At 42.8% G+C, this 65,780-nt stretch overlaps 2 protein-coding genes, 1 long non-coding RNA gene and 3 other non-coding genes across 10 annotated transcripts; 2 read left to right on the plus strand and 4 right to left on the minus strand.

Moving 5' to 3' along the window:
- Positions 1–3,620: 3,620 nt before the first annotated feature.
- Positions 3,621–11,217, minus strand: LOC135529590 (TOG array regulator of axonemal microtubules protein 1-like). 5 transcript variants are annotated; one of them, XM_064958247.1, is made up of 6 exons: positions 11,146–11,217; positions 8,744–8,849; positions 8,357–8,592; positions 7,266–7,424; positions 6,113–6,244; positions 3,621–4,834 (listed from the first exon to the last, which is right to left on the minus strand). In XM_064958247.1, exons 2-6 carry the CDS (start codon positions 8,810–8,812, stop codon positions 4,339–4,341), a joined length of 1,092 nt encoding a protein of 363 aa, XP_064814319.1. In that variant the 5' UTR covers positions 8,813–8,849; positions 11,146–11,217; the 3' UTR covers positions 3,621–4,338. The 5 variants fall into 5 exon arrangements, 3 of the variants coding, with proteins under 3 accessions (XP_064814319.1, XP_064814322.1, XP_064814321.1); XM_064958250.1 differs by having other exon boundaries at positions 4,742–5,723; XR_010453733.1 differs by having other exon boundaries at positions 4,757–4,834; positions 5,067–6,244.
- Positions 11,218–26,477: 15,260 nt separating this feature from the next.
- Positions 26,478–26,549, minus strand: trnat-ugu (transfer RNA threonine (anticodon UGU)). Its single transcript has one exon. It is a non-coding gene; the product is annotated as a tRNA-Thr (tRNA).
- A 382-nt stretch (positions 26,550–26,931) lies between these two features.
- trnaa-ugc (transfer RNA alanine (anticodon UGC)) lies at positions 26,932–27,003 on the minus strand. Its single transcript has one exon. It is a non-coding gene; the product is annotated as a tRNA-Ala (tRNA).
- A 1,681-nt stretch (positions 27,004–28,684) lies between these two features.
- trnas-aga (transfer RNA serine (anticodon AGA)) lies at positions 28,685–28,766 on the plus strand. The gene has a single exon. It is a non-coding gene; the product is annotated as a tRNA-Ser (tRNA).
- A 21,161-nt stretch (positions 28,767–49,927) lies between these two features.
- On the minus strand, positions 49,928–52,846 carry LOC135529591 (uncharacterized). The gene is made up of 6 exons (XM_064958251.1): positions 52,706–52,846; positions 52,528–52,573; positions 52,299–52,396; positions 51,672–52,156; positions 50,979–51,563; positions 49,928–50,843 (listed from the first exon to the last, which is right to left on the minus strand). The coding sequence occupies exons 1-6, from the start codon at positions 52,813–52,815 to the stop codon at positions 50,677–50,679; spliced, it is 1,491 nt and encodes a 496-aa protein (XP_064814323.1). The 5' UTR covers positions 52,816–52,846; the 3' UTR covers positions 49,928–50,676.
- Positions 52,847–58,056: 5,210 nt separating this feature from the next.
- LOC135529592 (uncharacterized) lies at positions 58,057–61,605 on the plus strand. Its single transcript, XR_010453735.1, has 8 exons — positions 58,057–58,122; positions 59,018–59,152; positions 59,459–59,584; positions 59,807–60,274; positions 60,369–60,443; positions 60,806–60,861; positions 61,021–61,076; positions 61,323–61,605. It is a non-coding gene; the product is annotated as an uncharacterized LOC135529592 (long non-coding RNA).
- The last annotated feature ends 4,175 nt before the right edge of the window (positions 61,606–65,780 follow it).

Below are 65,780 nucleotides of genomic sequence, written 5' to 3' on the forward strand. Positions count from 1 at the left end.
ATTCTGATTTTGGTTTAAGAACAATGAAGAATTCTGATATTTTATGCCTTCAAGAAACACATTGGGACAATATATGTATTTTAGAATAAAAAAAAATATGGAGAAATTAGCTTTTGCACAACTCTACTTTCCAGAATGTTGACATTTTAAGAAGGAAATAGATGTGCAAAGTCATCTGTTTTTGTAAACTGAAGCACATGGGTTCAATCCTGGGTTCAAGCCTTGTTCGACGTTTATGGAAGCTAGATGATATTATGGAAATGTACTTTCATTAGAACAGTGTAAAGAAAGGGTCAATTGTATTGATATGGCCACTACGACCTGTATGCTCTAGTCGGCTGGCCCTCGCTACATATTCATCGCCAGACCCACTGGTTCCAGGTCATCTTTTTAGTCTATGCTAGGTAAAGCTCCGCCTTATCTCAGCTCACTGGTCATGATAACAACACCCACCCGTAGCACGCGCTCCAGCAGGTATATCTCACTGGTCATCCCCAAATCCAACACCTCCTTTTTCCGCTTTTCCTTCCAGTTCTCTGCTGACAATGACTGGAACGAATTGCAAAAATCGCTGAAGCTGGAGACATTTCCCTCACTAACTTTCAGTGTTGCCAACTTAGCGATTTAGTCGCTGTATTTAGCAAGTATTCAGACCCCTCTGAATACTTGCAGACATTTTTATTTTACTCACTTTTTGTCTCTTCCACAATGTTATTCCTCACTCCTACAGTGTCCATCACAATTACATGCACATGGACAATTATGCAAATTAGGTGATGACATCATTAGGTAGGTATGGGTTTTGTTCTCGTTTTGTCGTCTTCTTTTATAATTTTCTTCACCAACGGTCCTAATGTAAAACGTCCATCTTTTCTCAACGTCTCTTTCCCTCTTTTTTTCTCCAAGCCTCCCATTAACCAGATCCACTCTCCCATTGGCCACAGCTGAACAAGCGACCTTATTGGTCAAAACTTTAACTTCAAATCAAACCCAACTATTCACTTACACATTAAATAAATATTTATTCAAAAACAAATGCATTAACAACATTACAATTTAGGAGCAATTCAATCACCCTTTAAATATAATACCAATTAATTATAACAAATAAACTCAATACTTGTTTTTAACAAGAATAAACTCAATACCTAGTTCAAAACAAGGGTATTACATGTATAGTGGGGAGAACAAGTATTTGATACACTGCCAATTTTGCAGGTTTTCCTACTTACAAAGCATGTAGGGGTCTGTAATTTTTATCATAGGTACACTTCAAATTTGAGAGGTGAAATCTAAAACAAAAATCCAGAAACTCACATTGTATGATTTTTAAGTAATTAATTTGCATTTTATTGCATGACATAAGTATTTGATCACCTACCAACCAGTAAGAATTCCGGCTCTCACAGACCAGTTAGTTTTTCTTTAAGAAGCCCTGCTGTTCTCCACTCATTACCTGTATTAACTGCACCTGTTTGAACTCGTTACCTGTATAAAAGACACTTGTCCACACACTCAATCAAACAGACTCCAACCTCTCTACAATGGCCAAGACCAGAGAGCTGTGTAAGGACATCACGGATAAAATTGTAGACCTGCACAAGGCTGGGATAAGCTACAGGACAATAGGCAAGTAGCTTGGTGAGAAGGCAACAACTGTTGGCGCAATTATTAGAAAATGGAAGAAGTTCAAGTAGACGGTCAACCATCCTCGGTCTGGGGCTCCATGCAAAATCTCACCGTGTGGGGCATAAATGATCATGAGGAAGGTGAGGGATCAGCCCAGAACTACACGGCAGGACCTGGTCAATGACCTGAAGAGAGCTGGGACCACAGTCTCAAAGAAACCCATTAGTAACACACTACGCCAGTGCATGTCCAGGCCCGTCTGAAGTTTGCCAATGACCATCTGGATGATCCAGAGGAGGAATGGGAGAAGGTCATGTGGTCTGATGAGACAAAAATAGAGCTTTTTGGTCTAAATTCCACTCGCTGTGTTTGGAGGAAGAAGGATGAGTACAACCCCAAGAACACCATCCCAACCATGAAGTATGGAGGTGGAAACATAATTCTTTGGGGATGCTTTTCTGCAAAGGGGACAGGACGACTGCACCGTATTGAGGGGAGGATGGATGTGGCCATGTATCGCGAGATCTTGGCCAACAACCCCCTTCCCTCAGTAAGCGCATTGAAGATGGGTCGTGGCTGGGTCTTCCAGCATGACAACGACCAATAAACACACAGCCAGGGCAACTAAGGAGTGGCTCCGTAAGAAGCATCTCAAGGTCCTGGAGTGGCCTGGCCAGTCTCCAGACCTGAACCCAATAGGAAATCTTTGGAGAGAGCTGAAAGTCCTTATTGCCCAGCGACAGCCCCGAAACTTAAAGGATCTGGAGAAGGTCTGTATGGAGGAGTGGGCCAAAATCCCTACTGCAGTGTGTGCAAACCTGGTCAAGAACTACAGGAAACGTATGATCTCTGTAATTGCAAACAAAGGTTTCTGTACCAAATATTAAGTTCTGCTTTTCTGATGTATCAAATAGTTATGTCATGCAATAAAATGCAAATTAATTACTTAAAAATCATACAATGTGATTTTATGGAATTTTGTTTTAGATTCCGTCTCTATCAGTTGAAGTGTACCTATGATAAAAATTACAGACCTCTACATGCTTTGTAAGTAGGAAAACCTGCAAAATCGGCAGTGTATCAAATACTAGTTCTCCCCACTGTATCTTGGTTATCTGTAAAATCTATTGGTAGCTAAATCCGGAGAAATTACGGACCATGTAAAAAACTGTTGGTCACTAAATCCGGCTAGAAGGACCAAGTAAAAAATAGTTGGCTGGAATGCCCTCGCCGGTCTGAGTGGTCAGCTGTGAATGCCTTCATCCACTATATACTTAACTGATTGGTTTGGTTCTGTCCCGTTTTCAATGGAAATATGGGCGGGGTCTGTTAATATTTTTTTGTGTGGGGGACTTCCGGTTAGGCACTTCCGGCCAGTAGTTCGCAGCTAGCTAACTCGATAACTTCCCAAACATGGATTCATGAAAAATAGGCATTTAATGTTCGGTAAGGGGATTCCACAATAACTGACAGAAACGGAAGCTGTTCATGGAGTAGGATGGTTTTGTCCACCAAACCTTTTTGAGATTGGAGTGCAGTTGTGCACCTTTTGATTTGCACCCACCTCCTATGGATGAGGAGTCTCTTCGGCTTTGGCTCAAAGCATTGAACTTGAAGACACCACCAAACCGACCCTATGAGTGGTCCTATCACGTCGTGGACAAGAGGTCGACTGAAGAGCATCCTTTCCCTGAGAAGTGACTAGCCTAGATGATCCAGTTAGGCTGGACTCATGACAATTTTAACAATGCTTTTTTCTGATAAAAAAACTAGTTCATTGCATCCGCCGTGGAGCCCAGTTTCATAATATTACCATATCCCAGCTTCTATATATTTTTGAAATAGGCAAAAAAAAACAGGCCTTATTTTAGAGCATTTTTCACCCTGCCAGCTCCTATTAGTTCTATTGAGCACAGTGGCACCAACTCGCTTTACGAAAGTTCTATTCCCAGCCCATTGTTCTACATCACAATGCCTGCTTCACTATTGTTGGCAATGAGACATGCCCACGTTGTAACGTAAACAACAACAAAAAATTGCTTGTGGAACTCTGAGGTCGTACCATTGTTTCCTACAGTTGAAGTCTAAAGTTTACATACACCTTAGCCAAATACATTTAAACTCACAATTCCTTTTCACAATTCCTGAAATTTAATCTTAGTAAAATTCCCTGTTTTAGGTCATGTAGGATCACCACTTTATTTTAAGAATGTGAAATGTCAGAATAATAGTAGAGAGAATTATTTATTTCAGCTTTATTTCTTTCATCACATTCCCAGTGGGTCAGAAGTTTACATACACTCAATTAGTATTTGGTAGCATTGCCTTTAAATTGTTTAACTTGGGTCAAACATTTCGGGTAGCCTTCCACAAGCTTCACGCAATAAGTTGGGTGAATTTTGACCCATTCCTCCTGACAGCAAGCAATGCAGGTGTAGAAGCACGGTGGCTAGGAAAAACTCCCTAGAAAGGCCAGAACCTAGAGAGGAACCAGGCTATGAGGAGTGGCTAGTCCTCTTCTGGCTGTGCCGGGTGGAGATTATAACAAAACATGGCCACGATGTTCAAATGTTCATAGATGACCAGCAGGGTCAAATAATAATAATCACAGTGGTTGTCGAGGGTGCAACAGGTCAGCATCTCAGGAGTAAATGTCAGTTGGCTTTTCATAGCCGATCATTCGGAGCATCTCTACCGCTCCTGCTGTCTCTAGAGAGTTGAAAACAGCAGGTCTGGGAGAGGGAGCACGTCCAGTGAACAGGTCAGTGTTCCATAGCCACAGGCAGAACAGTTGAAACTGGAGCAGCAGCACAGCCAGGTGGACTGTGGACAGCAAGGAGCGCTCAGTTGCCCGAGATAGAGAAAGAAAGAGAGAAAGAAAGAGAGAATTGGAGAGAGCATACTTAAATTCACACAGGACACCGGATAAGACAGGAGAAATACTCCAGATATAACAGACAAACCATAGCCCCCCGACACATAAACTACTGCAACATAAATACTGGAGACTGACTCAGTAGAGGTCGGGAGACACTGTGGCCCCATCCAACGATACCCCCGGACAGGGCCAAACAGGCAGGATATAACCCTACCCACTTTGCCAAAGCACAGCCCCCACACCACTAGAGGGATATCTTCAACCACCAACTTACCATCCTGAGACAAGGCCGAGTATAGCCCACAAAGATCTCCACCACGGCACAACCTAAGGGGGGGCACCAACCCAGACAGGAAGATCACGTCAGTGACTCAACCCACTCAAGTGACACACCCCTCCAAGGGACGGCATGGAAGAGCACCAGTAAGCAATTTGATATAAAACATCACCACTAAATGTTTTCAAATGCTCACAGATTTCTACAAAATATGCAAAAATGTATATAAAACATGGCTACTACATATGAAATGAGCTCACAAATTGTAAAACGTCCACGTACTGTAATATACATCCACTATACTTTTAGTTTTTATGATGATATTCCCTGGAGGTCGGGGCCCACAGGGCAGGTGCCCTGCGTGCCCATTCGGTAATCTGGCCCTGATCATCAAGTTAAACAGGTATTGTTGTTACACATCCTCACACTGTCTTGGAGGATAAAACTGAGACTGGAGCCAGCTTCCATTTTACCTAATTTTATTGTCCAAAGAATGTTCTCATAGTCCAGAAGTATTGGATGAAAATCCACAATGTTGGTGCCATACAGGAGCACTGACCAATCTGCCTCCAAAAGAGGACTGCTGGTTTTGAGGATGGTGTGGAGGTCAGTGGTTGATGATCTGAGCACCCCCTGAGATGGTGACTATGGTTTCAGTAGACCACTATTGAGCTGGTAGATCAGATAGGAGCTTCGGGGAAAGGTAATTTAGTGCTTTGAATGTGGTTCATATTGCCTTATAGTGGATTCAGGACTTGGACAAGGAGTCAATGCAGTTTAAATATGCATTTACATCGGGGTTTGAAGGAGGGTGTCAAATATCTTAGAATGAACGAAAATATTGGAGTTTGGGGACTGGAGGGGATAATAGTCAAGTTGGGAAATGTGCAAATATTTAGATACAAATTTATCGTAAAATTGGGGATTATTCAGATATTCCTGTTGAAAAAGAGAAAAGAGAGAAAGATAAAATCTTACAGTATATTAAATGTATCCCATTGGGCCAAAACTGGTTGTATAGACGTTATTTGCACCTCATTTCAACAACAACAAAAATCTATTTGATGAATGGGGCGGCAGGGTAGCCTAGTTGTTATTAACTGACTTGCCTAGTTAAATAAAGGTAAAAAAAACATGGAAAACACACTTGGCTTTTTTTTCATCCAACTTTTAACAAACATTTTTGGTTGATTTCACATTTTGGTTGAGTTCCCAAATTTAAATCAAAACTAGACATTGATCTGATGTCTGTGCCCAGTGGGATTGGATTTCTGTAATCATATCAGCTCATTTGTCACACTTCTTCTAATCATCCAGAGAGAATGTACCTTTCTTTGAGGTTAACCTTTGAGATGACCTCCCTCAAGGATTCTCTCTCTTTCCTCGGAGCGAATTTGTCCCACATTTTAGGAAAGTCACCATTGGTGGCCATGTTGCTCAAGATATTGCGACCATGATGACTGTGGACAAAGACATTAATATCATCTTAAACATGCAACATATCAAATAATTTCTGCTGTCTGTGATTAAAAACAGTACTCAATTGATGGCAACCTGAGAAGAAATAAGACATACATTAGGTAGAATTTGCAAGAGGGTCGGTTTGAGCAATGTACCGCATTACCTGATCTTCAAATCATCTCAACAATCGAACAATTGGGTATTAACCGTACGTTATTATGAAAATCTTAGCGAATCTGCACAGCGCTTGGCTCAGGCCGACCATTGTGATCAAGTAGGGTTGTCTTCATTAGGCACCAAACAGAAGGAAGGAAACTGAACCAGGTACTGACTATTTGGACTCATTTACATTTGTAATTTTTACCGCAATTTCGTGGTATCCAATAGGTAGTTACAATCTTGTCCCATCGCTGCAACTCCCGTAAAGACTCTGGAGAGGCGACGGTCGAGAGCCGTGCGGCTCCGAAACACAACCCAGCCAGGCCGCACTGCTTCTTGACACAATGCCCGCTTAACCTGGAAGCCAGCAGCACCAATGTGTCGGAGGAAACACCATACACTTGGTGACCGTGTCAGCGTGCATTGCACCCCGCCCACCACAGGAGGTCGCTAGTTGGCGATAGGAGAAGAACATCCCGGCTAAGCTTTTGGCTTTTTAACTTTCAAACCCACATGGGTGCCTGGACTTGGATTGTCCTATGCCACGTAGCACTTGTTTGTGTTTATAGTTTTTCCTTTTTGTTTTCAATGACTATTTCCCTCCAAGAGAACCTGTGGTTGTTTCGGAATACCTAAAATCTGCAATTCAATCCATGACACCCTTTAGCATAGATGCTGTAGACAGACGACAATGTGGCTTTTAAAGTCAATTTCAATTTGTATTCGTGGTAAACGCTGCTCAAGACTAAATTACCTTTAAAAGCTGCATTGTCGGCGATCTAGTGCTATAGCGAGCCATGGTTGAATCCCGGCCTTAACTGTTATGTTGAAGCAAGCTACTTTACAGGAGGAACTTCCCACCTGACTTCCTGTGCCGGGTCCACAGACAGTTTACTGACGGCAATCAAGAAACGGTCAGTGAGGTCTTTCTTCCCCGACAGGAGACGAGCCGTCCCCATGACCTCAGTCAGTCTCTCCAGGTGTTGAGCAGTGCAGCTCCTCACCGCAGCGTTACGGTGGCTGAGGAAGGAAAAACAGAGCACATCAGTTACATGTCATAGAGATACATGAGTTAGGAGATTCATGATAATGGATTGTATTGATGAAGTCTCATCGATGGATCAAAATGTTCGGTAAGACTTTATATTAAGGTCCCTTAATATACCATTTATAAACTGTTTGTAAAGAGTTTACTTACCATTTATTAATCATTATTCCTACATTTGTAAATGTCAATAAGAAATCTATAGTTATTTACACATTTATAAACTCTATTTTAAATTATTTGTTCATGACTTATCAGATAATTAATAAGGTGTTTGATCATAATATGTTCACAATTTGTAAATGATTAATAATGTACTACTAATGTACTATAAACTAGTTATAAAGTAATTGTCAAGGCATTTGTTAATGGTTGATTAATGGTTTGACTCACCATTTATAAACGTATTTATAAACGTATTTTGTAAATGTCACAAATGGTGTATTTATTAATGAGTGCATTTATGAATGTGAGTACATGTACTTACGAATACCTCAGTGCCTCACTAATAGCCCCTAATCTAAAGTGTTCACTATATATACACTTTATAAAGGTTTATAAATGACTTGTTACTCCCCAAAGGCTAGCACACATCAGTAGACAATACCTCTCCACCAATGGCTAAAAATAACCTAAATAACACAATGGTAAAATAAGAAGTACACAACACAAGGAAGTATAAGACATAACAAAAAAATGTGATTCCATTAAAATGTGAAGTCTAGTGTTGGGGTGAGTTGCTGCCGGAAGTGTTGTGGAATAACCGAGCATGCTGATGAAAAAGGCAGTTAATTAAAAACTAGCAGTATTTCAATCTTCTCAATTTTGGGGCTTGGATAATGGGATAATTTGTGGAAGTCTGGATCTACCCCTTAGTGAGTGTAATTGGACCCCTCTCCCTCTTTACCTCAGCCCACCGACCAGCAGGGCATTCATGACACGTGTAGGGGTGCAGCTCTGCACCATGTGACCCAGGGCAAAGTTGGCGCCCTGCCGGATGAAGGTGTTGGCCTCGCTGGCTTTGTGCAGCAGCACGCGTGCCGTCCCCTCCACCTCACTGTCCATGGCCCTCTGGAGGTGAACGTACATGTCACCCAGTGTGGCCATGGCAGCACAGGACACTGCAGAGCGAAGGTTCTTCACCTGTATCATAATAACACGCACAGGACCAGCTATTAATGTTGAGCAGAACAACCCACAAACATCAGAAACATGACACAATAATTTGACTTGTTCTCCAAATGTAGCAGATTTGTGCAGATGAATGAATAGGGCAGTGAATGAATACAGCTACCTCATTTATAATGGCAAGGCAGATATCATGGAGTTTAGGCATCAGTATGTCCATGTGGTTCTGAGCCATCACACGGAGAGAGGTCAAGCCCTCGATCTTCTTCTCCCTGCAATTCAGTGAAAGAAACGTAAGCATTTTACACAACATTTTCCAAAAACATTATAATGATGTTCATCAATTAGGACTCTGGTCTCTTAAATTCAGAAGTTTCTACACTCTGTAGCTCAAATCTACATTTCCAAGGACACTACACTGTGCTTCCTTTAGCCTAGCTCCATTGGTCTTGTCTACAGTGAATGCTCACCAGTCATCAGAGGCAGAGTGGAGCAGCTTGAAGGTCTTAGTCAGGGCCTGCTCTGGGTTGGACAGGGGATGCAATCTGGCCTGGTTCTTTATTTGGCCCTTTGGCTCACTGGCTGCCTTCTTGTCTATGGGTTGACAGCAGACATCTATCTCTCTTAAAACTGTATGTATTTATTTATGTATTTACTCATTTACATATCTGTTTGTAGCTTTTAACACTAGAACATCTACAGTGCCTTGCGAAAGTATTCGGCCCCCTTGAACTTTGCGACCTTTTGCCACATTTCAGGCTTCAAACATAAAGATATAAAACTGTATTTTTTTGTGAAGAATCAACAACAAGTTGGACACAATCATGAAGTGGAACGACATTTATTGGATATTTCAAACTTTTTTAACAAATCAAAAACTGAAAAATTGGGCGTCCAAAATTATTCAGCCCCTTTACTTTCAGTGCAGCAAACTCTCTTCAGAAGTTCAGTGAGGATCTCTGAATGATCCAATGTTGACCTAAATGACTAATGATGATAAATATAATCCACCTGTGTGTAATCAAGTCTCCGTATAAATGCACCTGCACTGTGATAGTCTCAGAGGTCTGTTAAAAGCGCAGAAAGCATCATGAAGAACAAGGAACACACCAGGCAGGTCCGAGATACTGTTGTGAAGAAGTTTAAAGCCGGATTTGGATACAAAAAGATTTCCCAAGCTTTAAACTTCCCAAGGAGCACTGTGCAAGCGATAATATTGAAATGGAAGGAGTATCAGACCACTGCAAATCTACCAAGACCTGGCCGTCCCTCTAAACTTTCAGCTCATACAAGGAGAAGACTGCTCAGAGATGCAGCCAAGAGGCCCATGATCACTCTGGATGAACTGCAGAGATCTACAGCTGAGGTGGAAGACTCTGTCCATAGGACAACAATCAGTCGTATATTGCACAAATCTGGCCTTTATGGAAGAGTGGCAAGAAGAAAGCCATTTCTTAAAGATATCCATAAAAAGTGTTGTTTAAAGTTTGCCACAAGCCACCTGGGAGACACACCAGACATGTGGAAGAAGGTGCTCTGGTCAGATGAAACCAAATTTGGAATTTTTGGCAACAATGCAAAACGTTATGTTTGGCGTAAAAGCAACACAGCTCGTCATCCTGAACACACCATACCCACTGTCAAACATGGTGGTGGCAGCATCATGGTTTGGGCCTGCTTTTCTACAGCAGGGACAGGGAAGATGGTTAAAACTGATGGGAAGATTGATGGAGCCAAATACAGGACCATTCTGGAAGAAAACCTGATGGAGTCTGCAAAAGACCTGAGACTGGGACGGAGATTTGTCTTCCAACAAGACAATGATCCAAAACATAAAGCAAAATCTACAATGGAATGGTTCAAAAATAAACATATCCGGGTGTTAGAATGGCCAAGTCAAAGTCCAGACCTGAATCCAATCGAGAATCTGTGGAAAGAACTGAAAACTGCTGTTCACAAATGCTCTCCATCCAACCTCACTGAGCTCGAGTTGTTTTGCAAGGAGGAATGGGAAAAAATTTCAGTCTCTCGATGTGCAAAACTGATAGAGACATACCCCAAGCGACTTACAGCTGTAATCGCAGCAAAAGGTGGCGCTACAAAGTATTAACTTAAGGGGGCTGAATAATTTTGCACGCCCAATTTTTCAGTTTTCGATTTGTTAAAAAAGTTTGAAATATCCAATAAATGTTGTTCCACTTCATGATTGTGTCCCACTTGTTGTTGATTCTTCACAAACAAATACAGTTTTATATCTTTATGTTTGAAGCCTGAAATGTGGAAAAACGTCGCAAAGTTCAAGGGGGCCGAATACTTTCGCAAGGCACTGTAAGTTCATTATGATATCATTTTAAATTAAGCACATATATTTTTGGTGCTCACCCTGCTCAGAAGCAGGGTCCAATTAGCCTTGAGTAAAGGTTATCTCACTGTGAAACAGGCAAATCAAGTGTGGCCCTGGGCTAAAGCCATTTGTGTCCCTTCCCTTCCTACTGTTTTTCTATCAATCTACCTAGCTTCATCTCCCTGTCTTATTTACATTAGTGTGAGTACATGAGAGGGACTGACCTGAGCCGGTGGCAGCCTTTGGCAGGCTAAGGAACCTTATAGGCCGAGGCTGTTTGCTCCTGAGCTTGGTAGGAGGGGGAGCAGGCCTGGGTGGGCTGTCACGCAACTTGACCGGGGTCCCAACATCCAAGTAGTCACGGAGCTCAGCAGGGGTGTTCATATCCACTGAGCTCAGGCTTCCCAGAGAGCTGGTGGCTATTTCCCCCGTGGACATGTCCGAGCCAAAACTTCTCCTGCCCATGGCCTTCACCTCATGTACCCCCTTTGGCGTAGACCAGAAAATAATGCTCCCATCATAGAAATACATATAGAACTAGTATATACATAAACTAATACACAGAGAGATCCTGTATTCTAGGATCTATTCTATCATGCTGTCAAAAAGAGAGTATCCTTTCTAACCTGTACACTGACTCTGTAAATATACCCCCTGTATTTATCCTCGTTATTGTTATGTCATTGTGTTACTTTAATTATTATTATTTTTTACTTTAGTTTATTTGGTAAATATTTTCTTTAACTCTTCTTGAACTGCACTGTTGGTTTCACGGTAAGGTCTACACTTGTTGTGTTCGGCACATGTGACAAATAAAGTTTAATTTGATTTTAAGACATGGAACCACTATCTGATTTGGCAATTTATCAGTCCAAGTATAATTCTGAACTGCAAATTTTCACATTTACAATAAATTTGAAGTCCATCCTACCTTCCAGGCCTCCTCCTTCAGGTGAGCCTCGATGTCCCTCACCTCCTCCATCAGGTCAATGGGTCCGTTGTTGTCAGCACAGCCCTGATCCGACTGGACTTTCAGGGCTTTGACTCCCCGCCTGCCCTTCTTCTTCTTGCCCCTCTTGGAGGGAGCTCCAGTGGGAGGGACGGGAACAGGCCACACGCTACTGCTGCTGAATGATTTATTTACCTGGATGGACTCCAGAGAGTGAGATCCAGGTCGAACTTGGGCTCCGTCCACTCCCACCACGTTCTTCAGTGGGGCCAGAGCTATGTGTTCAAGCCTTCGTAGCAAAGGCCTCGGTGGAGCTTTCGGCCGCGGAATGCACTGAATAGAGGGGACGAAGTGGTGCGCGAAGGTGCTGCCAACCCCGATGAGAGCAGTCCGGACATAATTCTCATGGATAGCACTTATCTTTCTTTGCTTTGCTTCCATGGCCTCTCTCTCAGCTCTCTGCATCTGCAGAAGTCTGGCATCACTGATGAAGCCACGATGGCCCTCTGGGATTGGGTAGCTCTCCTGATAGCCCTGGATCACAAATGGTACAGTATGAAATGAATAGCAGAAGTGAAGTAGGCAAAATAGTTTCTACAGTGTGTCATAAAAAAAATTTAAGCTAAAGATTTTATGGATGTAGGCCTACTGTATGTCTATGAAACCACAAAATAAACCGTTTGAAAAACTGATGAGCCTTACAAAACTTGAAAACTTGTCCTGTTCATCTTGTTGGTTTAAAGCCATGTTTTGCTTCCTCAGGTTTTCGATGACGCTCTTCATCTGTGAGTTCTCCTTCTGGAGTTTGTCAAACTCACTTGATTTTCTCCCTCGATAAGCCATTGATGATAAATATTAACACTCTCAAAATAAGAACTTAACCTATCTCTGTGAGCGATCTATCATGAAATGAGTGGAAATTAAATGTTGCTTGTCAGATGGAACCAGCAATGATATCATGGCAAGGCTTCCGTTACATTGTGATGTCATAATGGGGTCTGTTGACAGTGCTGAGCACATAAGCACATGGTGAACATTAATGAAAGATTTTTGATTCCCATATAAAATCATGAATGTGGTGAATTTGAAAATACTATATATATATATATAGATATATATAGATATATATAGATATAGATAGATAGATATAAACTCAGCAAAAAAATAAACGTCCCTTTTTTAGGACCCTGTCTTTCAAAGACAATTCGTAAAAATCCAAGTAACTTCACAGATTGTAAAGAAAAGCTGTTTCCCATGTTTCCCACGCACAATCCCTACATCAGTGCTCAGACTTTCCGCAATAAGCTGAGAGGCTGAAGTGAGGGCTTGTAGGCCTGTTGTAAGGCAGGTCATCATTAGACATCACCGGCAACAGCATCACCTATGGGCACAAACCCACCGTCGCTGGACCAGACAGGACTGCCAAGAAGTGCTCTTCACTGACGAGTCGCGGTTTTGCCTCACCGGGGGTGATGGTCGGATTTACGTTTATCGTTGAAGGAATGTTACACCGAGGCCTGTACTCTGGAGCGAGATCGATTTGGATGTGGAGGTTCCGTCATGGTCTGGCGCAGTGTGTCACAGCATCATCGGACTAAGCTTGTTGTCATTGCAGGCAGTCTCGACGCTGTGTATTACAGGGAAGACATCCTCCTCCCTCATGTGGTACACTTCCTGCAGGCTGATCCTGACATGACCCTCCAGCATGACAATGCCACCAGCCATACTGCTCGTTCTGTGCATGATTTCCTGCAAGACAGGAATATCAGTGTTCTGCCATGGTCAGCGAAGAGCCCGGATCTCAATCCCATTGAGCACATCTAGGACCTGTTGGGTCGGAGGGTGAGAGCTAGGGTCATTCCCCCCAGAAATGTCTGGGAACTTGCAGGTACCTCGGTGGAAGAGTGGGGTAACATGGTACAGAACTGGCAAATCTGGTGCAGTCCATGAGGAGGAGATGCACTGCAGTACTTAATGCAGTTGATGGCCACACCAGATACTGACTGTTAATTTTGATTTTGACTTCCAGTTTGCTGAGTAGAGTGTTGGAGGCAATTTTGTAGATGACATCGCCAAAGTCGAGGATCGGTAGGATAGTCAGTTTTACTAGGGTAAGTTTGGCGGCGTGAGTGAAGGAGGCTTTGTTGCGGAATAGAAAGCCGACTCTTGATTTGATTTTCGATTGGAGATGTTTGATATGAGTCTGGAAGGAGAGTCTACAGTCTAGCCAGACACCTAGGTACTTATAGGTGTCCACATATTCAAGGTCGGAACCATCCAGGGTGGTGATGCTCGTCGGGCATGCGGGTGCAGGCAGCGATCGGTTGAAAAGCATGCATTTGGTTTTACTAGCGTTTAAGAGCAGTTGGAGGCCACGAGAGGAGTGTTGTATGGCATTGAAGCTCGTTTGGAGGTTAGATAGCACAGTGTCCAAGGACGGGCCGGAAGTATATAGAATGGTGTCGTCTGCGTAGAGGTGGATCAGGGAATCGCCCGCAGCAAGAGCAACATCATTGATATATACAGATAAAAGAGTCGGCCCGAGAATTGAACCCTGTGGCACCCCCATAGAGACTGCCAGAGAGACTGCCAGCATGCCCTCCGATTTGACACACTGAACTCTGTCTGCAAAGTAATTGGTGAACCAGCAAGGCAGTCATCCGAAAAACCGAGGCTACTGAGTCTGCCGATAAGAATATGGTGATTGACAGAGTCGAAAGCCTTGGCAAGGTCGATGAAGACGACTGCACAGTACTGTCTTTTATCGATGGCGGTTATGATATCGTTTAGTACCTTGAGTGTGGCTGAGGTGCACCCGTGACCGGCTCGGAAACCAGATTGCACAGCGGAGAAGGTACGGTGGGATTCGAGATGGTCAGTGACCTGTTTGTTGACTTGGCTTTTGAAGATACAGTTGAAGTCTGATGTTTACATACACCTTAACCAAATACATTTAAACTCAAATACATTTAAACTCAGTTTTTACAATTCCTGACATTTAATCCTAGTAAAAAAAATCCCTGTTTTAGGTCAGTTAGAATCATCACTTTATTTTAAGAATGTGAAATGTCACAATAATAGTAGAGAGAATGATTTATTTCAGCTTTTATTTCTTTCATCACATTCCCATTGGGTCAGAAGTTTACATACACTCAATTAGTATTTGGTAGCATTGCCTTTAAATTGTTTAACTTGGGTCAAATATTTCCGGTGGACTTCCACAAGCTTCCCACAATACGTTGACTGAATTTTGGCCCATTCCTCCTGACAGAGCTGGTGTAACTGAGTCAGGTTTGTAGGCCTCCTTGCTCGCACACGCCTTTTCAGTTCTGCCCACAAATGTTCTATAGGATTGAGATCAGGGCTTTGTGATGGCCACTCCAATACCTTGACTTTGTTGTCCTTAAAACCTCTTGGAACTCCCCATCCCGGATCTGGGATCGTGACTAAAGCCTCAGGCTCATTAGCATAACGCAACGTTAACGATTTCTGAAAATCGCAAATAAAATGAAAATAATGCGTCTGCTCTCAAGCTTAGCCTTTTCTTAACAACACTGTCATCTCAGATTTTCAAAATATGCTTTTGAACCATAGAAATTGACTAATTTGTGTAAGAGTATGCAAAGCTAGCATAGCATTTTGAGTAGCATTTAGCACGCAACATTTTCACAAAAACCAGATAACCAAATAAATAAAATCATTTACCTTTGAAGAGCTTCTGATGTTTTCAATGAGGAGACTCTCAGTTACATACCAAATGCGCAGTTTTTCCTGAAAGCGTCTGTGTGTAGGAGAAATCGTTCCGTTTTCTACATTGCATCTGGCTACCGAAACGAACCGAAAATTCAGTCACCTACAACGTAAAACTTTTTCCGAATTAACTACATAGTATCGACCGAAACATGGCAAACGTTGTTTGGAATCAATCCTCAAGGTGTTTTTTCACATATCTCTTCATTGATATATCGTTCGTGGAAGCTTGCTTTCCTCTCTGAATCCCATGGAAAAATACTGGCAGCTGACTTTTGCGCACCAATTTCGGCGCAGGACACCGGGCGGACACCTGGTAAATGTGGTCTCTTATGGTCAATCTTCCAATGATCTGCCTACAAATACGTCACAATGCTGCAGACACCTTGGGGAAACGACAGAAAGGGTTGACTCACTCCTCTCGCGTTCACAGCCATATAAGGAGACAATGGAAAACAGAGCTTCAAAAATCCTGCTCTTTTCCTGGATGCCGTCTCATCTTGGTTTTGCCTGAAGCTCACGTTCTAGGGCACGCACAGAAAATATCTTGGTAGTTCTGGACACGTCAGAGTGTTTTCTTTCGAAAGCTATCAATTATATGCATAGTCGAGCATCTTTTTGTGACAAAATATCTTGTTTAAAACGGGAACGTTTTTTCATCCAAAAATGAAATAGCGCCCCCAGAGCATCAACAGGTTAAGTCATTTTGCCACAACTTTGGAAGTATACTTGGGGTTATTGTCCATTTGGAATACCCACTTGCGACCAAGCCATAACTTCCTGACTGATGTCTTGAGATGTTGCTTCAATATATCCACATAATTTTTGTGGATATCACATCAAATAAAACTATAATCTTATCGAAGTCCTTTACAATTTTAGGGGGTAAGTCAAGTGATAACGAGACATAAACCGACCTGGATAACCCTTCAGCTTTGGATAATAATTTCCCGACCGTATAACGAAATATCTCTCATCAACAAGAGGTTCAATTTGTTCTTTGTTTTCTCAATGGAGTTAAAGTTCAATTCACTCCTTTGTTTTTCATCCTTGCATATACCAATTTCAAGATAAGTAATACCATATACAGTGGGGCAAAAAAGTATTTAGTCAGCCACCAATTGTGCAAGTTCTCCCACTTAAAAAGATGAGAGAGGCCTGTAAATTTCATCATAGGTACACTTCAACTCTGACAGACAAAATGAGAAAAAAATCCGGAAAATCACATTGTAGGATTTTTAATGAATGTATTTGCAAATTATGGTGGAAAATAAGTATTTGGTTAATAACAGAAGTTTATCTCAATACTTTGTTGTATACCCTTTGTTTGCAATGACAGAGGTCAAACGTTTTCTGTAAGTCTTCACAAGGTTTGCACACACTGTAGCTGGTATTTTGGCCCATTCCTCCATGCAGATATCCTCTAGAGCAGTGATGTTTTGGGGCTGTTGCTGGGCAACACGGACTTTCAACTCCCTCCAAAGATTTTTTATGGGGTTGAGATCTGGAGACTGGCTAGGCCACTCCAGGACCTTGAAATGCTTCTTACGAAGCCACTCCTTCATTGCCCGGGCGGTGTGTTTGGGATCATTGTCATGCTGAAAGACCCAGCCACGTTTCATCTTCAATGCCCTTTCTGATGGAAGGATGTTTTCACTCAAAATGTCACGATACATGGCCCCATTCATTCTTTCCTTTACACGGATCAGTCGCCCTGGTCCCTTTGCAGAAAAACAGCCCCAAAGCATGATGTTTCCACCCCCATGCTTCACAGTAGGTATGGTGTTCTTTGGATGCAACTCAGCATTCTTTGTCCTCCAAACACGACGAGTTGAGTTTTTACCAAAAGTTCTATTTCGGTTTCATCTGACCATATGCCATTCTCCCAATCTTCTTCTGGATCATCCAAATGCTCTCTAGCAAACTTCAGACGGGCCTGGACATGTACTGGCTTAAGCAGGGGGACACGTCTGGCTCTGCAGGATTTGAGTCCCTGGCGGCGTAGTGTGTTACTGATGTTAGGCTTTGTTACTTTGGTCTACAATTTGGTTTCTTACCCCAGCTGTAGGTCCATTGTGTGTGTCATCGTTTTAAGTCTCAACATCAACCAGCTCTGGTGGCATTGGGGACTTGGGATGCTTGCTCTCAAAGTGCTGTTTGAATGTCTTCAGGTCAGGCATCTGCGTCTGTAAGGGTCAGGTAAGGAATTGAGGATATTAACAATCATTGGCTGAGACTGAATTTTCGGGTGACAAACAAACAAAGTAATAAGTCTTTGGTAATACTTTGTGAGTAGGCAACAAATACAATCATCTTAAATTGACATGTTGAATTTCTTTGCCATAGTAAATTGTATATTGCGCAAATTTCCCTAATGCGGACAGTGTGTGTTACTAATTTATACAAGCTTGCATTTTCACCCTATAAATCTTTACACAAAATGTTAACCTCAAACAAAAGCATGGGATTTGTTCTCTGTAATAGCTATTTTAAATTGGAAAACGTAGTTTGATTACCAAGATTCTAATCTTTTGAAGGGTGTAAGACACTTGCATTTTCAAGAATGTTTAATGTTACGAAGTTGTATTTTTAGTTGTCACTCTGAAATTTCCCCTGATGTTGGTCCCTGTACGGCAGGGGTGTCAAAGTCAAATGGACGGAGGGCCAAATAAAAAATTTAGCTACAAGCCGAGGGCCGGACTGTTCGAATGTTCATTGAAAAATTTTTAAATGACGCATATAGTCTAGTGAACCTAATTGAACCTACTGAAAACCTAACAAATATATTCCAATATGATCAGATAAATAAAGCAATATTTTCTTATGGCTCTGTCAGTAATCTTTAATTTTCAACAGACACAAAAGACAAATTTCCTTTATATAAAAATCCCCATAACATGAACATTAAATGAAAGAAACCGGTATTCAAGGCACCATCAGTAGCCTATATTTTCTATTTTAGCAAAAGTGGGCTAAATTTACTTCAAAGAAAAAAACAATAATAGCAATTTTCTATCATCCACTCAACTGAAATATTTTTAAAATATAATTGGATTGAAATACAATAAAATAAAGTGCAAAAATCTATTAATCAAAAACAACACTTTGTTTAAGGAGAAGTAACATGCAGTGAAAACAAATATTAAACTTTAACTTTTAAACTTGAACTGAGTAAAAACTCTAAATATGTGATTGCACAGTAATGTTCACTTGTTTGAGGTTGAGGGTGATACTTGGTGGTGTCCCATCTTTTCCACAAGTTCATCAATGTTCGGGGTAAGGCTCTGAGCTGAGGAAATCCTCAGAATTGAGTGGAGGTGTTCAGCAGTAAGTCGACTTCTGTGTGATGTTTTGTTCAGGTTCATCAAAGAAAAAGTTGTTCACACAGGTATGTGCTGCCAAACATAGACAACGTTTGAGCAGCCTGGATGCGCAGCTGGGGCATTGTGTCGGGGAGGAAACGGGCGAACTCCGCAGCACCCACTGCCGCCCCCTCCGTAAATGGCCGGGCTGATTTAGCGATCTCTTCTGCCAAAATAAAACTGGCCTTGACAGCAGCCTGGCCTTGTGATTTGGCTTTTTTGAACAGAGCCTGTCGAGATTTGAGGCCTCGTTTTAATTCCTCTGCCTTTTGTAGCCTTTGTTCCATGTCCATATTCTTGTTTTTGTCCGCGTGTTTCGTTTCATAATGTCGTCTCAGATTATACTCTTTCAGTACCGCCACACTTTCTCCACACAGAAGACACACAGGTTTTCCAGCTACCTCCGTGAACATATACTCCGACTCCCACCTTGTTTGAAACCCCGGTTCTCAGTGTCCACCTTCCGTTTTGCCATTTTTGATGGGTATCTGAAAGTTAATTTTACTGTGATGCTGACGACTGCTGTGCCAATAAATATTGAAATGAAGCAGCCTACTGCTCGGTGCGTCACCGTTGCATTGTGGGAAATGTAGTATTGGTGCGTGTAAAAGATCTGCGGGCTGCCGGCTTGCTGCGGTCTGCGGGCCGGTTCTAATAATAAATCAAGATCATCCCAGGGGCCGTAAAAAACCTTCTCGCGGGCCGGATGTGGCCCGCGGGCCTTGACTCTGACATATGTGCTGTACGGGGATCGCAGCCATAAGGGAACATGAACCTTTCTACTCTCCAATCAAATTCTACGAGATGGGTTTTTTGAACGCAGTACTGTATTTTCATTGAAATGGCAGATTTTTATGATTTCACACAAAAATGTATGTAATGGAGGAGTAAAGGAGGAGCCTCCTTTCTCAGAAAGGAGTCTATTGATGTAAGATATTTTGCCTTTAATGGATTGTGCTGTGACAAGAAGGGTTTCAACTTCATTCAACTGAGTTCAAAACCTCCTCTTGGAGGTAAATGAGGAAATGACATGTTTAATTTGAAGATATTTAAAAAAATTGGATCTTGGCACATCGAATTCACTGCAGAGCTCTTGAAAGGATTTCAGTGTAGTGGTTTTCTGATGAAAGAGGTCTGAAAAGGTCCTGATTCCTAGAGTATGCCAAAGATTAAAGTTGGCATCCCTCAGGGCTTTTGGCAAGTCTGGGTTGCCTACTATAGGCGAGTGAGAACATATTTGGGAGGAAATGCCCAGGTATTTCTTCCAGTCCCTCCACGCTAGTAGGGTGCTGTAAATCACAAAGGTTTTGGCTATGTTGCCCACTTCACTAAAGTTATTAATGAATATAATTGAGCTTAAGGGCAATGAACCACAGGATTGGGCTTCTATCTGAATCCACGTTGACTCTTGTCTGTTTGTGATCCATGTTAGCATGTTGCGGATTTGGGCAGACCAGTAGTACAATTGAAGGGAGGGAAGGGCAAGACCACCCTTAGATTCAGGTTTCGATAGAGTGGAAAACTTGATCCTAGGTTTTTTATTGCCCCATATAAATTTGGTGATGCTTTGGTTAGTTGTTTTGAAGAAGGAAACTGGGAGATAGCATGGGAGCATCTGAAATAAGTAGTTCAGTCTAGGGAGGACGTTCATACGGATGACATTAATTCTTCATACTAAGCTAATTGGGAGGGAGATCCAGGTTTGGAGATCGTTCTTGATTCGATCCAGGAGTGGAAGATAATTTTCCTTAAAAAGGCTATTCAGATCTGGTATGAAGATCCCGAGGTATTGAAACCCCTGTGTTTTCCATTGGAAAGGATATAGTGTCTTCATAGAGCTGGTGAGTGTAATATTGAGAGGGCAGACAGTGGATTTGTTCAAATTGATCTTATAACCTGAAAACTTGCCATACTGAGCAATTGTGTCTAAAATGAGAGGGAGGGATTTCTCAGGGTTGGATATGTAGAGCAAGACATCATCCGCGTAAAGCGAAATCTTGTGCTGCAGGCCGCCTGCAGAAACACCCATAATACTTGCTCCTTATCAGCTCTGCCAGAGGCTCCGCCCCCAACAAGTAGAGCAGGGGGGACAGCGAGCACCCTTGTCTTGTGCCCCGTTCCAGAGGGAATCTGTCAGAGTTCAGTCCATTAGTAGTCACCATGGCATTTGGATGAGAGTATAGTGATTTGATCCATTTAATAACATTTGGGCCCTAGATTTGTCTAGGGTTGGGTTGAGGGTACAATTAAAATCTCCGGCCACCACACCAAAGAAGACACAATGCTCATTGAACAGGGTTATCATTTTTGAAATGAAGGCAGGAGTATCTGTGTTAGGGGCGTATATGTTTAATTGGTTGACCATATAGTGACCCAGTTATCAAAATTAATCTCCCCTCCGGATCAGATATGTTTTTGTCAATTATGAATGGAACATTTTTATGGATAAGTATGGCTGTGCCTCTACTGTTTGATTTGAAAGATGAGAAATACACCTGTCCCACCCAAGCTCTGCGGAGTTTGGCATGTTCAGCATCACAGAGGTGTGTCTCTTGTAATAGCGCAATGTCTGCTTTTTCCTTTTTTAGAGCACATAGTATCTTTTTCCGTTTTATTGCATGCCCTAGACCATGGCAGTTCCATGTCAATAGAATAAAGGTACTAGTCATCGTCATCGAACAGTAATCGAACTTTAGTGCAAGTCATCGCTGGGTAAAAGTGGATAGTAGTTACAGCTGCGTTCACATAAAAGGGAAATAAATGGTGTACATAAAATAATAATCTCTGAACACCCCAGCCGAGTTCCCAAACAACTCAAAATCAAATCAAATTTTATTTGTCACATACACATGGTTAGCAGATGTTAGTGCGAGTGTAGCGAAATGCTTGTGCTTCTAGTTCCGACAATGCAGTAATAACCAACAAGTAGTCTAGCTAACAATTCCAAAACTACTACCTTATAGACACAAGTGTAAGGGGATAAAGTATATGTACATAAGATATATGAATGAGTGATGGTACAGAGCGGCATGGGCAAGATACAGTAGATGGTATTGAGTGCAGTATATACATATGAGATGAGTATGTAAACAAAGTGGCATAGTTAAAGTGGCTAGTGATACATGTATTACATAAGGATGCAGTAGATGATATAGAGTACAGTATATACGTATACATATGAGATGAATAATGTAGGGTATGTAAACATTATATTAGGTAGCATTGTTTAAAGTGGCTAGTGATATATTTTACATCATTTCCCATCAATTCCCATTATTAAAGTGGCTGGAGTTGAGTCAGTGTGTTGGCAGCAGCCAATCAATGTTAGTGGTGGCTGTTTAACAGTATGATGGCCTTGAGACAGAAGCTGTTTTTCAGTCTCTCGGTCCCAGCTTTGATGCACCTGTACTGACCTCGCCTTCTGGATGATAGAGGGGTGAACAGGCAGTGGCTCGGGTGGTTGTTGTCCTTGATGATCTTTATGGCCTTCCTGTGACATCGGGTGGTGTAGGTGTCCTGGAGGGCAGGTAGTTTGCCCCCGGTGATGCGTTGTGCAGACCTCACTACCCTCTGGAGAGCCTTACGGTTGTGGGCGGAGCAGTTGCCGTACCAGGCGGTGATACAGCCCGACAGGATGCTCTCGATTGTGCATCTGTAGAAGTTTGTGAGTGCTTTTGGTGACAAGCCGAATTTCTTCAGCCTCCTGAGGTTGAAGAGGCGCTGCTGCGCCTTCTTCACGATGCTGTCTGTGTGGGTGGACCAATTCAGTTTGTCTGTGATGTGTATGCCGAGGAACTTAAAACTTACTACCCTCTCCACTACTGTTCCATCGATGTGGATAGGGGGGTGTTCCCTCTGCTGTTTCCTGAAGTCCACGGGGGTGAACAGGGAGTACAGGAGAGGGCTCAGAACACACCCTTGTGGGGCCCCAGTGTTGAGGATCAGCGGGGTGGATATGTTGTTGCCTACCCTCACCACCTGGGGGCGGCCCGTCAGGAAGTCCAGTACCCAGTTGCACAGGGCGGGGTTGAGACCCAGGGTCTCGAGCTTGATGACGAGCTTGGAGGGCACTATGGTGTTAAATGCCGAGCTGTAGTCGATGAACAGCATTCTCACATAGGTATTCCTCTTGTCCAGATGGGTTAGGGCAGTGTGCAGTGTGGTTGAGATTGCATCGTCTGTGGACCTATTTGGGCGGTAAGCAAATTGGAGTGGGTCTAGGGTGTCAGGTAGGGTGGAGGTGATATGGTCCTTGACTAGTCTCTCAAAGCACTTCATGATGACGGAAGTGAGTGCTACGGGGCGGTAGTCGTATAGCTCAGCTACCTTAGCTTTCTTGGGAACAGGAACAATGGTGGCCCTCTTGAAGCATGTGGGAACAACAGACTGGGATAGGGATTGATTGAATATGTCCGTAAACACACCAGCCAGCTGGTCTGCGCATGCTCTGAGGGCACGGCTGGGGATGCCATCTGGGCCTGCAGCCTTGCAAGGGTTAACACGTTTAAATGTTTTCCTCACGTCGGCTTCAGTGAAGGAGAGTCCGCATGTTTTAGTTGCGGGCAGTGTCAGTGGCACTGTATTGTCCTCAAAGCGGGCAAAAAAGTTATTTAGTCTGCCTGGGAACAAGACATCCTGGTCCGTGACGGTGCTGGTTTTCTTTTTGTAATCCGTGATTGACTGTAGACCCTGCCACATACCTCTTGTGTCTGAGCCGTTGAATTGAGATTCTACTTTGTCTCTATACTGACGCTTAGCTTGTTTGATTGCCTTGCGGAGGGAATAGTTACACTGTTTGTATTCAGTCATGTTTCCAGTCACCTTGCCCTGATTAAAAGCAGTGGTTCGCGCTTTCAGTTTCACGTGAATGCTGCCATCAATCCACGGTTTCTGGTTTGGGAATGTTTTAATCGTTGCTATGGGAACGACATCTTCAACGCACGTTCTAATGAACTCGCACACCGAATCAGCATATTCGTCAATGTTGTCGTCTGACGCAATACGGAACATATCCCAGTCCACGTGATGGAAGCAGTCTTGGATTGTGGAATCAGATTGGTCGGACCAGCGTTGAACAGACCTCAGCGCGGGAGCTTCTTGTTTTAGTTTCTGTCTGTAGGCAGGGATCAGCAAAATGGAGTCGTGGTCAGCTTTTCCGAAAGGAGGGCGGGGCAGGGCCTTATATGCGTCGCGGAAGTTGGAATAGCAATGATCCAAGGTTTTTCCAGCCCTCGACACATCCCGTTGGATCAATAACCCCCCCGCTCAGTCTCAATTCTGTGTTCCGAATAAAACAAAAACCAGGAACAGTTAGCAACGCACAACGTCTCCCTCTCCCCACCAAAGAAATGCCTCATCCTCTCCACCCCGCATTGAGTAAATGACACAGTTGCCCTTGTCCAGACCACGCTAAAAGAGTGGAGAAATATAAAATCAATAGCCCAGCCTACATATACCTCCCCCAAGGGACATAGGGAACCCCAAGTAATAATAGCAACAAAAAAAACAGGGAAATAAAAGTAGGCTGAAACATTAGTAGGCCTAGGTTAGGCTATAGAGCCCATCCCTCTCAGTTAAAGGAAAATAAATATAAATTGGATGGCTATAATGACATATAGGGGGTGGGTCTTTGGATATCGGCTATATGTTGTCTTACCTCCTTTAGTAATGGCATTAACCGCATTTAGTCATTGGTCCATTTCTCATTGACCAGGATTGTCTTTCAAAAAAACGTTTTGCCTCTTCGGGAGTTTTGAAGTGTCGCAAGACTCCTTGGTGAAGAATCCTGAGCTCGTTTGGGTATTTGAATCCCCTGAAGATGCCTCTGTCAATTGAGTATTTCTTCACTTCGTCAAACTCTCGGCGCTTTCGGCGTATTCTAGCTGACAGGTCCTGGTGTAAAGCGAGTTTGGCGTTTCCCACTGTGATGGTGTTGTTTTTTGCCGCCTGTAGGACTCGTTCCATGTCGGTGAATCTCAGGAAACATATGGTGATTGGGCACGGTGGTTGTCTGGCTGCTGGTGGGGGCCTCAGTGCTCGGTGAGCTCTCTCTCTCTCTCTCTCTCTCTCTCTCTCTCTCTCTCTCTCTCTCTCTCTCTCTCTCTCTCTCTCTCTCTCGTTCTATAGGCGGACAGGTGGAGCCATTCTGGAAGTTTGTCTTGCAGGTAGCGGATCAGTGGCATGTTTCCCTCTTCTTTTTCGCCCAGATTGAATAGAACACAATTATTCCTTCGCCCCCTGTTTTTCAAATTTCTTTTTAGCATATGATATTGTTTCCATGGCATCTGTCAATAAGTTTTCCATGGATAGGATTCGCCCCTCTGCCTCGTCCAGGCACCCCGCGTTTATGGTTATCTTGTTGTTGATGTCAGGCAAAGCGTTTTCCAGGATTGTCACCTTGCCCCCGATCACGCTGAGCTGAGAGTTAATGGCATCTAATTTGGTGTTCTGTACGTTGGGATCTCAACTCAGAAAGGATGTCTTCGACAGAGTGCGAGGTTGGCATTCGTTGTACCTCGGGGGAGCGGGTCCTCTTGCTCCTGGCTAATGGCGCTAGTCTTTTCTGAAGCTAGCTTCTTCTTGGAGGCTTTTTCCGTCGCTAATGCTCGAGTCCGGGTAAAAATGTCACCTGAAGTGTCGCCTTTTTAGCCGCCATGACTTTTTCTTACTAAAGCTAAATGAGTTTGAACTTGGGGTGGAGGTAAGATTAGGAATTGGAAACTACTTGTGCGGAGCTCTTAGTTCATGGGGCCATCTCGTTCAAGGGTCACGTGATCCCCCGATTTAACCTTATTTAACTAGGCAAGTCAGTTAAGAACACATTCTTATTTACAATGTTATGTATTGCTCATCATTGGTGTCGGCTGTTGTTTACTTATTTATTTGTTGTCTCATCACATTATTGTCCAAAAAAACGGAAACGTAGCAAATACACCAGTATTTATTGTTTCGAGTGGTGGGTGTTGTTATCGTGACCAGTGAGCTGAGATAAGGTGGAGCTTTACCCTGCATAGACTAAAAAGATGACCTGGAACAAGTGGGTCTGGCGATGAATATGTAGCGAGGGCCAGCCGACTAGAGCATACAGGTCGTAGTGGCCATATCAATACAATTGACCCTTTCTTTACACTGTTCTAATGAAAGTACATTTCCATAATATTATCTAGCTTCCATAAACGTCAAGCAAGGCTTGAACCCAGGATTGAACCCATGTGCTTCAGTTTACAAAAACAGATGACTTTGCACATCTATTTCCTTCTTAAAATGTCTACATTCTGGAAAGTAGAGTTGTGCAAAAGCTAATTTCACAACTAAATATACTCATCAGAGAATTTGGGGATTAACTTCAGAGCGCATGCATTTCAAGTATTAGCTCTACCGTAGAGGCACATCCCCTTACGATATAATTAGCAGGTTTGCCATTTTGAGAAAACTATTTTTTCTTCAAAGTCATCCAGTGAAAGAACCATCCCATGGTACCAGCTATCTTTCAGTAAGGCACAGATGGGATTTGACCCCATGATCTTCGGTTTACAAGACCGACGCCTTACCGCTTGGCCACCATGCCACTCCATGCTGGAATATATTTATCAACATTCTGGAAAGTAGTAGTTGTGTAATGTGAATTTGGCACACAAATAACATCTCTGTTTCCTGTGAGAATTTCAACATTCTGGAAAGTAGAAGTTGAGTAATGTGAATTTGGCACAGAAATACTCAGTGGAGAACATACAAGCAAGTATGGACAGTCATTAACCCATGAACTTCGGTTTTTGAAAATGATGCAATACAAGTTGGCAACCATGCCACTTCTGTTCCATAAATGTAAGAACAGGGATTGAACACATGTTCTTCAGATTACAAGAGCAAATTATTTAGCACATCTCTGTTTCCTGTTGAGAATTTCAACATACTGGAAAGTAGGAGATGTGCCATTGAAAATATTTTAGTGGAGAAGCTGGGGATTGAACCCAGGACCTCATACATGCAAAGAATGCGCTCTACCACTGAGCTACATCCCCTTTCTATGAAAGAAAAAAATCTTATTTTTTTTAATTTTACCTATAATTAACCAGATAAGCCAGTTGAGAACAAGTTTTCATATTCAACTGCGACCTGGCCAAGATAAAGCAAAGCAGCGTAACACAAACAACAACACAGAGTTACAGATGGAATAAACAAGCGTACAGTCAATAACACAATAGAAGAAAAAAAATAAAGTCTATATACAGTGCGTGCAAATGGAGGTAAGGGAATAAATAGGCCATAGTAGCAAAGTATTTACAATTTAGCAAATTAACACTGGAGTGATAGATGAGCAGATGATGATGTGCAAGTAGAAATACTGGTGTGCAAAAAGCAGAAAGTATATTCAAACAATATGGGGATGAGGTAGGTAGATTGGGTGGGCTATTTACAGATGGGCTTTGTACAGCTGCAGCGATCAGTTAGCTGCTCAGATAGCCGATGTTTAAAGTTAGCGGTGTTGCCAACACCTCAGTAAGGAAAGTAGCTATTGGCTGTCCTAAAAGTCGCTAGAAGTTGCTAAATGATGTCATCGCCTAATTTGCATAATTGTCCATGTGCATGTAATTGTGATGGACACTGTAGGAGTGAGGAACATTGTGGAAGAGACAAAAAGTGAGTAAAATAAAAATGTCTGCAAGTATTCAGAGGGGTCTGAATACTTGCTAAATACAGCGACTAAGTCGCTAAGTTGGCAACAAGATTCGCCCAATTTCACAGGCGGGCCACAAACAGGCAAATAACAAAAAGCATCTCGGAACGCACAACTCGTCGGTCGTTGTCAGTGGATTGTATTGGCGGGAAGAACAAAAATATCGTCTGCAGGGTAATCGAAGTCGCCGCATCTAATGTCAAGTCACAGGTGAGCTGCCTTGTTAAACCCTAAAAATAAATAATAACACGATTGCGTTAAAAATACCCATTAAGCCATTTGTTAAGATTTCCCCCATGTGGACCTGTTGTCACTCTTACCCTGATGGTTGCTGATATTTCCAGACACTTTTTCGGTCTTATCTGAGGAATTTTATCATTTATATCATAATGGCCATTTTCTGAGGCCAGTTTAGCGTTCATTCAATGACGATTTACTACTCTTTTCCATTGAATGCCATATTGAGGTTAAATCAATGACTGGAGTTTTTCATTGATAAAAACAAATGACTATTGAAAGTGCAAGTCGGTATCGTGCATAAATTTACTGGTCTCTGTGGTGATTTTAGAAGGCTGTGCCTATTTCTACTTTTACCCCATACTCTTTAACCCGATACCCAGGTACTGTGCTGTAGTCAGGATGGCCGAGCGGTCTGAGGCGCTGCGTTCAGGTCGCAGTCTCCCGTGGTTTCAATTCCCACTTCTGGCAGTTGTTTAATGTATCTCAGGAGTCATGCTGCTTAGCAGTAATAATAAGATGATGAAATAACTTCACACAGTGAAATAGTAATTTATAATAAAAACTCTCAAATGCAAACCTTCTGGAGCTGAGCAAAGATCAAGGAAAATAAGAAAACAGCTGTACTTAATAACAAATGCTCTGGATAAGAGCGTCTGCTAAATGACTTAAATGTAAATGAATGAGGGCAACATTGCATTATAATGAGTTACTGCATTTTCTTTCAGTTGTAAAATTATTACTTTCTGTAGGCTATGCCTGGTGGCCCTTTCACTCCTAACAAGCCTGTTGTCGTGGCCGAGTGGTTAAGGCGATGGACTAGAAATCCATTAGGATCTTCCTGCGCAGGTTCGAATCCTGCCGACAACGAAAATGCATTTTCTTGACCCCTCCGGGGATTTCTAGACATTTGGTTAACAAAAATAATATCTCTCCATATTTTTTTAAAATTCTAAAATACATATATTGTCCCAATGTGTTTCTTGAAGGCATAAAATATCAGAATTCTTCATTGTTCTTAAACCAATATCAGAATTTTTCCATTGTTCTTAAACCATTTGCATTGACTGACATAAATATAACCATTCCAAAAAATTATAAAAATAAATATTTTCTCATTATCCTCGACCTGTTTCTTCCTTTTCCGTCCTTTTTCACCTCCACCGATGCTTTCCTCTTCCTGTAGTCTCCCCTTGTTCTATCAATCTTTTCCATGTCTTCTGAATCTGAAATTGACTCTAAATCCATCTCATCCAACCAACTCAAAATCTTCTTTCCTGTGCCTGTTGTGCTCCCTGTATCCATTTGCGTCTCCTGTATCGTTGTCAGCGTCCCACTCCCCTCCACTTCACTTCCTTCCGAGGCACCCACATAGCCCGAGGCCCCCCTCAAAACCTGTGAGTCCCCAGTGCGTCCACCCAGCCCACTCCTCCCCTCCTCCTGAATACTCCCTCTTCTTATTTCTGAATCCATACTGCTCCCTATTTCATTCGTCTTCTGTTCCATCTTCTCCCCTCTTCTTTTCTCAGTCTCTCCACCCTCCACCACGTCCTCTCCTCCATCTTCTTCTCCTTGCGGTGGTACAACTGCTTCCTCGAAAAGTTCCTGACTCCCCTCTTCAGCCAAAACCTCTCCACAGTTGCACTCCTCTAGTCTCTTTCGGCATCCACCACAAAAATACCTTTCCTTCCCTCCAACACATTCACATTCAACTACTTTAATGATTGTTTCAAAGGCAAGATTTGCAAATGTAGGCACAACATGCCAGAAACAAATGCCTACAATACACATCCAAGCATAACTGACCAAATTATGAAAGACTAACATTGTCATTTGAAATTCTGAAAAGTGAGTATGGAAGTATGGAAGAGGTGAAAAAACGTATTGCTGTCTATCAACAATGACAAGCCACCTGGGTATGACAAATTGAATGGAACATTATTGAGGATAATAGTGATGATATTGCCACTCCCATTTGCCATATCTTCAATATAAGCTGACAAGTGTGTGCCCTCAGGCTTGGAGGGAAGCAAAAGTCATTCCGCTACCCAAGAATAGTAAAGCCCCCATTAATGGCTTAAATAGCCAACCAATCAGCCTGTTACTAACCCGTAGTCAACTTTTGGAAAAAAATGTGTTTGACCAGATACAATGCTATTTTACAGTAAACTAATTGACAACATACTTTCAGCATGCTTATAGGGAAGGACATTCAACATGCACGGACGGCACTGGCACAAATGACTGATGATTTGCAAAGAGAAATGGATGATGAAAAGATTGTGGTAGCTGTTTTGACATTATCGATCATAGTATGCTGCTGGAAAAACATATGTGTTATGGATTTACACCCCCTGCTATAATGTGGATAAAGAGTTACCTGTCTAACAGAACACAGAGGGTGTTCTTTAATGGAAGCCTCTCCAACATATAATCCCGATCCCAATCTTTACTAATGACATGCCACTGGCTTTGCCAATGTGTCTGTGTTTGCGGATGACTCAACACTATATATGTCAGCTACTACAGTGAGTGAAATTACTGCAGCACTTAACAAAGAGTTCTATAATGGGTGGCAAGAAATAAGTTAGTCCTAAATATTTCAAAAACTAAAAGCGTCGTACTTGGGACAAATCATTCACTAAACCCTAAACCTCAACTAAATATTGTAAAGAATAATGTAGAAATTGAGCAAGTTGTGGAGAATAAACTGCTTGGAGTAACCCTGGATTGTAAACTATCATGGTCAAAACATTGATGCAACAGCAGCTAACATTGGGAGAAGTCTGTCCACAATAAAGCACTGCTTTGCCTTCTTAACAGCACGATCAACAAGGCAGGTCCTACAGGCCTTAAAAATACACCTTATGAAACAGCGGAGTCTGTGAAGAGACACAGAAAGGCACAAACAGACGCACATACTCATTCCAAACCATCTCAATTTGGTTGAGGTCAGGGGATTGTGGAGGCCAGGTCATCTGATGCAACACTCCATCACTCTCCTTCTTGATAAAATAGCCCTTATACAGTCTGGAGGTGTGTTGGATCATTGTCCTGTTGAAAAACAAATGGTAGTCCAACTAAGCCCAAACCAGAATGATGGCGTATCGCTGAGGAATGCTGGGGTAGCCATGCTGGTTAAGTGTGCCTTGAATTCTAAATAAATCACAGACAGTGTCACCAGAAAAGCACCCCCACACCATAACACCTCATTTTCCATGCTTTACACATGCAAAGATCATCCGTTCACCCAAAAGAGAAGGTGGTTGGAACCAAAAATCTCAAATTTGGACTCCAGGCAAAAGTACACATTTCCAACAGTCTATTGTCCATTGCTCGTGTTTCTTGGCCCAAGCAAGTATCTTCTTCTTATTGGTGTCCTTTCGTAGTGGATTCAGTGCAGCAATTCGACCATGAAGGCCTGATTCACACAGTCTCCTCTGAACAATTGATGTTGAGATGTGGCTGTTACTTGAATTCTGTGAAACATTTATTTGTGCTGCAATTTCTGAGGCTGGTAACTCTAATGAACTTATCCTCTGCAGCAGAGGTAACTCTGGGTCTTCCATTCCTGTGGCGGGCGTCATGAGAGCCAATATCTTCATAGCTCTTGATAGTTTTACGACTGCACTTGAAGAAACTTTCAAAGTTCTGGAAATGTTCCATATTGACTGACCTTCATGTCTTCAAGTAATGAGGGACTGTTGTTTATCTTTGCTTATTTGAGCTGTTCTTGCCATAATATGGACTTGGTCGGCTATCTTCTGTATACCCCCCTACCTTGTCACAACACAACTGATAGGCTCAAACGCATTAAGAAGAAAATAAATTCCACAAATTATCAACCTTTAAAAAGACACACCTGTTAATTGAAATGCATTCCAGGTGACGACCTCATGAAACTGGTTGAGAGAATGTGAAGAGTGAGCAAAGCTGTCATTAAGGCAAAGGGTGGCTATTTGAAGAATCTCCAAAATAAAATATATTTCCATTTCTTTAACACTTTTTGGTTACTACATGACTCCATATGGGGCGGCAGGGTAGCCTAGTGGTTAGAGCGTTACATTTACATTACATTTAAGTCATTTGGCAGACGCTCTTATCCAGAGCGACTTACAAATTGGTGAATTCACCTTATGACATCCAGTGGAACAGCCACTTTACAATAGTGCATCTAAATCATTTAAGGGGGGGTGAGAAGGATTACTTTATCCTATCCTAGGTATTCCTTAAAGAGGTGGGGTTTCAGGTGTCTCCGGAAGGTGGTGATTGACTCCGCTGTCCTGGCGTCGTGAGGGAGTTTGTTCCACCATTGGGGGGCCAGAGCAGCGAACAGTTTTGACTGGGCTGAGCGGGAACTGTACTTCCTCAGTGGTAGGGAGGCGAGCAGGCCAGAGGTGGATGAACGCAGTGCCCTTGTTTGGGTGTAGGGCCTGATCAGAGCCTGGAGGTACTGCGGTGCCGTTCCCCTCACAGCTCCGTAGGCAAGCACCATGGTCTTGTAGCGGATGCGAGCTTCAACTGGAAGCCAGTGGAGAGAGCGGAGGAGCGGGGTGATGTGAGAGAACTTGGGAAGGTTGAACACCAGACGGGCTGCGGCGTTCTGGATGAGTTGTAGGGGTTTAATGGCACAGGCAGGGAGCCCAGCCAACAGCGAGTTGCAGTAATCCAGACGGGAGATGACAAGTGCCTGGATAGGACCTGCGCCGCTTCCTGTGTGAGGCAGGGTCGTACTCTGCGGATGTTGTAGAGCATGAACCTACAGGAACGGGCCACCGCCTTGATGTTAGTTGAGAACGACATGGTGTTGTCCAGGATCACACCAAGGTTCTTAGCGCTCTGGGAGGAGGACACAATGGAGTTGTCAACCGTGATGGCGAGATCATGGAACGGGCAGTCCTTCCCCGGGAGGAAGAGCAGCTCCGTCTTGCCGAGGTTCAGCTTGAGGTGGTGATCCGTCATCCACACTGATATGTCTGCCAGACATGCAGAGATGCGATTCGCCACCTGGTCATCAGAAGGGGGAAAGGAGAAGATTAATTGTGTGTCGTCTGCATAGCAATGATAGGAGAGACCATGTGAGGTTATGACAGAGCCAAGTGACTTGGTGTATAGCGAGAATAGGAGAGGGCCTAGAACAGAGCCCTGGGGGACACCAGTGGTGAGAGCGCGTGGTGAGGAGACAGATTCTCGCCACGCCACCTGGTAGGAGCGACCTGTCAGGTAGGACGCAATCCAAGCGTGGGCCGCGCCGGAGATGCCCAACTCGGAGAGGGTGGAGAGGAGGATCTGATGGTTCACAGTATCGAAGGCAGCCGATAGGTCTAGAAGGATGAGAGCAGAGGAGAGAGAGTTAGCTTTCGCAGTGCGGAGCGCCTCCGTGATACAGAGAAGAGCAGTCTCAGTTGAATGACTAGTCTTGAAACCTGACTGATTTGGATCAAGAAGGTCATTCTGAGAGAGATAGCGGGAGAGCTGGCCAAGGACGGCACGTTCAAGAGACATAACCAACCCATAAAGTAAAACGTAACATCCATATATGGCCAGCTATGTAAACTTTAACATTGATTTATCCTGCAATAGATGTGGTTAAATTGGGAACATGTATACGTGTCTTGTTCTAATGCCTCTAAAGGTGAATGTAATCTAAAAGTAACTGGATGTAATCAGATTACGTTACTGAGTTCGGGTAATATAAAAGTTACGTTACTGATTACTATTTGGACAGGTAACTAGTAACGGATTATATTTATTAAGTAACCTACCTGACCTGGTGTTGGACTAGTAACCGGAAGGTTGCGAGTTCAAACCCCCGAGCTGACAAGGTACAAATCTGTCATTCTGCCCCTGAACAGGCAGTTAACCCACTGTTCCAAGGCCATCATTGAAAATAAGAATTTGTTCTTAACTGACTTGCCTGGTTAAATAAAGGTAAATTTTTTAAAAATGAGTCGGTGTTCTAAAACTTTTGAGCGATATTGTAAGGGAGTATAAGGTGTACACAGTAATCTGTAAAATATTTGTTGTTTAAAGTTTGGGCTCTCTAGTGGCGCAGCGGTCTAAGGTACTGTATCTCAGTGCAAAAGGTGTCACTTGTTCAAAACCAGTCTGATTCACATCTGGCCATAATTGGGAGTCCGATAGGACTGTGCACAATTGGCCTAGTGTTGCTTGGGTAGGCTGTCATTGTACATAAGAATTTGTTCTTAAACCTCAAGTAACTCCCCATCCCGGGAACGTAATCATCAACTGACACGAATTAGCATAACGCAACGGACATAAATATTCCTATTCATGAAAATCACAAGTGAAATATATTAAGACACAGCTTAGCCTTTTGTTAATCACCCTGTCATCTCAGATTTTCAAAATATGCTTTACAGCCAAAGCTAGACAAGCATTTGTGTAAGTTTATCGATAGCCTAGCATAGCATTTTGTCCAGCTAGCAGCAGGTAACTTGGTCACAGAAATCAGAAAAGCAATCAAGTTAAATCGTTTACCTTTGATGAGCTTCGGATGTTTTCACTCACAAGACTCCCAGTTAGATAGCCAATGTTCCTTTTTTCCAAAAATATTATTTTTGTATGCGAAATAGCTCCGTTTGTTCTTCACGTTTGGCTGAGAAATCGTCCGGAAATTGCAGTCACGAAAACGCCGAAAAATATTCAAAATTAGCTCCATAATATCGACAGGAACATGGCAAATGTTGTTTATAATCAATCCTCAAGGTGTTTTTCAAATATCTATTCGATAATATATCCACCGGGACAATTGGTTTTTCAGTAGGACCGATTGGAATAATGGCTACCTCTGTATTTTACGCGAGAATCACTGAGAGCCAACAGGTGACCACTTGCGCAATATAGCCGCTTACGGGTATTCTTCAACATAAATGCGTAAAACTACGTCACAATGCTGTAGACACCTTGGGGAATACGGAGAAGCGAGGTTGGAGCGAGCGGTCGCATCTACACTTCGGTCCGCAGGTAGTATAACTTTTCATTACATTTCGTTATAGTACAACGGTTTGATTTGTCTAATCTTAGCAATTTCTTCTTAGCCAGCTACATAGCCGTCTTTGTATCAACGACAATTGCATAATTATCGTATTTCGTCGTCCTAACGTATCTGCCCAGCAGCTAGCTAAGCAGCTAGCTAACATCCACTGTCCACTAGCACTGTAGAAACTATTACACTCAACTGAACGACTCGATTAGCGTAGTGTCAGCTAGCTACATAGTTGTCTTCGCTGTCTTCGTATCCAAGATAATTGTGCAGTTTAGAGTGTGTAGACTTAGAGTGATTATCTTAATTTACCGAGGTTAGCTAGCCAGCTATTTGTCGTCCTTAACGTAGGAAATGCTGCTAGCTAGCTAGCCAACAGCTAGCCAACCTCTACCGAATTGAACTCCAACTACCCGGTCAACATTCCGCGTCGCTCCACAGGTAGTATCACATTTTCATTTCACTTCATTACAGTACAACGGTTTGATTTGTTTGATCGTAGCTAGCCAGCTACATAGCCGTCTTTGTATCTAAGACAATTGTGTAGTCTAGAGCGATTTTCTAGGTTAGCTGGCCAGCTATTGTCGTTCTTCTAACGTAGCTAGCCAGCTAGCCCCCGAATAGCAGCACTGTAGTAACTATTACAGTACAACGGTTTGTTTTGTTTGATCGTAGCTAGCTAGCTACATAGCCGTCTTTGTATCTAAGACAATTGTGTAGCCTAGAGCGATTTTCTAGGTTAGCTGGCCAGCTATTGTCATTCTTTTAACGTAGCTAGCCAGCTAGCCCCCGAATAGCAGCACTGTAGTAACTATTACAGTACAACGGTTTGTTTTGTTTGATCGTAGCTAGCTAGCTACATAGCCGTCTTTGTATCTAAGACAATTGTGTAGCCTAGAGCGATTTTCTAGGTTAGCTAGCCAGCTATTGTCGTTCTTTTAAACTAACGTAACGCAATCAACCTGCTAGCTAGCCAGCTAGCCCCCGAATAGCAGCACTGTAGAAACTATTACACTCGACGGAACGACTTGATTAGTGTAGTGTCAACATCGCAGCCACTACCAGCTAGCCTACTCCAGCAGTACTGTATCATTTCAATCATTTTAGTCAATAAGATTCTTGCTACGTAAGCTTAACTTTCTGAACATATCGAGACGTGTAGTCCACTTGTCATTCCAATCTCCTTTGCATTAGCGTAGCCTCTTCTGTACCCTGTTAACTATGTGTCTATCTATCCCTGTTCTCTCCTCTCTGCACAGACCATACAAACGCTCCACACCGCGTGGCCGCGGCCACCCTAATCTGGTGGTCCCAGCGCGCACGACCCACGTGGAGTTCCTGGTCTCCGGTAGCCTCTGGAACTGCCGATCTGCGGCCAACAAGGCAGAGTTCATCTCAGCCTATGCCTCCCTCCAGTCCCTCGACTTCCTGGCACTGACGGAAACATGGATCACCACAGATAACACTGCTACTCCTACTGCTCTCTCTTCGTCCGCCCACGTGTTCTCGCACACCCCGAGAGCTTCTGGTCAGCGGGGTGGTGGCACCGGGATCCTCATCTCTCCCAAGTGGTCATTCTCTCTCTCCCCTTACCCATCTATCTATCGCCTCCTTTGAATTCCATGCTGTCACAGTTACCAGCCCTTTCAAGCTTAACATTCTTATCATTTATCGCCCTCCAGGTTCCCTCGGAGAGTTCATCAATGAGCTTGATGCCTTGATAAGCTCCTTTCCTGAGGACGGCTCACCTCTCACAGTCCTGGGCGACTTTAACCTCCCCACGTCTACCTTTGACTCATTCCTCTCTGCCTCCTTCATTCCACTCCTCTCCTCTTTTGACCTCACCCTCTCACCTTCCCCCTACTCACAAGGCAGGCAATACGCTCGACCTCATCTTTACTAGATGCTGTTCTTCCACTAACCTCACTGCAACTCCCCTCCAAGTCTCCGACCACTACCTTGTATCCTTTTCCCTCTCGCTCTCATCCAACACTTCCCACACTGCCCCTACTCGGATGGTATCGCGCCGTCCCAACCTTCGCTCTCTCTCCCCCGCTACTCTTTCCTCTTCCATCCTATCATCTCTTCCCTCTGCTCATACCTTCTCCAACCTTTCTCCTGATTCTGCCTCCTCAACCCTCCTCTCTTCCCTTTCTGCATCCTTTGACTCTCTATGTCCCCTATCCTCCAGGCCGGCTCGGTCCTCCCCTCCCGCTCCGTGGCTCGATGACTCATTGCGAGCTCACAGAACAGAGCTCCGGGCAGCCGAGCGGAAATGGAGGAAAACTCGCCTCCCTGCGGACCTGGCATCCTTTCACTCCCTCCTCTCTACATTTTCCTCCTCTGTCTCTGCTGCTAAAGCCACTTTCTACCACTCTAAATTCCAAGCATCTGCCTCTAACCCTAGGAAGCTCTTTGCCACCTTCTCCTCCCTCCTGAATCCTCCTCCCCCTCCCCCCCCCTCCTCCCTCTCTGCAGATGACTTCGTCAACCATTTTGAAAAGAAGGTCGACGACATCCGATCCTCGTTTGCTAAGTCAAACGACACCGCTGGTTCTGCTCACACTGCCCTACCCTGTGCTCTGACCTCTTTCTCCCCTCTCTCTCCAGATGAAATCTCGCTTCTTGTGACGGCCGGCCGCCCAACAACCTGCCCGCTCGACCCTATCCCCTCCTCTCTTCTCCAGACCATTTCCGGGGACCTTCTCCCTTACCTCACCTCGCTCATCAACTCATCCCTGACCGCTGGCTACGTCCCTTCCGTCTTCAAGAGAGCGAGAGTTGCACCCCTTCTGAAAAAACCTACACTCGATCCCTCCGATGTCAACAACTACAGACCAGTATCCCTTCTTTCTTTTCTCTCCAAAACTCTTGAACGTGCCGTCCTTGGCCAGCTCTCCCGCTATCTCTCTCAGAATGACCTTCTTGATCCAAATCAGTCAGGTTTCAAGACTAGTCATTCAACTGAGACTGCTCTTCTCTGCATCACGGAGGCGCTCCGCACTGCTAAAGCTAACTCTCTCTCCTCTGCTCTCATCCTTCTAGACCTATCGGCTGCCTTCGATACTGTGAACCATCAGATCCTCCTCTCCACCCTCTCCGAGTTGGGCATCTCCGGCGCGGCCCACGCTTGGATTGCGTCCTACCTGACAGGTCGCTCCTACCAGGTGGCGTGGCGAGAATCTGTCTCCTCGCCACGCGCTCTCACCACTGGTGTCCCCCAGGGCTCTGTTCTAGGCCCTCTCCTATTCTCGCTATACACCAAGTCACTTGGCTCTGTCATAACCTCACATGGTCTCTCCTATCATTGCTATGCAGACGACACACAATTAATCTTCTCCTTTCCCCCTTCTGATGACCAGGTGGCGAATCGCATCTCTGCATGTCTGGCAGACATATCAGTGTGGATGACGGATCACCACCTCAAGCTGAACCTCGGCAAGACGGAGCTGCTCTTCCTCCCGGGGAAGGACTGCCCGTTCCATGATCTCGCCATCACGGTTGACAACTCCATTGTGTCCTCCTCCCAGAGCGCTAAGAACCTTGGCGTGATCCTGGACAACACCCTGTCGTTCTCAACCAACATCATGGCGGTGGCCCGTTCCTGTAGGTTCATGCTCTACAACATCCGCAGAGTACGACCCTGCCTCACACAGGAAGCGGCGCAGGTCCTAATCCAGGCACTTGTCATCTCCCGTCTGGATTACTGCAACTCGCTGTTGGCTGGGCTCCCTGCCTGTGCCATTAAACCCCTACAACTCATCCAGAACGCCGCAGCCCGTCTGGTGTTCAACCTTCCCAAGTTCTCTCACGTCACCCCGCTCCTCCGCTCTCTCCACTGGCTTCCAGTTGAAGCTCGCAACCTCCAGGCTCTGATCAGGCCCTACACCCAAGCAAGGGCACTGCGTTCATCCACCTCTGGCCTGCTCGCCTCCCTACCATTGAGGAAGCACAGTTCCCGCTCAGCCCAGTCAAAACTGTTCGCTGCTCTGGCCCCCCAATGGTGGAACAAACTCCCTCACGACGCCAGGACAGCGGAGTCAATCACCACCTTCCGGAGACACCTGAAACCCCACCTCTTCAAGGAATACCTAGGATAGGATAAGTAATCCTTCACCACCACCCCCCCCCTTAATGATTTAGATGCACTATTGTAAAGTGGCTGTTCCACTGGATGTCAGAAGGTGAATTCACCAATTTGTAAGTCGCTCTGGATAAGAGCGTCTGCTAAATGACTTAAATGCTAAATGACTTAAATGTAATCTGGTTGATAGCCCATTCACTGCTCAATAGGGACGCATCGAAACGCAGAGCTTTCAAAAGATGAGTCACTTCCGGATTGGATTTTTCTCAGGCTTTCGCCTGCAATATCAGTTCTGTTATACTCATAGACAATATTTTTACAGTTTTGGAAACTTTAGAGTGTTTTCTATCCTAAGCTGTCAATTATATGCATATTCTAGCATCTTGTCCTGACAAAATATCCCGTTTACTATGGGAACATTATTTTTCCAAAAATGAAAATACTGCCCCCTAGTCACAAGGTTTTAACTGGTTTCCTACTTAAATAAAGCCAAACCAACAAATAATAATAACATAGGGAGAGTTTTTTTTCTGATAAGTGACACTTCATGGCCATGGTACTCCTTGATGTACCTTTATCAATCAATCAATAAAATGTATTTATTATAAAAACCCTTTTTTTAATTGCTTTCTAAAATCCTAGCCACAAGATTAGAGGACTTACTGCCACTAATTGTGAAAGGAGACCAAGCTGGCTTCATTAGGGGCCGTAAGTCATGCAACAATGTTAGGCGGCTTCTTAATGTAATTCAAGCCTACCAACAAAGTGCTGTGGATGGTCTTGTGCTCTCCCTAGATGCTGAGAAAGCATTTGATCGTGTGGAGTGGTCTTACCTATTATTTGCTCTAAATAAATTTGGTCTGGGGGACAACTTTATAAAATGGGTGAAAGTTTTATATGATGACCCTCAGGCTGCTGTCCTTACAAATGGGCTAAGGTCAAATAGCTTCTCTATACACAGAGGTACCAGACAGGGCTGTCCTTTATCCCCCCTCCTCTTTGCACTCGTTATGGAACCACTTGCCGAGGCCATCAGGGTAACGCCTGCTATACAGGGGCTGCTCATTGGTGATGTTCGCCATAAAATAAGCTTGTATGCTGATGATGTCCTGATATTCATCTCTAGTCCCGAGACTTCAATTACATCTCTTATTAATATTATTGAATTATTCAGCGAATTCTCAGGCTATAAGATTTACCTTACTAAGTCAGAGGCTATGCCACTTGGTAGCCTACACTCGGTACCTAATACTTCTCCCCCCTTCCCTTTTAAATGGTCTCCCTCAGGTTTCATGTATCTGGGGATATTTGTAACTCCAAAATTCCAGCTAATGTACAAAGCCAATTTTGTTCCCTTGTTTGATACAATAAGACAGGATCTGGAGCGCTGGAACTCTCTCCCGGTTTCTTGGTTGGGTAGAATATCCCTTTTGAAAATGAACATCTTACCTAGGCTACTTTACCCAATCCAAATGATCCCAGTATTACTCTCCAATACAGTAATAAAGGATGTAAATGGATGGCTAAGTTCCTTTATATGGAGTAAACGCAAGCCAAGACTTAAGATGGCAATATTGCAGCTGCCAAGTTCTATGGGCGGCTTGGACCTGCCCAATATCAGGTTCTATCAATGGTGTGCCCACCTTTGTTATATTTCTGACTGGATCACAAATGATGATTCCTCTATTTGGTTAGACATTGAGACTTCTCTTTCAAAATACCCCTTACAGGATCTTTTATTCTTCAGAAGTTTCAAGTCTGTAAAAGATCACTGCAATAATCCCGTTACACTTAACACACTCAAAGTATGGAGGTCAGTTCAACGCTTCCTGGGAAGGTCCAAACTAACCTCTGCTCTTACCCCAATTCTTAATAACCCAGATTTCAGTCCAGGATTGCTGGATGCTGGTTTTAACTTATGGCTTAATAAGGGCATACGCAGGCTAAATGAGTTATTTGCTGATAAGATTTTGTTGTCATTTGAGCAGATGGTCAAGAAATATCGACTCCCAAAGCAGGACTTTTTCCGCTTCCTACAAGTAAGACATTATATTCTGAAGAGCCCCACCTTAATTGGTAACCCTGATATGTCTGTCATTGAAAAAATGCTTTTTCTCCCACAAAGGAAAATGTCTGTAAGTCTGTTCTATGATACTTTAAGCTCATTTTCTGCTGTCAACACACAGAGGGTGAAACAAGTGTGGGAGAAAGAATTGTCTGTTACTATTGACGAAGAGACGTGGGAGGACATTTGGAGATATGCAAAAACAATATCTATATGTAACCGTACTAGAGCAATCCAATTAAGAATAATACACAGATTGCATATATCCCCAAATCGCAGACATGCTTTTAGCCCCACTTCCTCTTCCCCTCAGTGTCTTAAATGCAAAACTGATACAGGCACCCTAACACATTGTTTATGGTCATGTACCAAAATACAAAGATACTGGTCTGGTGTTCTGCAAGAAATTGAAAAGATCCTAGGGGTTGATCTAGAGCTGGACCCAGTTTCTTTATTGTTAGGTCTCCCTAGTAAGCATGTTACTTCTGTGGGTAAAAGGAGGCTTTACAACATCCTTACCTTCGCAGCGAGGAAAAACATCCTTTTACAGTGGATTAGTGATAAGGTCCCTTCTATTAACGATTGGCATAAGATACTATTTGAATGGGTGCCCCTGGAATATCTGACATGTACATTGCATTCTAAAACAGACCAGTTCTACAAAGTATGGGAACCTTATCTAAATTACCTAGAACCTAATGTATCAGCTATTATGCTGCAAGGATTCACTTAGAATGGCGGGGATCTATGTATTTTAGAACTACACTGTACATTCCAAGTGTGGAACCTAACCTCTTGGTTTAAACTGAGCTTTTTTGTTTAATTTCTGTTTGTAAGTTGGTTTAAAATGTATGCATTGAGAGAGGCAATGATGGTGATTTGTTTTTGTTCTGTGTGCCTTGTCTCTGTTGTTGTATCTCTTAATTTGGGTGAAAACTGTGAAATTCCACTAAAAATACTATTACAATGTCACAAAGTGGAATACAGAACCGAGTTTGGGAAATCCTGGTCTGGAATAACTAGATATCGGAACTCCAAGGCCGTCCTCCATGCAATGTAAGGCTTTGCTTTCCATAGGGATTGCACTACTGGTCATTCCCACAGTGCATGTAGGACAATTCCTGTTTCTCCCTTACATTGCTAACACACATCATCTTGTGAAAAACGAATTCTATGTAACCTAAGGTGAGTAAAATAAAATCTCTGAAAAACTTTCAACTCCATACTTTTTACCTTGGCTTCTCTTTGTCCAATATTTGAAATAATATACAGCAAAGTACAATGCCTAATTTGAGCCAATCAACACCAAAAAATTAACTGTTTGCAATGTAAAAATTTGAATAAAGCAATCAGAGTTAATTCAAGACGACTCCTCTGCAGTTCTCCTGGCTGCCCCCTAAAAAAACGTAATTTCAGTGCATGATATTTTAACATTGATTTGTGATGGGCTGTTCCAGGTGTATGGTTTGCACAACATTGTATGTAGCCCATATAGACCAACACGTGGCTATTGCTGTGGTGAGAGAAGCACGCCTGTATATTTCACAGAACTAGAATGAGATGCACTTTTGTATTATCTTTCTCCCTCTCTCTACTCTGATAGACATGCGCCTGCAACTCTCATCTCTCCAGCATTGCACTTCATAATACATTTCCTTAAAGGCTCATAGCCACAGGAAGGTTGCTGAAGATTCCACAGCACCCCTGATAAATTCAAATACATTTTCCAAAGTCATAGAATGACTGCTGTCTGTTCAGAAATAAATGAAATAACTCAGAATACTACACCGGGAGTAGGCCTATAATTTAACTACAGTCGCTGGAAAACACAGGTTGGAAAGCAAATGAATCCCGCTGAGAAGAGAAGACTAATCTGTCTTTAGGCTACCATGTTATCAACTTCCAAATAAACGCATAGACCGAACAGCATTGAGAGATTCGAGCAGGAGCACATCGCTGGAGCTGCGCATCATTGGGTGAGTTAGTCAAACTGGAAAGCTTTAGGACTATAATTTCCTCATACAGTGCCTTGTAAAAGGCAAAAGTGCCTTGCAAAAGTATTCATCCCCATTGGCAGTTTTCCTATTTTGTTGCATTACAACCTGTCATTGAAATTGATTTTTATTTGGATTTCATGTCATGGACATACAGAAAATAGTCAAAATTGGTGAATTGAAATGAAAAAGGTAACTTGTTTAAAAAAAAAAAAAAAAAAAAAAAATGAAAAGTGGTAGATGCATACTGTATGTATTCACCACCTTTGCTATGAAGCCCCTAAATACGATCTGGTGCAAACAATTACCTTCAGAAGTCACATAATTTGTTCTTAAAAAGTCCACCTGTGTGCAATCTAAGTGTCACGTGATCTGTCACATGATCTCTGTATATATACAGCTGTTCAGAAAGGCTCCAGTGTCTGCAAAACCACTAAGCATGGGGCACCACCAAGCAAGGGGCACCACCAAGCAAGCGACACCACCAAGCAAGGGGCACCACCAAGCAAGCATGGGGCACCACCAAGCATGGGGCACCACCAAGCAAGGGGCACCACCAAGCAAGGGGCACCACCAAGCAAGGGGCACCACCAAGCAAGCGACACCACCAAGCAAGCGACACCACCAAGCAAGGGGCACCACTAAGCATGGGGCACCACCAAGCATGGGGCACCACCAAGCAAGCGACACCACCAAGCAAGCGACACCACCAAGCAAGGGGCACCACCAAGCAAGCGACACCACCAAGCAAGCGACACCACCAAGCAAGCGACACCATGAAGACCAAGGAGCTCTCCAAACCGTTCAGGGACAAAGTTGTGGAGAAGTACAGATCAGGGTGGCTTTACAAAAAAATATTAGAAACTTTGAACATCCCAGGGAGGACCATTAAATTCTTTATTAAAAAATGGAAAGAATATGGCACCACAACAAACCTGCCAAGAGAGGGCCACCAACTAAAAATCACAGACCAGACAAGGAGGGCATTAATCAGAGAGGCAACAAAGAGACCAAAGATAACCCTGAAGGAGCTGCAAAGCTCCACAGTGGAGATTCTCTATAGGACCACTTTAACACGCGAAAGGACCCCGGTTTGAAACCGGGCAGAAAATGTGCTTTCACTCACAAGCAAAAATTACCATAGTTGTAATAGAGATTTTTTTCATAAATGCCTTATTTTAGAAATTTGAATTACTTTGGGAATTCGAATCTGTAAAATTCATTGTACTCCTTGCTGACAATTCAAGCAGCAGTTTCTGTAGTACAGTGGTTATCATGTACGCTTAACACGCAAAAGTTCCCGGTTTATTCCTGGGTGGAAACAGTGCTCTTTGACTCATGCAATAATTTCCATAATTGTAACAGAGAATTATTTTTGTCATAAATACCTTACTTTGGGAATTCGAATTTATGCAATGAATATCTGTAAAATTCGGTTTACTCCTTGATGACAGTTCTTGCAGCAGTTTCTGTCGTGTAGTGGTTATCACGTTCTCTTAATTAACACGCGAAAGGACCCCGTTTCGAAAAAGGGCGGAAACAGTGCTCATTGTCACATGCAATAATTACTGTGGATGTTATAGAGAATTAATTTTCATAAATGCCTCATTTTAGAATGAACTATTTTTAGAACTATTTTTCTGTAGTTCAGTGGTTATCACGTACGCTTAACACGTGAACGTTCCCCGGTTTCATCCTGTGTGGAAACAACGCTCATTAACACATGCAATAATTTCTATAATTGTAACAGAGAATTATTTTTGTCATAAATGCCTTACTCTGGAAATTCGAAGTCATGCAATGAATATCTGTAAAATCAGTTTACTGCTTGCTGACAGTTCTTGCAGCAGTTTCTGTAGTGTAGTGGTTATCATGTACGCTTAACACACAAACGTTCCCCGGTTTCATCCTGGGTGGAAACAGCGCTCATTGACTCATGCAATAATTTCCATAATTGTAAAGGATAATTATTTTTGTCATAAATGCCTTACTTTGGAAATTTGAAGTCATGCAATGAATATCTGTAAAATTCAGTTTACTGCTTGCTGATAGTTCTTGCAGCAGTTTCTGTAGTGTAGTGTTTATCACATTAGCTTCACACGCGAAAGGTCCCCGGTTTGAAACCGGGCAGTACTTTTACTCACAACAAAAAATTACCATAGTTGTAATAGATTTTTTTCTCATAAATGCCTTATTTTAGAAATTTGAATTCATGCAATGAAAATCTGTAAAATTCATTGTACTCCTTGCTGACAATTCAAGCAGCAGTTTCTGTAGTACAGTGGTTATCATGTACGCTTAACGCGAAACGTCCCTGGGTGAAAACAGTGCACTTTGTCGCATGCAATAATTACCGTAGTTGTAATAGAGATTTCCTTTCATAAATTGGTTATTTTAGACATTTTAATTCATGCAATGAATATCTATAAAATTCGGTTTACTCCTTGCTGATAGTTCTAGCAGCAGTTTCTGTAGTGTAGTGGTTATGACATACTCTTAACACGCAAACGTTCCCCGGTTTCATCCTGGATGGAAACAGTGCTCTTTGACACACAAAAATTACCATATTTGTAACAGAATTAATTTTGTCATAAATGCCTTCCTTTGGAAATTTGAATGTATTTGAGGAAGTAGCTGGGTAGCATGGCAGAGTGGTTCAAGGCACTGGATTTAGGCTCAAGTCTCTCTTGAGGAATGGCTTTGTATCACAATGCTGCCATCTTTGATGTTGTCATTGTTCGTGCAAGGCTTCAGTGTGAGTATCTCTTTAGTCAATCCATACTTCTCAAATCAAATCAAATATATTCATATAGCCCTTCGTACATCAGCTGATATACTGATATACTGATATACTTCTGCATCGTTTCGATATTCTTACAAGGGAAATAAGAAATGTTGTGTGTAGTCGACCCCACGAGTGCAGAACACATTGAATTAGCACTACATTGCCTTAACTACTCTGTCCTGTGCTTTTGCGGTGGCCCCTCCCACCAGCTGGCCGAGGTCCACTATTCTGAGCTTGTTAAAGTGCTCTACAAATATGCTCTTCAGACATAGCAGCAAAAACAAATGATCTGTTGACACAGGAAGAAAAAGCAACATGATATAAGCAATGAAATGAAAAGGGAAAAAAGAAGAGGTTGAAATTAATGGGAGCTTAGCAAGCCTAGGTAACAGATGAGAAAGTGTGACTTTGAGGAAGGGGCTGGGTAGCGTGGCAGAGTGGTCTAAGGCACTGGATTTAGGCTCAAGTCTCTATGGAGGAATGGCTTTGTATCACAATGCTGCCATCTTCAATGTTGTCATTGTCCGTGCAGCTTTTCTCTTTAGTCAATCCATACTTCTGCAGCGTTTCGATATTCGTACAAGGGAAACAAGAAATGTTGTGTGCAGTCAAACCCACGAGTGCAGAACACATTGAATTAGCATTACATTGCCTTAACTACCTCGTCCTGTGCTATAGTGTCGGCCCTCCTACCAGTTGGTCGAGATCCACCTTTCTGAACTTGTTAAAGGGCACTACAAATGTGCTCTTCAGACAAAGCAGCAAAATGTCATCATTTTCGTGATTGTCAAAATGAATTAAAGTTATTGCAAATGTACGAGGCTGTTTCTCAGTCTGAGAACCTTCTAGAGCCACAACTCACTGTGCACTATCGACTTCAGCTCTAGAACAGGTTTCTAAGGTTTCAAAGCTCTAGGTCTGATGGTTCTTTGATTGTTTCGAATGAAGGTAACTATTGCAGGCTCTGTTTGTCTGTAAGCCCCACACTGTCACTGTGTGTGTGTTTTTCTTGGAAATCTGATGGGAGAAATGACTGATTTACAGTTCACGAGGGTTGACTAATCACACACATAAAGTTTTGGAAAGATCTGACCTTTTTAACCCTTCGAAACAGGAAGCTGAAAGTAAACACATTTAAAGTCTTTAAACTCAGGACTGACTGACTTTGCAAATACTTAGTATGTCAGCTACCCTTCCCCTAAACATAAACTTAACCCTTTTAGCTATCCCTAACCTTAACCCTTTAACTTCTTCAATATAGGGGATGCTCTTTTAATTTTTGGATAAAAAACGTTCCCGTTTTAAACAAGATATTTTGTCTCGAATATGCATATAATTGACAGCTTTGGAAAGAAAACACTCTGACATTTCCAAAACTGCAAAGATATTGTCTGTGAGTGCCACAGAACTAATGCTACAGGCGAAACCAAGATGAAATTTCATACAGGAAATGCCCCAGATTTTGAATGCGCTGTGTTCCAATGTCTCCTTATATGGCTGTGAATGCGCCAGGAATGAGCCTACACTTTCTGTCGTTTCCCCAAGGTGTCTGCAGCATTGTGACGTATTTGTAGGCATATCATTGGAAGATTGACCATAAGAGACTACATTTACCAGGTGTCCGCTTGGTGTCCTCCGTCAAAATTATTGAGCAATCTCCAGCTGCGTCCACTTTTCCATTTGGTTCAGAGGAGAAAGGCAACTGACACGAATGATTTATCATCGAATAGATATGTGAAAAACACCTTGAGGATTGATTCTAAACAACGTTTGCCATGTTTCTGTCGATATTATGGAGTTAATTTGGAAAAAAGTTTGGCGTTGTAATGACTGAATTTTCGGGGTTTTTTCTTAGCCAAACGTGATGAACAAAACGAAGTGATTTCTCCTACACAAATAATATTTTTGGAAAAACTGAACATCTGCTATCTAACTGAGAGTCTCCTCATTGAAAACATCCGAAGTTCTTCAAAGGTAAATGATTTTATTTGAATGCTTTTCTTGTTTTTGTGAAAATGTTGCCTGCTGAATGCTAGGCTTAATGCTATGCAAGCTATCAATACTCTTAGACACATGCTTGTGTAGCTATGGTTGAAAAGCATATTTTGAAAATCTGAGATGACAGTGTTGTTAACAAAAGGCTAAGCTTGTGAGCCAATATATTTATTTCATTTCATTTGCGATTTTCATGAAGAGTTAACGTTGCGTTATGCTAATGAGCTTGATGCTATGATTACGCTCCCGGATACGGGATTGCTCGACGCTAGAGGTTAAGCTAACCCTTCCCCTTTAAACTCCCAACCTTAACCCAAACCCCTAGCCTAGCTAATGCCAACCAGGTAGCTAACACTACCCATCTAGCTAGAATTTGTAGCATATCATACGTTTCACAAATTCTTAACATATAATACGTGGACCAAATTTGTAACATATTGTAAGTTTTGCAGATTTGGAACATAATACAAATTGTAACATATCTTACAAAATGGGTGATGGACAACCAGAAAGTAAGACATACCATAAGAAAGGTAACATATCATACTAACTGGAGTGTCTCGGATTTACATACAGAATACATACAGACTTGCCTAGTTAAATAAAGGTTAATAGAAAATTTAAAAAACTAATAATACAAAATGCTCTGAGACCAGGTTGGTCTGCCCCCAGAACAAAATCTAGTAGATTGCCAGCATGCATGCAAAATTTGGTTCTGGGTTCTGAGACTACTGAGCTATACATGGGTTGCCCGTTTCATCACAATATTGTTTTGAACGTTCGTTTTAGGACTGCCAGCTGAACATTTACTCAATACATCCTCAATAGGCACTGATGAAGATTTGGTCTAAAGTGCATTTAATGGCATAAAAACGCGATGCAATTTCTAAAGGCGGCAACTTATTAGCAGCAAAACCTCGTGTCTTCATTTTGATGTCTCCAGATTGACTTTAGTTGTAGTGTAACGTTAGCTAGCTAGCTAAGAGATTAAGTGGAGACCACAACATTTTTTCTTACAAACATTGCTAGCTAATGACAACATCTGTCTAAAGTAAATTCACACCAAATCTAATGTAAAAATGCCCAGTAATGTCTAGTCTATTTATATAGGAAATTGTTTATTTACCTGGTAGCAGCTAAGCATCACGTCCACAGACGTCTCGTGGCAGAGGTGAGACGCATAGTGGGTCACCCTGCCAGCCACATGCTGACAGAGAGAATACATGTTAAGGCCAAATGGAAAAAGTGAAGAAAAGACTAATCTAATACTATTTCAGTAGTATTTACTTCTTACCTGGATCCAAGTGTTGGACTGCACTTTGGTAGCACAGTAGGGGATGCCCTCAGGACTAAGCCTGGCTGTCTCCTTGGAGATGGCCCACACCAGTTGAGTCTCCAGGCCTCTCACCCTACTCACGTGGTGCATCCTCACCACCACCTGCTGTTGAGATAAACAACAAGACAACATCAACAAAACCACTTCAGAAATGGCTGTAACACATTTCCATCAAGATCAAATGACTGACAATGTAGATTGGGATTAGCTAGTTACAAAGACACATACCTGGGATCCCCCACGCATGTAGGTGATGATGGGGCTGATGAACTGGAAAGTTCTCCAAGCTTTAACCACCGGACCGGCATTGTTCTGCACATTACAATACATTCATGTTGGAAACAGTAAACATTGTAACCGTGATGTGACTGTGTGTGTGTGTGTGGGGGTCCATGTTTGTGTCTGTACTCTGAGGTGTGTTTGAATATGAATGAGCAGCAGTGTTGTGATGTGTCCTATTCCGTCCTTCCAGAGGGATCTTTCTTGGCCTCATCACAGTGGCTGGGTGTTTGGAAGGAGGGGACACCACCACGGGACAGACCCCACAGTCATCGCTAGAAATCGAACTTCAGACTCCCTCCAAAACCACTGAACCCCTCAACACACAAAGAGATTACGGTGCACACCCTTAGAGGAAGTCGGAACAGGATAACTCCCTCCAAACTCACAAAGACACAGAGGAGGAGGAACTATCCAACACCCAGTGAGAGAGAACAAGTCAGAAAGAGGAGGTGGAAGAGGCGTTAGATAGAGGAGGAGGTTACCCCAGAGGCCATTCCTCCTGTTCATGTGAGCAAGAAAGAGCAGAATGCTTCTGATCAGCCAAATGGCAGGTAGAGGGAGAGGTCATAGTGATTCACACCAACAGAGAAAGACAACCCACACAACCTCTTGGATGAGATGAACCACACAGAGGTAGAGGCAGAGGGCCTTCAGGGCTCGCCAGTCAGCCTGCCTGCTCTGATCCTCAAGTCAATTGTATTTAAATTCATGTTCATTGAAGATTTTTATTCAAGAATTGACAAGTCCCATTTATTTAATGATCATTTTTCACTGTCTTCAACCCTCAAGAACCAGGGTGAGTCTGGGTCACCCTTTTCCTGGGCAAACACAACTTGCATATCATCATAGACTAGGCCGAAACGTTAAACTTTTAACCTTGCCTGAATAAAACAATGCATTTTTTTATAGTGAGCAAGAGTTGCGCTATTTCCTTTTCTATGATGATTCAAATTTTTGGTTGCACTTCAACTCAACATTGGTTGAGCGCCCTTCTGTTTTTTTGTTGTCAAATAATACATTTGTTTTTAAATGTACAAGTAAATTATTAAAAGCATTAAAATTGGGATGTTTCCCACTTATTTACACAACCTACTCCACACTTGCAAAGTGAAAGTTTATAGAAAAGTTCTGAAATTAAGTAGTAAACAGAAGAAAAGCAGAATTGAGTCCAATTATAATTTTATAATTTAATGGTCTATGGTTCAATCCCATTTCTGAAGGTCTGATGAATAATTAATATTGTTCCTCCTCTTCCTTGTGGCAGGCGCAGCAGCACACTGCCCTCCAAAGCCTGCAAAATAATCGCCGGACTGCCCCTTTCCTAGCTCTGCATGGAACATCCAGTGTCACGTCCTTGGTGACGTGTGGGGTGACATCCGAGATGACCACAGCAACATCCCCTGGAAAGGGAAAAAAAGAGGAACAGAATGTAAACAAATGCAAACCGTAGCTTCTTAACACTGGCCAGTTGAAAGGTTCTACTAAGATGTCATGACAAACGGCACCTGTCAGAGTGCTCTCTAAGTGTTACTCACCTGCTTGGATGTCAGCTGGCAGAGTGGCGGAGACGGCCATTGTGAGAGTCCTTTCTTCAGGTGTGATGTCCACAACCTCCAAGAGGGAAGAGATGGGCTCTGCCTCTGTATTAGGGGTGATGTCCACCACATTCAGGTGGGAAGAAGCCGGGTCTGCCTCTGTGTTAGAGGTGATGTCCACAACATTCAGGTGGGAAGAAGCCGGGTCTGCCTCTGTGTTAGAGGTGATGTCCACAACATTCAGGTGGGAAGAAGCCGGGTCTGCCTCTGTGTTAGAGGTGATGTCCACCACATTCAGGTGGGAAGAAGCCGGGTCTGCCTCTGTGTTAGAGGTGATGTCCACCACATTCAGGTGGGAAGAAGCCGGGTCTGCCTCTGTGTTAGAGGTGATGTCCACAACATTCAGGTGGAAAGAAGGCGGATCTGCCTCCGTGTTACTGGTGATGTCTTCAACATTCAGGTGGAAAGAAGCCGGATCTGCCTCTGTGTTAGGGGTGATGTCCACAACCTCCAGGTGGGAAGAATCCTGATCTGCCTCTCTGTTAGGGGTGATGTCCACAACCTCCAGGTGGGAAGAAGCTGGGTCTGTGTTATGGGTGACAACAACAATCCTGATGAGCTCTACTACTACAAGGCACCAAGATGTCATCAGAGCAGGTGTCTGTCAGAGTGCTCTCTATCATTGCTACTCACCTGCTTGGATGTCAGCTGGTAGTGTGGTGGAAACAGCCACCGCGAGGACAGGGGGGACTGGTAGGGTGTCTGCAGGGGGCTGGAAGCAGCTCTGCACCTCGTCCGCCACAAAGGCACAGACAGAGCTCATATAAAAAGGGCTCTGCAGGTCATCGGTGGAGAAGGACTGACTGATTCTCCCGAGGATCGACTGCACAGAGTCAAAAGCAGCAGCCCGGGAGAAAGGGATGTGAGGGGAAGGGTCCTTTAACATGCAGGATAGCTTCTCCACTACGGCCGCCACCATGCCCACGGCCATCCCGCTTATTAGGATTGGGTGCTCTGAATGGCCTTCCTCTGGCTGAAGCCACAGGGCCAGGAGGAGCCTGGGCACCACCTCCACCACCACCTGAGATGGGCTGAGCAGGTTGCTATGGGGCTCATTGGACTGCTCGCCCAGAATGCTCCTCACAGCTCTTTCCACGATGCTGTGGACCTTAGGATCGCTGAAATCAACAAAAAGGAGAAGACAAAGCTAAACGATGTGCAATGTGCTCACAGAGAACACTGTCTTAGTCTGTTTCTGCATAGTTCCAGATGTGTAGATAAATGGATCAAGTCATATGCAGGGCAGTACATGGAACTCACATGTCAGCTGGCGAGGTGGGGTGCATGGAGCGGCGGAGCTTGCAGAAAGCCTCATGCTCTATGTTCATCATTTTTAGGCAAGTGTTTACTTCCCAGGCCTGCAGTATGAAACAGGAAGTCCCATTAGTCTAATTTCACAACAGATCTATTCTGCTGTGCTAACTCGTTGTTGAAAGGCCAGTAAAGAGCTCACTAACTTGTAGTATGTCTCTAACTCTCATTCTCTTACCAGCCGAGCGAGGTTGTTTCCTTCCTGCAGGGTTTCCTTCCACACCCTTCAAATAAAACACAGAGTAATTCAAGTGTCCTGGCTTCTGATTTTTCTGTTGTTTATTTTACCCACACCTCCTGGAGTGCTGCTGGTGGCAGGGAATGGCAGTGAAGGTGAGTGCTGACATGGTACTCACCTCTCCCTAAGGGATTTTTTGCCCTGAGACACCAGCCAGTTGCTCATGTGCTCCGTGGTGACATGGGGCGGGACCTGGCCTTGACTCTGGAGCAGCAGATAGTGGACCATGAGCTTCTTCTGCAAGATGAGGTAAGGTGTGAGACCGTGCCACGAAATACCATATAATGTGCTTTCAGAAGGGCCTCACGCAACATTTCACAACTGCTCATGCCTCACAATTTGCAAGTGATATTAAGAACTCTTATGATCACCTTCTCTAAACTGTCTTGAAATACAACTCTCTTTCTGTTGTTTATGTTTTTGTGGGATGAATCTTACCTGTTTATTGTAATATGTTTCCTCCCAGCAGGCCTGCAGAGTCTGAAAATAAAGGCTGCTTCTACAGAATTCCTTTGAAGATAATGAAAATAATGATGCTTTGTTATGCACATTATGCACCGGCATTTACAGTATGCTAAAATTAATTTCTCCTAAGATTACCTTTGTGGGACCATAAGTGAACTCCGGAATGCACCAGACCCTATCCATGGTAAGATGGGGAAGAAATGCAGCGCTATAGATATACGGGATGCTCTAGAGATAACAGGAATGACTTAAAGTCGCGAATGATCAATGACTGTGGAGTCGTCCAATATGCTGCACTTAGAATTGAGTTGTAGGCGATGTTTGGCGCAAAATAGAATGTTTACATTCTATTGCCATGGAGAAATGGAATGTGTAGAACCTGTATAAATGGGTAAGCTTCTATGTCTTTATTTCGTGAAAGATTAAACTCTTTATTATGTCATAATGTGTATATGAGGATGTTGGAGCCCGTCCCGATTCATAACGCGATTATCCAGGTGCATGTTGCTTCAACCAACTAATCCAACCGTGGTTTACAAGTTAAATACATTGTTTATATATGCCAATACAAATCTATCGACCACATCCATTTAAAGCAATGATTGTCAATTGAAAATGTGGTTGTTATGTTCTCCTGTTTTGCGCCTTGAGAGTCCTCTTAATCACATTATTACAATATTTTCAAGCTCTGAATTGACACAAGGAACATATTTGCAAAGATATTCGGTTAAAAATAAGAGTGTGAATGAAAATAAACGTATGACTTGGATTGTATGCATAATAGTGTAGTAAACAATATCTCGTGGGAACTTTTGGTGTTGGAAAGTATCCGTTAAAAGTCTCCATGGCACGTATCACTTCGTTGTCTTGTTGGTAATAGTAAAAATGCATGACAGTCCGCATTGTAATGGTCTAACAGGTGTTTTTGATTTTGTTTCTCACATTAATCAGACATTTAAGAACGGAATTGCTTATAGTTGAACCGACGACCTCAACACCCAATCTACTCACATTCAGACTCATACATACAGCTGTCCTTCTCTCCCCTTCCGTTCTTTGGTCTCTATTTTTTTTTACATTTGTCAGAGAAAATGACCATTTTCGTGGTGTTGCTTTGTGCACTGACTTTACTGAACTCTGGAGAAAACGAACATTGTCGCTGGGTGAGGACATCTGACAATGTCCTCTCCCGTTCATTAGACATTTTGTCTGCAGGAACTCGCTCTTTTTCACTCGGTCCACTCGTCCAAGTGCCGATGTATTTGTGGCCTGATGTGAACAGTACGAAATTGTGTCACTACCAAGGTCTAATGGTTTTAAATGACTGTTTTGTATTGTCTGGAAACTCACTTGTAGAATTCGCTTGCAGTAGGTCTCTTAAAAAGAGAAGCCGTGCAAGGTTATTAAACCGAGGTGCCTAGTTATTCTTCTTTTGTTGATATCAGGTAACGTGCAACCTAACCCTGGCCCTGATATGCAATGTCTCCAAACCCCCTCTGATTTTAAATCAATATCTGGTTTTGGTATTTTTTTATTAAATGTACGCAGCCTGTTGTCAAAAATTAATGGGGTTAGGATTTGGGCGAAATCAACTGATGCTGATGTAACTGTGTTTTCTGAAACCTGGCTCAGCAAATCTGTTTTTGTGGTTACAACGTTTATCGCACTGATCCGGTTAAGAAAGTTGGGGGTGTGGCTATATATGTAAAAACAGACATTTCCTGTAAGTGTGCAAAGTCTGAAACTATATGTTAACAGTTGGAATGTCTTGCTTTGAATATTGAGGTTTCAAGGGTCTCTCTATAACTCTCTATAACTATTATAGACCCCCAGTGCTCTTGGTGATGCATTTTCTTCTTTGAGTCACCTTATGTCTAAACTTCTTTACAGTGAAATTATCTTGATTGGTGATCTCAACTGGTGTTGGTTAAAGCCTGTGTCTGATGATTTAAACATGTTTTGTAATTCTATGAATCTTACCCAGTTGATTAACTCACCCACTCGCCCAAATCTTAAATGCCCAGATCAATCTACCCTGATTTATTTGATATTGACAAATGTTCCACATAAATATTCTGCGGTTGGTGTTTTTTGTAATGATTTAAGTGACCATTGTGCTGTTGTTGCTGTTAGAAATACTAAGGTTCCTAAAACAAACCCACGGTTTATTCGTAAGAGAAATTTGAAGTGTTTAATGAGCAGGCTTTCTTTCATGATTTGTTTTATTTTGACTGGAGCAGATTGAGTTTATCCCTGATGTGAAAACTGCCTGGAAATTCTTCCACAATGTTTTTTTACCAAATAGTAAACAAACATGCCCCATTCCTCAGGTTCAGGGTTAAAGGGCGGGTTACTCCATGGTTTTCTTCTGAGCTGTCTTGTATTATTCACAACCGTAATCAAGCCTGGGCTAAAGCAAGGAAATCATGTTCTGTTGCTGATTGGCTTATTTTTAGGCAGTTACGAAACAAGTGTTCTCTTTCTTCTCAGGAAGACCAAGTCTGAATATTTTATGTCTGTTACCACTGATAACCTGAATGACCCTAGAAAGTTTTGGAAGGCTATTACGTCTATGTCTGGTAACAGTAATGTTAATGAATTACCAGCTGATTTCATAGCTGAACCACTTTCATATCTGTTCAATCTAACCCTGGAATGTAGTGAAATTCCAAAGATCTGGAAATCAGCATTTGTCCTACCACTTTTAAAAGGGAGAGATCCAACTCTTTTAAATAATTATAGGCCAATCTCAAAGCTGTCACCCCTGGTGAAAATACTTGAAACCCTTGTGAGTGAACAGCTAAAATAGTTTTTATTTACTAACTCAACAAGACACTGAAAGAGCATTTTATTCCAAGTGTGTTTGTGTTTGAATAAAGACCCGAAGAAATAAATCAATGTGTGGATGTTGATTGGACAATGTATATGTTCTTTGCAGAAGCACATTTTTTTGCATTCCCTGTAGCGTGTATTTTACTGGAGTATGATCAGATTGCTTTGTTTATACCAGAATTAAGATTTGGTCTGAGAAACTATACCGATTACAGCATGATAGCTATTTTTTTAAACAAGGCAATGTATAAATGACCCCCTTGAGTCGCTCATTTATCACTTTCTTGCTGATATACAGTGCCTTCAGAAAGTGTTCATACCCCTTAACTTTTTCCTCATTTTGTTTTCTTACAGCCTGAATTCCAAATGGATAAAAATATATATATTTTTTTATCATCTCACCCAGCTGCAGACAATAACCCATAATGACAAAGTGAAATCATGTTCTTCATTTTTTCTCAAATGTATTGAAAATGAAATACAGAAATATCTAATTTACATAAGTATTCACAATACATGTTAGAATTACCTTTGGCAGCGATTAAAGCTGTGAGTCAGTTGGGTAAGTCTCCAAAAGCTTTGCACCATTGGATTGTACCATATTTGCAATATCACAATATTTACAGTACCTGTCAAAAGTCTGGAGACACCTACTCATTTAAGGGTTTTTCTTTATTTTTTATTTTTTTTACATTTTAGAATAATAGTGAAGACATCAAAACTATGAAATAGCACAATTGTAATCATGTAGTAAGCAAAAAGTGTTAAACAAATCCAAATATATTTTATATTTGAGAATCTTCGAAGTAGCCATCCTTTTCCTTGACCACTTTGCACACTCTTGGCATTCTCTCAAACCTTTTCATGAGGTAGTCACCTGGAATACCTGGAAACAACCAATAGGTTGTTTTGTGACAAGGTAGGCATGGTGTACAGAAGATAGCCCTATTTGGTAAAAGACCAAGTCCATATTATGCCAAGAACAGCTCAAATAAGCAAAGAGAAACAAGTCCATCGTTACTTAAGACAAGAATGTCAGTCAAAACGGAAATATTCAAGAACTTTTAAAGTTTCCTCTCGTGAAGTCGCAAAAACCATGAAGCGCTACGATGAAACTGGCTCTCATGAGGAAGACCCAGAGTTACCATTGCTGCAGAGGATAAGTTCAGTAGAGGTAACTGCACCTCAGATTGGAGCCCAAATAAATGCTTCACAGAGTTCAAGAAACACACACATGTCAACATGCACTGTTCAGAAGGAGACTGCGTGAATCAGGCCTTCATGGTCGAATTGTTCCATTGAAACCACTACTAAAGGACGGACACCAATAATAAGAAGAGACTTGCTTGGGCCAAGAAACACGAGCAATGGACCGTTAGACTGGTGGAAATCTGTCCTTTGGTCTGATGAGTCCAAATGTGAGATTTTTTCCCTTCAATGTGTGTGTGTAAAGAATAAAGTATGTTTAGTTGGGTCTACTCTTCATTATAAAACTGTTTGTTGAATGGTTTAAAATCCATCAGAACCTGAATAAGTATTGACGGGGACAGAGCTTGTTTTGCCAAGGAAAGTGAAAAGGACTGAGGGAAAGTAAAATGGAAAATACATGGAAAGGAACATGGAAGAACCTCAAAGAACATTGCATTTTCAAGATCATGTAACATCAAACATAACATCAAAATGCATCTTATATTCCTGCCCTTACAGAAAAACCACATAATTTCAATTGACATTTTATGTGAAAACATGTTTTGGAACACAACGTGATCACATTTTCACATGTGTAGTTTAATGTAATCACATGTTGCTTTACATGTTATCACATTATCTTCACATAAGATGACATGAAAACATGTTTTTGGAACACTTCCCGTGTTCACATGTGAAATTAATGTGTTTTTTGCCTAAACGCCCTGCAATTCCACACTCAAGGATCTTACTAATGTTTTAAATGCACATGTCTGATTGTGCATGTGTAATGGGTTGAAAACAAAGTCACTAAAAACAGACACACTTTTATTATTTATTCCCCCCCTAATTGTTTATGTATTTGTCCCAATGAATATGAATGGTATTTTCTACATACTTTCGCGTCAGCAGTCCATCGGGCCAATAGATGGCGCTGTTGCACTGTTGTAGCAGGAGAAACAGCAAGTTATGGCAAAGCGCTCACCATTCTGCAGAATAAGGACCAGAACTTTACAGAGGTAAACTGTGTCTGTTCTTTTACTATTACGGGTATGTAACAGAACTTCAAACGTTCAAATATATACACAATATGTAATAACATGCTATTTAACAACTTTGTCCGGATATTATCACGTTAGGAAAGGTTTTGTTTTGGCTTTGTGTCGAACTGAGTGAGGAGAAGGTGATTTACATTGAGTGAGAGTATATGTTAGCTTGATGCTAGCTGAGGTAAAAAAACAAACATTTACGAGTCACAGAGACTATGTTTACTCAGTAGCTTACTTGTACTGGATTTTGTCTAGGATATTTTTTTTTAATCAAGAATCCGTTTGTTAGGGATTTCTGAGTTGGTTTTAGATGTTATTGGTTGTTTTGTGTAAAATTGTGCTCACTAGCTGGTAAAGTGGCCGAGCACGCTCAGTCTGGTGGACTTTTAGTGCATACAGTGAGAGAGAGACGATTTTCTGGAGGTGCCACTATCTTAAAGCTGAATGTAATTGTTGTCACTTTTCTATAGAGGTAGCGGTATATAGAGAAACATTCAGTTATTTATGGTTTCATATATAGGTGTTTCTATTGTATGAATGTGAAATACATTGTGGTTTTCATGTGAAACCATACACTAAGACAGGGTTATTTGTGGAACATTTTTGAATTCTGCTTTAGGTAAAGTGCATTCATGTTGTGTTATTTAAATTGTGCACGTGTTTGATGTGAATATTTTCAAAGTACTAACAAGAAAATAGACAATTGAACAAGAGAAAAAAAACATTCTTCAGAATAAAGAAAGCGCCAGAACTTTGCAGACTAAATTTGTGTCCGTTCTTTTTACTATTGCAGGCCACCTCAGCTACACATGTACTCTGTCTGCACACACATCAACGCATGCACATACACACGGACAAACACACACTAATGTTCTCTCTCTTGTGTTTGTCAGCAGTTCATCGTGGCCCTGTTGTTCGCCTCCTTCACCAAAGCTCTGTCAGGGACCTACATGAAGAGTGCCATCACTCAGAGAAACACTTTGACCTGTCCAGCTCTCTCATCGGACTCATAGACGGCAGCTTTGAGATGGGTATCAACAATAACATTGAGTTGCTTGAGAATTCATATAGTAAAAACCAGATACAGACTACAGTATGATCGATTTTTCTTGTGGTTCAATCAGAGTCTGCTCTCAATACTGTCCAGTTTTATAGTTGTTCCTATTAATTGATTGACTGACGTTTGTCCATGACTCTACTGTCAACCTCTAACATTGTTTTATTTGATGCTGTGTTGTTGCAGCCTGGTATCCAAACTGATACGCTATTTTTAGTTTAAAAAATAACTGTTTATAATTTGCGATTCCTGACTACTGTAGTGTTGTGGTTTCTTGCAGGTAACCTGCTGTTCCTGGCGGTGGTCAGCCATTTGGGGGCGAAGCTGCCCAGGCTCATTGCTATGGGCTGTTTCTCATGGCTGTAGGATCCTTCCTCACAGGCCTGCCACACTTCTTCATGGGATGGTAAAACAACTGAAATTAAACTTGTACTTGTAGTGGTACTCCAATGCGGAGGATAGTTTCACTTTAGAAATAAAGAAATGTATCCAGTTTTTGATTAATCTCAGGTAACTTCGAACTAAAGTCTTGCGTAATTGGTCAGCTGCTTGATTATGTTTTGGGGCCATACATGTTAAGAGAAGGGATTAAGAGATGCTATAACTGAAGTGGTAAGGTTGGACCCAGGTGCAGAGAAGAGACCAGAAGATGAAGCAGTGGTTCCAACCAGTGTCTCCACTGCTCAAGGGCCCACTTAACTGCCAAAAGCTCCCAGTTGTATACATCGTAGTTGCCTTCCGCTGGCGAGACCTGCTTGGAGTGAAAGGAGCATGGGTGCAGTTTCTTGTCCTCCTTGTTCCACTGTGAAAGGACCACACCAGCTCCGGTGTCCGGGGCGTCCACCTCTTACCACAAAGGGACGAGTAGGATCAGGATGAACGAGGATGGGTTCGGAGGTGAAACGTCCCTTGAGCTCTATGAATGCCCTGTCAGCCTCGGGATTCCTGCAAAAACCTGCTTGAGTGAGGTGGGACAGGGCCGTAAATGTTCCGGAGGGGGTTTTGGAGAAGATCGGGATGTCGTCGAGGTGAACAAAGACGAACCGGTTCAACATATCCCTAAGAGTATCATTGATCAATGCCTGAAAGACTGCTGGTGAGTTCAATATTCCAAAGGTCATGGTTAAATACTCATTGACCACTAGGGGTGTTAAAGGACATTTTCCTCTCATCTCCCTGATTCTCTCCAGATTTTAAGCGTTGCGGAGGTCCAGTTTGGTGAAGAATTGGATTCTTAGTGCCAACTCCGAGGCGGCGGACATCGGGTAGGGGGTAACAATTCTTGATCGTAATCCTTTTCAGCCCTCTGTAATCGATTCAAGGACTGAAGTTTGGGTCAGAGACAGAGAGACAAGGGATGCGATTAGACATGCAGCCCAATTATGATATTTTTTCCACTAATTGGTCTTTTGACCAATCACATTAGATATTTTCGTATCAGCTCTTTTTCGGGGAGTATCTGATTGGTCAAAATACCAAATACTCAAAAAAAATGACTGAATTGGGCTGCCTGTCTCAACGAATCCATAGAAACCTGGACATGCTCCAACTGAAATGTTCCCTCCTGTCAGTACTGATGTTGAATGGAATTAAATACACTTGTTTCATTCTCTCCCATCCCCTGTAGGTTTGTTGAACATGAGTGGAAATGAAACTCCAGCACACTGGTAGCACTAAAGATGTGTGAGTATAACTTTTCCAGTTGAGTTGAACCTGCCTGTGGGTGCAGTGGGGATATTCCTGGGAGGTCTACTGATGAAGAGGTATAAGCTTGGCATTGTGTCTGGATCCCAGATGTCTTTCGTCATCTCCTTCATGGCCTACCTCCTCCTCCCTCTGCAGTCTGGCACTAAGTGTGACAACGTTCAGGTGGCTGGTCTGACCCTGTCCTATAACGGGTAAATATGACATCTGATTGGTTGGTTGGTGGGTTGATAAAAACAAAAGTTTTGATCAGTGGAATATGAGGGAGAGTTTGAACAAAACACACATGGGCTTGTGCCGGGGCTCCCTCTTGTGGGAATATACAGTATGGTTGTTACTGAGCCAGGATTCCTGGCTGTTTTGTCACTGCCTGTGTCAATGATAGTTCAGCAACAATTATTTAAACATCATTATTACCAGCCATTTTCTCTGTTCCCCAGGTCCCCTGGTGTACGATGGCAGCCTGTTGTCAGAGTGTAACAGAGACTGCTCCTGCTTGGCTGGGAAGTGGGACCCTGTGTGTTCAGACAACGGCATCACCTACACCCCCAGCCTCGCAGGCTGCTCCAGCTTTACAGGTTACGGCAAGAACACGGTACCAATACTATTAATGTACTGAGAGTACAAAACATTCACAGGGATGCTGGCCCATGTTGACTCCAATGGCTCCCACATTTGTGTCAAGTTGGCTGTATGTCTTTTGGGTGGTGGACCATTCTTGATACAAATCAAATCAAATTTATTTATATAGCCTTAGTACATCAGCTGATATCTCAAAGTGCTGTACAGAAACCCAGCCTAAAACCCCAAACAGCAAGCAATGCAGGTGTAGATGCACGGTGGTTAGGAAAAACTCCCTAGAAAGGCCAAAACCTAGGAAGAAACCTAGAGAGGAACCAGGCTATGTGGGGTGGCCAGTCCTCTTCTGGCTGTGCCGGGTAGAGATTATAACAGAACATGGCCAAGATGTTCAAATGTTCATAAATGACCAGCATGGTCGAATAATAATAAGGCAGAACAGTTGAAACTGGAGCAGCAGCACGGCCAGGTGGACTGGGGCAGAAAGGAGTCATCATGTCAGGTAGTCCTGGGGCATGGTCCTAGGGCTCAGGTCCTCCGAGAGAGAGAAAGAAAGAGAATTAGAGAACGCACACTTAGATTCACACAGGACACCGAATTGGACAGGAGAAGTACTCCAGATATAACAAACTGACCCCAGCCCCCCGACACATAAACTACTGCAGCATAAATACTGGAGGCTGAGACAGGAGGGGTCAGGAGACACTGTGGCCCCACCCGAGGACAACCCCGGACAGGGCCAAACAGGAAGGATATAACCCCACCCACTTTACCAAAGCACAGCCCCCACACCACTAGAGGGATATCTTCAACCACCAACTTACCATCCTGAGACAAAGCTGAGTATAGCCCGCAAAGATCTCCGCCATGGCACAACCCAAGGGGGGGGGTGCCAACCCAGACAGGATGACCGCATCAGTGAATCAACCCACTCAGGTGACGCACCCCCCCCCAGGGACGGCATGAGAGAGCCCCAGTAAGCCAGTGACTCAGCCCCTGTAATAGGGTTAGAGGCAGAGAATCCCAGTGGAAAGAGGGGAACCGGCCAGGCAGAGACAGCAAGGGTGGTTCGTTGCTCCAGAGCCTTTCCGTTCACCTTCCCACTCCTGGGCCAGACTACACTCAATCATATGACCCACTGAAGAGATGAGTCTTCAGTAAAGACTTAAAGGTTGAGACCGAGTTTGCGTCTCTGACATGGGTAGGCAGACCGTTCCATAAAAATGGAGCTCTATAGGAGAAAGCCCTGCCTCCAGCTGTTTGCTTAGAAATTCTAGGGACAATTAGGAGGCCTGCGTCTTGTGACCATAGCGTACGTGTAGGTATGTACGGCAGGACCAAATCAGAGAGATAGGTAGGAGCAAGCCCATATAATGCTTTGTAGGTTAGCAGTAAAACCTTGAAATCAGCCCTTGCTTTGACAGGAAGCCAGTGTAGGGAGGCTAGCACTGGCGTAATATGATCAATTTTTTTGGTTCTAGTCAGGATTCTAGCAGCCGTATTTAGCACTAACTGAAGTTTATTTAGTGCTTTATCCGGGTAGCCGGAAAGTAGAGCATTGCAGTAGTCTAACCTAGAAGTGACAAAAGCATGGATTAATTTTTCTGCATCATTTTTGGACAGAAAGTTTCTGATTTTTGCAATGTTATGTTGATGGAAAAAAGCTGTCCTTGAAATGGTCTTGATATGTTCTTCAAAAGAGAGATCAGGGTCCAGAGTAACGCCGAGGTCCTTCACAGTTTTATTTGAGATGACTGTACAACCATTAAGATTAATTGTCAGATTCAACAGAAGATCTCTTTGTTTCTTGGGACCTAGAACAAGCATCTCTGTTTTGTCCGAGTTTAAAAGTAGAAAGTTTGCTGCCATCCACTTCCTTATGTCTGAAACACATGCTTCTAGCGAGGGCAATTTTGGGGCTTCACCATGTTTCATTGAAATGTACAGCTGTGTGTCATCCGCATAGCAGTGAAAGTTAACATTATGTTTTCGAATAACATCCCCAAGAGGTAAAATATATAGTGAAAACAACAGTGGTCCTAAAACGGAACCTTGAGGAACACCGAAATTTACAGTTGATTTGTCAGAGGACAAACCATTCACAGAGACAAACTGATATCTTTCCGACAGATAAGATCTAAACCAGGCCAGAACTTGTCCGTGTAGACCAATTTGGGTTTCCAATCTCTCCAAAAGAATGTGGTGATCGATGGTATCAAAAGCAGCACTAAGGTCTAGGAGCACGAGGACAGATGCAGAGCCTTGGTCCGATGCCATTAAAATGTCATTTACCACCTTCACAAGTGCCGTCTCAGTGCTATGATGGGGTCTAAAACCAGACTGAAGCATTTCGTATACATTGTTTGTCTTCAGGAAGGCAGTGAGTTGCTGAGCAACAGCCTTTTCTAAGATTTTTGAGAGGAATGGAAGATTCGATATAGGCCGATAGTTTTTTATATTTTCTGGGTCAAGGTTTGGCTTTTTCAAGAGAGGCTTTATTACTGCCACTTTTAGTGAGTTTGGTACACATCCGGTGGATTGAGAACCGTTTATTATGTTCAACATAGGAGGGCCAAGCACAGGAAGCAGCTCTTTCAGTAGTTTAGTTGGAATAGGGTCCAGTAAGCAGCTTGAAGGTTTAGAGGCCATGATTATTTTCATCATTGTGTAAAGAGATATAGTACTAAAACACTTGAGCGTCTCTCTTGATCCTAGGTCCACGCAGAGTTGTGCAGACTCAGGACAACTGAGCTTTGAAGGAATACGCAGATTTAAAGAGGAGTCTGTAATTTGCTTTCTAATAATCATAATTTTTTCCTCAAAGAAGTTCATGAATTTATCACTGCTAAAGTGATACACACGGGAAACTGTTGAGCGTAAACAACCCAGCAGCGTTGCAGTTCTTGACACAAACTGGTACCCCTGGCACCTACTACCATACCCCGTTGAAAGGCACGTAAATATTTTGTCTTGTCCATTCACCCTCTGAATGGCACACACAACACAATCCGTGTCTCAATTGTCTCAAGCTTTACAATATATTTTTTAAACCTTTCTCCTCCTCTTTATCTACACTGATTTAAGTGGATTTAACTAGTGACGTCCATAAGGGATTATATCTTTAACCTGGATTCACCTGGTCAGCATATGTCATGGAAAGAGCAGGTGTTCTTAATGTTTTATACACTCAGTGTAACTCATGGCACTGACATGTACCACTGCATATACATTCAGAGAGTTTGGTATTTTTCCTGGAGGGCCACAACTTTCAAGTGTTCTGCCTGCGGCTATGGAATCCTGACCTGTTCACCGGACGTGCTACCTGTCCCAGACCTATTATTTGACCATGCTGGTCATTTATGAGCATTTGAACATCTTGGCCATGTTCTGTTATAATCTCCACCCGGCACAGCCAGAAGAGGACTGGCCACCCCTCATAGCCTGGTTCCTGTCTAGGTTTCTTCCTAGGTTTTGGCCTTTCTAGGGAGTTTTTCCTAGCCAACATGCTTCAAGACCTGCATTGTTTGGGGTTTTAGGCTGGGTTTCTGTACAGCACCTTGAGATATCAGCTGATGTACGAAGGGCTATATAAATAAATTTGATTGGATTTCAATTTGTCAGTGATGTGTACGCCGAGGAACTTAACTTTCCACTTCTCCACTACTGTCCTGTTGATGTGGATAGGGAGGATGCTCCCTCTGCTGTTTCCTGAAGTCCACGATCATCTCCTTTGTTTTGTTGACGTTGAGCGTGAGGTTATTTTCCTGACACCACTCCGAGGGTGTAGCATAAGAACAGCTTCATTGGCACAATGGACAATAACCTTGCACGATGTTCTAATCTAACATTCCAATCTATATCTGCTTAATTTGTAAATTATGTCAGTGTTGGAGCCCCTGGCTATCCATAAATGGAAAAAAACAAGAATATGGTGCTGTCTGGTTTGCTTATTAATATAAGGAAATGTAAATTATTTATAGATTTATAAGTATCAAAAATGTATATTTAAAACCAAATACTTTTAGACTATTGCTCTAGTATTTTACTGGGTGACTTTAACTCTAAAGTAAAGATACATTAATAGAAAATGACTCAGTCATGTATAACAATTGGGTAATTTTTCCAACACTGCACAGGTTCTGTGTATAAGCCATTTAGTAATAACTTTTACCCAAAGCGATTTAGCTTCGATCATGTTTGCTTCGTCCCGCAAAGTATTGTTCCGAGAGATACTGAATATGCCGCTGTTTAGTGGAAACGTTATTTTCGTTTGAGTTGGTTGATCAAGGACGCAAGACTCCAGTACGGAAGATAATCTG

Source organism: Oncorhynchus masou, unplaced genomic scaffold, assembly GCF_036934945.1.
Source record: "Oncorhynchus masou masou isolate Uvic2021 unplaced genomic scaffold, UVic_Omas_1.1 unplaced_scaffold_1189, whole genome shotgun sequence".
Taxonomy (NCBI): Eukaryota; Metazoa; Chordata; class Actinopteri; order Salmoniformes; family Salmonidae; genus Oncorhynchus; species Oncorhynchus masou.

What these genes read in the sequence shown, in the direction of transcription:
- LOC135529590 (XM_064958247.1), bottom strand. Translation starts at nt 8,812, where the DNA reads ATGGCTCAGAACCACATGGACATACTGATGCCTAAACTCCATGATATC. An exon ending in CTGCTGGTCGGTGGGCTGAG is followed by an intron (nt 7,425 to 8,356) that starts GTAAAGAGGGAG and finishes TTCCTTCCTCAG; the next exon opens with CCACCGTAACGCTGCGGTGA. An exon ending in GACCCGGCACAGGAAGTCAG is followed by an intron (nt 6,245 to 7,265) that starts GTGGGAAGTTCC and finishes CTTTGTCCACAG; the next exon opens with TCATCATGGTCGCAATATCT.
- LOC135529591 (XM_064958251.1), bottom strand. Translation starts at nt 52,815, where the DNA reads ATGGTCCACTATCTGCTGCTCCAGAGTCAAGGCCAGGTCCCGCCCCAT. An exon ending in GAAACAACCTCGCTCGGCTG is followed by an intron (nt 52,397 to 52,527) that starts GTAAGAGAATGA and finishes TTCATACTGCAG; the next exon opens with GCCTGGGAAGTAAACACTTG. An exon ending in ACCAGCTGACATCCAAGCAG is followed by an intron (nt 51,564 to 51,671) that starts GTGAGTAGCAAT and finishes CCCATAACACAG; the next exon opens with ACCCAGCTTCTTCCCACCTG.